The sequence below is a fragment of the Macaca thibetana genome, chromosome 5 (assembly GCF_024542745.1).
Source record: "Macaca thibetana thibetana isolate TM-01 chromosome 5, ASM2454274v1, whole genome shotgun sequence".
Classification (NCBI taxonomy): domain Eukaryota; kingdom Metazoa; phylum Chordata; class Mammalia; order Primates; family Cercopithecidae; genus Macaca; species Macaca thibetana.
In genome coordinates this window covers 122,784,128-122,838,180 of record NC_065582.1, presented here as the reverse complement: position 1 = coordinate 122,838,180, position 54,053 = coordinate 122,784,128, and the positions used below count along the sequence as shown (strand labels likewise).

Below are 54,053 nucleotides of genomic sequence, written 5' to 3'. Positions count from 1 at the left end.
GTAATTTTCCAGTTTGCCAGAAGCTTTGACCATTAGGTAGTTCTTAGAGGTCTGAAAAGTGAATAAAATCTATTTCTACACAAAAATTAAAGTGGCATGTTGATCTTATTTAACTTCTTCGTAGATAAGAATATAGGTAAGAACTGTGGCTTAGAGAAATTGACTGGCCCAAAGCCAGTCAGCTGATTAGTGGCAGAGTAAGTGCATCACTAGCTATTTAGTGGATCACTAATTTGATGTTTTCTTCTACTTTAATTTTTAATATTTTGTATTTTTCATAGCTGCCTATCGTTTAATATACTGCCATAAAACTAACAGGTTGTTGTTGCTTTCCACTGATGCCTGCTACCGGTAATCTACTTTATTGGAACTCTTACCCATGAAGCTCTCCAGAATTCACAAAGTGAATTTTTACAAAGATTATCACATTGGTTAACAACTTATTCATGCACCAATGACAGTACCCAGCACATCTCAGTGCTCTTTAAATGTTTGTTAAATATACATACAAATTTTGAAAGATGAGGCTGGGCATAGTGGCTCTCACCTGTAATCCTAGCACTTTGGGAGGCCGAGGTGGGCGGATCACCTGAGGTCAGGAGTCCAAGACCAGCCTGGCCAACATGGTGAAACCCCATCTCTACTAAAAATACAAAAATTACTTGGGTGTGGTGGTGTATACCTATAATCCCAGCTACTCCGGAGGCTGAGGTAGGAGAATCACTTGAACCTGGGAGGCGGAGGTTGCAGTGAGCCTAGATTATTCCATTGCATTCTAGCCTGCTCTAGCCTGGGTGACAGAGCAAGACTCTGTCTCAAAAACAAAAACAAAAACAAAAACAAAAAAACAGCCAGGTGCAGTGGCTCACATCTGTAATCCCAGCACTTTGGGAGGCTGGGGCTGGTGGATCACCTGAGGTCGGGAGTTCAAGACCAGCCTAACCAACATAGAGAAACCCCATCACTAGCCTGTAATCCCAGCTACTCAGGAGGCTGAGGCAAGAGAATTGCTTGAACCTGGGAGGCGGAGGTTGAGGTGAGCCGAGATTGCGCCACTGCACTCCAGCCTGGGCGACAGAGCAAAATTCCATCTTAAAAAATAAAAACAACAAATTTTGAAAGATGTAAATATTATATCCAACAACTTATTTTTCCATTAACTCACATCAAAGTCATGTTTTATGTTTATAATATAGGATAGCACCATCTACATCCTAGCTACTCCAAAATGAATAATATTTATAAAGTATTGTGATGTCTCTAAAGGAATATATAACATATTTTTTTCCACTTTTCTAAATGGAAGATTTTTCTTCCTTCAAAACATAATTTTTTTCTTACCAAATCCATCTGTCAATCTATTGTCTCTCCCTACCCCCATATAATCTCCGAATATAGCAGGGATTTGATATAAAACACCAGATACTTTTCTTGAAAATTTTTAAAAATTTATTTTGTAGAATCTCACTATATTGCCCAGGCTGGCCTTGAACTCCTGGGCTCAAGCAATCCTCTGCTTCAGCCTCCTGACAGCTGTGACTACAGGTACCTGCCATGCTCGGTTGAACACCAAAAACTTTTTTTTTTTTTTTTGAGACTAAGTCTTTTGGTCACCCAGACTAGAGTGCAGTGGTGCAATCTCAGCTCACTGCAACCTCTGCCTCCTGGGCTCAAGTGATTGTCCTGCCTCAGCCTCCCAGGTAGCTGAGATTACAGGTGCATGCCACCATGCCCAGCTAGTTTTTGTACTTTAAGTAGAGTCAGGGTTTCACCATGTTGGCCGGGCCGGTCTCGCACTCCTGACCTCAGGTGATCCACCTGCCTTAGCCTCCCAAAGTGCTGGGATTACAGGTGTTAGCCACCATGCCCAGCCCAAATACTTTCAACCTCTAACTTCATGTCCTCTCTTTTTGCCCTGTCCTAGATTTTCTGTAACTCATGTGCTTATCCAATGCTACCCTTTCCTCCCTAACTTATTAATTTATCATTTATAAGCCAACACTTAAAAGACACTGTTCTAAGTGCTTTATATACATTAATTCACTTAATCCTCATAACTCTACAAAGTAGGTACTATCATCCCCATTTTAGATGAGAAAACTGAGTAACAGACAGATCAAGTAATTTGTCCAAATCCCAGGTACTAAGTGATGGAGGTGGGTTAGAAACCCAGTATTCTGGCCAGGTGTGGTGGCTCAGGCTTGTAATCCCAGCACTTTGGGAGGCCAGGAGTTCGACCAGGACTGTACTCCCAGCTACTCCGGAGGCTGAGGCAGAACTGCTTGAACCTGGGAGGTTTAGGTTGCAGTAAGCTGAGATCACACCACTGCACTCAAGCCTGGGTGACAGAGTGAGACTGTGTTGCAAAAAAACCAAAACAAAACAAACAACCCCCCCTACAAAAGACCCAACCCAGCAGTCTAACTACAGTCTGCTCTTAACCACTGACTTATGGCTTCTCTGAGGTAGGTATAATAATAGAGACTCATACAGATGAAGAAAATGAAACTCAGAGATCAAGTAACTGAAAATCATCCTGTTAGCTCCAAAACCTGTATTTTTTCTGTTATATAAAAAAATAAAAAATAAAATAAAAAGTATAGAATTGGGTTCTGAAGCCATAAAGGCTGGGTTGAAATCCTGGCTCTGCCACTTAATAGCTGTGTGACCTTGAGAAAGTTACTTCTTTTTGCCAGTTTCCTTATCTTCAAAATACAGATAACAGAATTTACCACATAAGGTTATGAGAAATAAGGAAATAAGCACAAAGTGCTCAGAAAAGTTACCTTAGAAAGCACTGTTATTTTTATTTCCAACCTACCTCTTTTATTTATAAGGAAACAAAATAATTTGTCCTGTGTGCTACTCTGAGGAAGTAGCTGTAAGCCAGAGGTTAAGAGAATGAATGCTCAAGTTAGTTTGGGTTCAGATTTCCAGAAGGTGTCCTTTAGAAGGTCAACCTTCCAAAATTTCAGCATCCTCATCTGTAAGAGCACAGTATCACCTTGCAAAGTTATTTTAAAGATTAAATGAGGTGATGTACAACTAGCACATGGCAAGTGTTCAATAAATATTAATCATGCATCATCTCTGCATCTCTAGCAGCTAGCACAATGTTTACTGAATACACAGTGACACAATGAGGAAATTAGCACTTTTTTTTGTGGGTTTCCTTCACTAGTCCTCTCATTTTCTTCCCTGGCAATATCCTATTTTTACATTCACCACCTTGACATCTTCCCTCTACTTAGAGACCAGTGTAGCAGCAAAGAAAAATGGAACATTGAGCTGGGCGTGATGGCTCATGCCTGTAATCCCAGCACTTTGGGAGGCCAAGGCCGGCTGCTCACTTGAGGTCAGGAGTTCAAGACCAGCCTAGCCAAAACCCTGTCTCAACTAGAGATACAAAAATTAGCTGGACGTGGTGGTGAGCACCTGTAATCCCAGCCACTCAGGAGACTGAGGCAGGAGAATCACTTGAACCCGGGAGGTGGAGGTTACAGTGAGCCGAGAGATCCTGCCACTGCACTCCAGCCTGGGCTAGAGTGAGACTCTGTAAAAATGGAACTTTGTTGCCACTTAGTTACCACTTACCTAGTAGTAATCATATCAAATTTTTAGCAAATGGAGTGCAAGCACAAGCAGCAACCGCTGCAAATCACCAGTAAAGAAGGGGAAATGGGATTTTTATCTTATTTACCACATGAAGAACTATGAGAAAATATTGACAATTGATGTAATTACGGCATATATCTTCCTTTTTCTACTTTTAACCAAAGTTTCATTCCTATGCTTTTAAACCACACAGAACGTATGAAATCCATGTTAACATTAAGTCCATTTATTAACAAGTAGCCCAATAATTACAGTTAGGTAAATAAAATATTTCAGAACTATTTTATAGGCTGCTTTACAAATAACTCTCAAAGGTGCATTCTCTTTATGTGAAAAGTTACACATGTTCTGAGTTTAACACTGTACAATGAACTGTGAAATTTGCCTAAGCTAATACCTGTTTAACAGAATACTGAAAAACTTCAACATCATCTCTTTTCTCAAGCACCTTCATATTGCTCCCACAGTTCTTATAATCTTAATATAAATTGTCCAATAACCCAGACAAATTTCCCTGTGGACAAGAATTTTTAAAATTTAAAGTATTATATATTAATACAATCACTTTAGTTAAAAGTAAAAATGTATTGATCCACAATTGCCAAAAACCTTATGCTAAGCAAAAACTTCATTTAAGCTTAATGCTCTTTTTAACTCCTGCACGAATGCCAGATAATTCACCACTATAACGTTGCTCTTCTTTACGAACTTCACGAACCTGGCCTCTTCTTCGAATTTTGGCTCTTCTGAACTTCTCCCTGTGTTTCACTCTGGGATTGCGGTCAATCTTCTTTCTCCTAGGAGTAAGTCCCCTATTTTTAGCAATTTGATAGGTAATGGCTCTCTTTGCATTTTGATCTTCAACAGCCTGTTCTTCAGTGCTATTTTCTTCTTTCTTTCTCTTTAGCTTTTGCCTGTCTTCTATTTCTTTATAGTACTTCAGTTTAGCTTCTTCATCAAAATCAGAATCATCAGAACGATCTGTAACAGCACAGGCAGCAGCAGAAGTCTTTGAAACAGACTTTGGTTTGGGCTTGGTGGATTTTGCTTCCGGAATCAGTTCTTTCTTTACAGCATCATCCTTAAGTGTCAACAGATAACGAATTTCTGCGGACAGCTTCTGATCCACAACTGACAGCTTGTTGATCAAATTTCGGTAGGTAACAAGCCTTTCTATGACAGGATGTCCATGTGCTGGGACTCTCCTAGCTTTCAGGATCAAATAAAAACTGATGTTCGAACAATAATTCAAGTAGAGGTTGTACTTGGTCCTCAAATATTGGCTTCCTTTTCCAGGTGGAATGATCCCTTGTTCCACCAACTGTAACAATGGCTCCAGCTCATCCTTCACCTCTGTCAACTTGACTTTCAGGTCTTCTATCAGCTCCAAGAGTTCTGGGGATTCCTTTCGCAACATTTTCAGCTTCTCCTTCACTGAAACTTTAGCCAAATCCTTCACGACCCGTGTCTCAGTCTCATCTACCTGAGGCACTGGTTTTGCAAAGGCCTCAACCCAGGCGACACCAAAATCGTCCTCTTGCAGCGCTTGGGCTAGGCGCCGCTGAATGATCTGTGCCTCCTCCTCCTCCTCTCTTTCCTCCTCCTCTGCCTCCTGTTGACCCTGCCGGCCTCGGGACTTGGAACCATAGTCCGTGTCATAGTAAAGTTTTTTCCTCTGACCCCACGACAAACTGGGATCCACAGAGGCCTCAGCATCACTCTGCACGGAGCTCCCACCATCATCATCGGCATTCTCCTCCTCCTCCTCCCCCGCACTCCCCTCATCTTCGTCGTCCTCATCGTCCACATCTAGGGCTAGCACCTCCTCCTCCTCCTCCTCGCCATCCTCCTCGTCTCCACTCTGTTCTTCATTCCAGCCCTTAGCTAAGGCGGCCCGGGATCGTGCCTCATGAAAGTCATCTACCTGATCTTGGTAGTAGCTGGTGTCCCCTGGTGAGGGTGGCAATCCTAAATCATCTCCGTTTTCGTCGGTGAGCGTGGGACCTGCCTTGGCTCGCACAGCTGCCCACTTAGCTGCTCCGCGCCGCCGGGATCTCCCCACCATGGCTCACAATCTCAGGTTTTACAGCGACTCCGGACTTTCGGCCACCTCTGACTTCGGTGCAGGAATCAGACGCTCCGATAACTCGTGGCTTTAAACAGCCGCGCGCTCCCCTGCCACCAGAGTTTGCAGACTCAGGATCCGCTACAGGAATTTCTTTTACCTTCCGGCCCCCAGCATGCTCTCCGCGTGGCGTACGATTCAGGACTTCCGCTCGGTCCCTTAGGCGAGGTCACGTTGATACCAACTTCCTTTTCGCTGTGCCCTTTGACGCCAGTCGATTCCGGTGAATTAAAATCTTTCCGTGTGGAAACGATAGGATAAGGAAGTTCCGTTCCACCGAACCCTTTCTTGGGGCTCATGCGCTTATTCTGGAGTGCCTGGGCGTGGCTGGCGGACGGAATCTTGACGGCACCTCCAGGCGAGATCCAGACGGCCAATAGAGGGCGCTGCGCTTTACGCCCTGGAGAAGTCGTGGGGGCATTCCATGGAGTTTTAACTGCGCGTGTACCTGGCATTTGCGACCGGCAGGCGTGTGCTAGTGTAGTTCTCCTGCTCCCTTGTTTTCTCTTTTCTGCTTATCAGGCTGGAAGTTAATCAGATTGTTTTTCTCTCATACCCACCCCCCCGCCCCACCACCACATTTCTGGGCACCACAGCCTCAGGCAGCGCCGCTAGACTCCAGAATCCCGCGGGAGGTTTCCGGGGGAGAGCGCAGGCCGGACCTCCGGCTCGGGTTTACTCATCCCCCTCGCCCTCTCCCTGCTTACAGAGCTCGGGGACCCGCTCCATGGGGATCGATAAACCTAGATGACCCTGAGGCTGACGGTGGGAAGGCAGAGCCCCACTGCAGGGTCTGACTCTTCTCGAGGAGATCTGCCCTGAATGTTAGAGTAATTCAGGGTGTAAGTTTTTAGGCATTACATATGCAAGGTTCGGGGTTAGTATTATGATACCTTTTAATGTAGGTGGTTGGAAGCTGAACTTTTGATATGTTGCTAAAATTAATGGTGACATGGCTGGGCGCGGTGGATTACGCCCGTAATCCTAAGCACTTTGGGAGGTCGAGGTGGGTGATCATTTGAGGTCAGGAGTGCAAAATCAGCCTAGCCAACAATGGTGCAACCCAGTCTCTACTAAAAATACAAAAAAAATTAGCAGGGCTTGGGGCGGGCACCTGTAATCAATCCCAGCTACTCGGGAGGCTGAGGCAGGAGAATCACTTGAACCCTGGAGGCGGAGGTGGCAGTGAGGCGATATCGCACCACTGCACTCTACCCTGGGCGACAGACGGAGACTCTGTCTCAAAAAAATAAATAAAATAAAATTAATGGTGACAATTTCTTTGTTTTCTTTTCTTTTCTTTTTTTTTTTTGAGACAGAGGCTCGCTCTGTCGCCAGGCTGGAGTGCAGTGGCGATCTCGGCTCACTGCCACCTCCGATCCCCTGGTTCAAGTGATTCTCCTCCCTCAGCCTCCCGTGTAACTGGGATTACAGGCACACGCCACCACCCCCAGCTAATTTTTGTATTTTCAGTAGAGACGGGGTTTCACCATGTTGGCCAGGATGGTCTCGATCTGCTGACCTCGTGATCCGCCCGCCTCGGCCTCCCAAAGTGCCGGGATTACAGGCGTGAGCCACCGCATCCGGCCAAAGGTGACAATTTCTTTGCAGAAAGTATAGTGTCATTAGGTTAATAGAAATAATGCAAAATTTTAGAAAAGTGATACTTTAAACATTTTCCAAGTACCTAAAGGTGTCTGAAACATTTTGAAATTTTTACAAGATTTTAGAAAATAAAATTTAGAAAGATGTGGGCAAAAGTTATGTTCTGATGGTAAGCATGAATTTATTTCTTAATGTAAATTTTAGTACATTTTGTCATTTAGCAGATATTAACTGCTTACTCTTTGTTGCAGAATGCCACAGACAGTAGTGGATCCAAAGATGAATCAGCTAGTTAAGGACTTTATAATCAGGTAGAAAATAAGACGCTCATACAGATTACCGGAATACAAGGCAGTGTATGATGTAAACCCAGTGCTGTAAGAGAACGGAGGGGTAAGAGATAACCTTTAGATTGCTGTTTTGGGAATATTGCTTAAAGAATATGACATCTGTGCTAGGACTGTAGTTATTTCCTTGCTTTAAATGTTAAATTTTCATTATTTAAACATTAAGTTTTATTTAGACACATAAAACAAATACTAATTGTTCATTTTAATTGCAAATTATTTGAGAATTTAGTCAGGCTTCAAGACTAAAATGCATATTTTATTATAGATAAGTTAGAAAAATATTTTGGATATTGTAAATGGGAATGATCATATTAATATTATTTAGTTTATACTAAATATTAAATTTCCTATCAGAACAGAGTTGCAGTATTCAATGCATATTCAGAGAGTATTGTATTCTAACATTCTCAGAGCCTTTGTTTTTAGAGACAGGTGCTTGCTATGTTCCCCAGGCTGGATAGAACTCCTGGGCTTATGTGATCTCCTGCCTCAGCCCCCTGAGTAGCTGAGACTAAAGGTGCAAGCCGCTTCACCCAGTTTTTCAGATCCTTTTGATAAAGAACAATTGATTCTCCTGCCTCAGCCTCCCACGTAGCTGGGATTACAAGCACCTGCCACCACACCTGGGTAATTTATCTGTTTTTAGTAGAGATGGAGTTTCACCATGTTAGCCAGGCTGGTCTCAAGCTCCTGACTTCAGGTGATCTGCCCATCTCAGCCTACCAAAGTGCTGGGATTACAGGTGTGGGCCATTGCGGCCAGCCAATTTGAATCTTTATTATGTTATTGCAATATCTGACTCAGGAGTTAGCAAGCTACACTAATGAGAGCCAGCAGGTTTTTTTTTTTTTTTTAAATATTCTTTTTGCCTTACTCTAAGCCCTTTATGGGATTTTCTTACTATGGAAATTAGGGAGTCTGTGAATGACACATTAGGTGATGACACATTAGGATACTTCTTTCAGGGCATTTGTTCTGGGTGTTGGAGGTATTGTATGATCACATTAGCTTAAACTAATCTTTATTTCTTCCTGGACTGTTGAAGCAATTATAATTAATAATAGCTAACACTGAGAGTGGTTATTATGTGCTAGATACCGTTGTAAGCTCTTGAAACCATTATAACCCTGTGAAAAGTTACTATAATAATCTGTAATTGGAGATGAGAAAATTAGGCACATATAGCTTAAGTGAGGTCATAAAGCTGATAAGTGTTAGAACTAGATTTAAACCAGAACAGTCCGGCTTCAGAATCCATGCTGTGCTATAGCTAAGTACTATACTAAACTGGCTTTCAACTTTTCCTTTAATAGGTCTCCTTTTAGTCTCTGGTACATTTGATCTGGTACATCAGATATATCTTCCTAGAATATCATTTCTGTCACCCCATATCCTGGTTCAGAAACTTTCATTTCCTATCAAGATAGTAAAAACTCATTTATTAACAGCATACATGGCTATCCTGAAGTTTTACCCCAAAACAACCTTTCCAGCCATACCTTTCATTACTACAAAAACCTTCAATGCTAACCTAAGTACTCTACTATGCTTTATTCTCATTTGTAACTTTACTAATCTTCTGGGTGCTCAGAATTACCTGTATCAGAAATTTACAAATCATTGCAGATATCTTTTTGTTTAAGAAATTCTCACGTAAGCCCATCTATAAGAGGACCTGTACGAGGCTATTTGAAAAGTTATTTTTGGTAGCAGCAAGTTAGAGACAACCTGGATATCCATCACTGGCACAGCGGATCAATAAAATGTTGTGGAAGAATAGCATGGAATTTAGGAGCATAGAGTGATCATACATTCTGGCTTGCCCTAGGATGACCTTGTTTAACCTGTTATCCCAGTGTAATTATTCATAGCACCTCCTTTCACTCTCATGATTAAGATGATAATTTTTTTTTTTTTGAGACAGAGTTTCACTCTTGTCACCCAGGCTGGAGTGCAATGGCACAATCTCAGCTCACTGCAACCTCCGCCTCCCAGATTCAAGCAATTCTCCTACCTCAGCCTCCCGAGTAGCTGGGGTTACAGGCGCCTGCCACCAAGCCTAGCTAATTTTGGTATTTTTAGTAGAGACGGGGTTTCACTATGTTGGCCAGGCTGGTCTCGAACTCCTGACCTCAGGTGACCCACCCCTCATCCTCCCAAAGTGCTGGGATTACAGACTTGAGCCATCATGCTTGGCCAAGATGATACATTTCATAGACATTTTAACTATATAGTAATTGGAAGCAGTAGTCCATATGGCAACATGAATGGAACTTTAAAACAATGTGCTAAGGGAAAAAAGTAAAAAATAGAACATAATAAATAATATACCATTCACAAAAATTAAAAATGCAGGCACAATAATATAACAATACACATTTTGCAGGAATATAATCAAACAAAATAATATACATTAAACACAAAAGAATAGCTGCTTATGGAAGATGAAGAATGGGATAAGGGTTGGATATTAAAAGGAATAGAAGAGGACATTTCCACAGACCAATAATAATGTGCCAGGAACTGAGGAGAATAATTAACTGCACCTGAGATTTCATTAAAAAACAAATGAGCAAACAAAAAAGGACTATATCAATTCATAACTTAAAATCCTGCAGAAGCTTCCCAACGTCTATAGCAGGGGTGTCCAATCTTTTAGCTTCCCACTGTCTGTAGCAGGGGCGTCCCATATTTTAGCTTCTCAATGTCTATAGCAGGGGTGTCTAATCTTTTAGCTTCCCAATGTCTATAGCAGGGGTGTCTAATCTTTTAGCTTCCCAATGTCTATAGCAGGGGTGTCTAATATTTGGCTTCCCTGGGCCACACTGGAAGAATAATTGTCTTGGGTCACACATAAAATATAGTAACACTAACAATAGGTCGCCAGGCGCGGAAACTCACACCTATAATCCCAGCACTTTGGGAGGCTGAGGTGGGCAGATCGCCCCAGGTCAGGAGTTTGAGAGCAGCCTGGCCAACATGGTGAAACCCTGTCTCTACTAAAAATACAAAAATTAGCCAAGCGTGGTGGTGCACGCCTGTAATCTCAACTACTCAGGGGGCTGAGGCAGAAGAATCGCTTGAATCCGGGACGCAGAGGTTGCAGTGAGCCAAGATTGCGGCACTGCACCCCAGCCTCGGTAAAAAAGCTAGACTCCATCTCAAAAAAAAAAAAAAAAAATTGCAAAAGAACTTACAATCTTTTAAGAAAGTTTACAGATTTGTGTTGGGGTGCGTTCAGAGTTGTCCTGGGCTTCGTATGGCCTGCAGGCTGTGGGTTGGACAAGCTTGGTCTACAGGATCAAATTCATATGCTTCATCGCCACAGTCCTGCATAGATCTCAAACTTCCTCTCTATCAGTTATGTGTAATTGTGCCTGATTTGTGTTGTTAGGTGGACAGTGACTTTTTCCTTTAGCGTCCATAGCCAAGTTCAGACTCAGCCTCCGAAGGTTATGGTTTCCTAGATAGATACTAGATTATATAGTAATCTTTCTTGGCAAGAGTGGGGTGTGAGAAGGCAGTGGAAATGCAGTCAGTCAGTCCAGGTATGTATGTTTCTATACTCTGTCAGCACTTCAAAGCAGTAACCTTTAACAGCATCGTGTCTTTTGAGCTTCCATAGTCACCAGCACAGGTCTTCACATTTAAAAGTAATTAACAAGATGAAATATTTAATATACAGCTTTCATGAACTTAATAGTTGAGGCTTGGCATGGTGGCTCACACCTGTAATCCCAGCACTTTGGGAGGCCAAGGTGGGCGGATTGTCTGAGGTCAGGAGTTTGAGACCAGCTTGGCTAACATGGTGAAACCCTGTCTCTACTAAAAATGCAAAAATTAGTTGAGTGTGGTGGCGCATGCCTGCAGTCCCAGCTACTTGGGAGGCTGAGGCAGGAAAATTGCTTGAACCTGGGAGGCGGAGGTTGCAGTGAGCTGAGATCGTGCCACTGCACTCCAGCCTGGGTGACAGAGCAAGACTCCATCACCAAAAAAAAAAAAAAGAAAAAAGAAAAAAAAAAAAGACAATAGTTGAATACATATTACTTTTTAAAAAAATTTTTATTATTATACTTCAAGTTCTAGGGTACAGGTGCACAACGTGCAGGCTCATTACATGTGCCGTGCTGGCCTGTTGCACCCATCAACCCGTCATTTACATTAGGTATCTCTCCCAATGTTATTCTTCCCCCCACCCTCCACTGCACGACAGGCCCCAGTGTGTGATGTTCCCCATCCTGTGACCAAGTGTTCTCATTGTTCAGTTCCCACCTATGAGTGAGAACATCCAGTGTTTGGTTTTCTGTCCTTGTGATAGTTTGCTGAGAATGATGGTTTCCAGCTTTATTCATGTACCTGCAAAGGACATGAACTCATCCTTTTTTATGGCTGCATAGTATTCCATGGTGTATATGTGCCACATTTTCTTAATCCAGTCTGTCACTGATGGACATTTGGGTTGGTATCAAGTCTTTGCTATTGTGAATAGTGCTGCAATAAGCAGCGTATTATGTTTTTTCCCAGCATCACTGACTAGGCTGGGATGACTGAAGTTGTCAAAAGAAGTAGCTTTTCTTAAAAATGTGCATAAAGGTAGTAATATTAAAAATAATAATTTGATATAAGACTTACAGTAGGCAAATGTATTCTTGGTGTTAATACCTATCAATATATTTAGATAATTTAATATAACCTCAGAAACATGCTGAACTATTTTTGGACTCAAAAGAGAAAGAAAGATTATATTTAGTTATAAGAAAGAAAATGGATGAAGTTCAGTTGCCATCTGCTTTCATTTCATCTAGTTTCATCTGTCAGAAACCACTTACTCTGAAACAAGTATGTCATAGATTCTTTTTGCAAATAAGGTCTGTATCTATTTTAAGTCACAAAAGTCCTAAAAGTGACTTGGAAGTAAAATACAGTGCTTCTACTGAAATATGTGGTAAATATTTTAGCTTTTAAGCTTTAATTTAAAAGGACTTGGTTTGGTAGCCTTCATTACAAAATGAAGAATTTAGTGAAATTATGACACTGCTTTCCTTTCCAAACTCTAATTCAACTAAAAACTTGGCAATTACTTTCTAAAGATTATTTAATCACTTTTAATTTTTTCTTTGCATGAGAAAACTTGAGGATACAATTATTATTTTTTGATACAATTATTTTGATATTAAATATTGACCCAGTGATAATTATAGCTTTGGTGGTGAAGGTCTTTTGAAACACAGCCCATGTTAAAATTTTTTCCTTAGTCACCCCTCATTCTCTATAGAATCAAGTTCTTATCTCTAAGCCAATATTCAGGGCCTGCCTTTATCTGGCCCCAACTTATTTTTCCAACTGCTTTCCCACTTTCATGAATTATATGTTCTAGCCAAACTAGATACTCATTTTTTTTTTTTTCTCTTTTCAAGATTTTTATTCTCTTGGCCTCTCTTTGGGTTGTCTCATATTTCAATACTTATATGGCCTTCAAGGCCCAGCTAAGATTGTGTCTTCTTTAGGCTGTCTTCTCTGATATACTTCCTTCTATTAACATCTAATAGTCCTTAACTCTTCCTTTCTTAGGGATTTCTAAATATTTTCTCCATTGTGTTAAGACTAGTTATGTACTTGTCTTGGCCGGGCGTGGTGGCTCATGCCTGTAATCCCAGCACTTTGGAGGCCAAGGCGGGTGGATTGTTGGAGGACAGGAGTTACAAAAATTAGCCTGGTGTGGTGATGCATGCCTGTGTCCCAGCTACTTGGGAGGCTGAAACAGGAGAATTGCTTGAACCCAAGAGGCAGAGGTTGCAGTGAGCCAAGATCGTGCCACTGTTCTCCAGCCTGGGCAATAGAGCGAGACTCTTCTAAAAAAAAAAAAAAAAAAAAAAAAACAAAAAAGATTTAAGCAGGGGCCAAGAAATGGGAAGTTAAGTTTTGTATGTATTTGATTTGAGATGTCTCTGAAGCCATTTAAGTGCCTAGATGTCTTCTAGACAGTTTGATGTATGGATCTCTTTAGAGAAAGAAATTTTGATGTCTTTCAAATTCAGTTGAAACATGGGACCATATTTGATATTTAACTAAAAGCAAATAAAATACAATTTTGGATTGTTCTGACTTAAGTAACTAGCACACGTGAACTAGTAGACCAAAGGTGTTATACTATCTACCTGCTACTAGAGTTACAAGACTACCTATTTCCAGGTGTCAAATTAAAAAGGCTTGGATTGACTGGGCACAGTGACTCATGCCTGTAATCCCAGCACTTTGGGAGTCTGAGGGAGGCGCATTGTTTGAGATCAAGAATTCGAGACCAGCCTGGCCCACATGGTGAAACCCCATCTCTACTAAAAATATAAAAATTAGCTGGGTGTGGTGGCCCACACCTGTACTCTCACCTACTCGGGAGGCTGAGGCAGGAGAATCATTTGAACCCAGGAGGTCTTGGAGGTTGCAGTGAGCCAAGACTGCACCACTGCACTCTAGCCTGGGCAGCAGAGTGAGACTCCATCTCAAACAAACAAACAAAAAAAAAACAACAACCAAAAAAAGTGAGCTCCGTTAAATTTCAATAAGGTATTAGAAATTATTAAAAATGACCTAAGAATTTAATAAGCTATTTGCAAATGTGATCTTGATCTATATCTATTTTGGGTAGAGATATATTATTTATGCTATGAGCAAAAGGGAATCATTAGAGGGTTTTAAACAGGGAAGGACTGGAAAATTGACAGAAGGAAGTTAATGCAAGATAGTGATAGTCATCAAAGTGATGAGTTCTTGTGTCTAAATCAGGGTCCTGGGAATACGGATATGAAAAGTAGGCAGATTAAGAGCTAAGCATTATGCTAAAGTAATTGTTTATGTGTTGTAGCTATGTTCTAACATGTTCCATGCTTTACACTTATCAATTTAATTCTCATCAATCTTGTGAAGTACGTACTAAAGTGATGCCCATTTTATAGATGAAACAGAGAAAACAAGATTTGATAACTTGTCAGAGTCCCATTTGCACCCAGGCTATAACTGACTCCAGAGGCCTTGCTCTTTTGTTCAGTAGGAAGACTGAGTAGAAGTGTTTCTTAAGACACATCTTTACAGTTGCATCTGATATTTTAAAAATAACTGACTGGATATTCCTCACCACAGATTTATGCTTTCTCCTTATTAGGGAAAATGAACTTAGTATGACACTTACGTATGATGTGAACACTCTGAATAGAAGAGTTAGAACAAGAAAATTGTATTTTCTTATCTACTTTCCCAACTAAATCTTTAGAGTTCCCTTTTGGTGTTCTTTCATATCCTTTTTTTGGGTGCCATCTGATATTGCTCTTTATGAACACCTCTCTGCATCTGGAAAACATTAATATACAAAATTATACACATAAGAAAAGTGCCATAAAGTAATATGCCAACCGAGTAAAATGGTATACAAGATACAAGATGAATTTATTAGCAAAGAAGAAATAAAGTAAAGGAGTGAACAGAATGGAATGACATTTAGACCTACTTGAATTCGTTTGAAAGATTTCAGGATTTTTGATGAGGATGAGCAGGAAGGAAAGAGAAATAAATTTATGGGAAGGAAAATGATATAATAAAAAAGATTCTGAAACAGGAATTAGCAGATCATATACAGGAGAAGGAAAGCAGACATATTTGACTAGAGCAGTTAGAAGTTTTCTTAAAGCAGAGAAGGACTAGACCACTGGAATGGATGAATCGAAGGGAGCATATTCTTTTTGTTTGAGGGGTATCCTGGAAACCTTACTTATTATTGTGTCCCTAGACAGATTACCATGAAATCTAACCAGACTTTTTTCAAATGAATTTTTGGAAGTAGGCCCTTTTTAAACTAGGACCTGCCCTGCAGGTGATATGGTGAAGGGAAATAGCTCTGTGTGATGGTCAAACCACTGACATGTAATATCTCAAACAGCAATTCTATGAAAAGCCACTGCAGGTGCAAGTTTATTTAAAAGCCGACCACAACACAGGTGCAATTCTCCTCATAAACATTTAACCACAGAGGACTACCCTAAAAGTCTATATGGAAAGCTGTTTGAAAAAAAGAAGTCAATTTTTTTGTTTGTATTTTTTAATTTTTAGTAAGATTTTGGAATGAAGTTTCTTCATATTTTGAGATTTTTTTAAAAATTCAGCTTTTGCCTTTTTTTTTTTTTTTTTTTTTCTTTTTTTTTTTTTTTTTTGAGACGGAATCTCACTCTGTCGCCCAGGCTGGAGTGCAGTGGCATGATCTTGGCTCACTGCAACCTCTGTGTCCCAGGTTCAAGCAATTCTCCTGCCTCGGCTCCTGAGTATCTGAGATTACAGGCATGTGCCATCATTCCCAGCTACTTTTTGTATTTTTAGTAGAGATGGGGTTTCACCATGTTGGCCAGGCTGGTTTTGAACTCCTGACCCCAAATGATCCGCTTCCCTTGGCCTCCCAAAGTGTTGGAATTATAGGTGTGAGCCACTGCACCCAGCTGACCAGCTTTTGCCTCCTGATACATAAATATAAATTTTACATATACTGTGCTTGGATAGAGATCAATATTTGAAGAAACTCTGCATATAAGAACAAAAATGTTTAGGGTTAAAAAATGCCAGTTAGCATTATCAGACATTTAATGAGGTAGGAAGTCACAAAGATTAGGAAGGAGGGTATCAAAGGGTATCAAAGTTGAGTAAAAATGCTCCGTTTGACTTTTAATCATTTAATGCTTATACAATATCAGAAAAAAAAATCATTCAGTGTATACCTCTGCAAAAATAAGCTAAAGATTTTGTTTTATTTTGAGACAGAGTCTTGCTTTGTTGCCCACACTGGAGTGCAGCGGTGTGATCCTGGGTCACTGTAGCCTCCTCCTTCTGGGTTCAAGCGATTCTCCTGCCTCAGCTTCCCAAGTAGCTGGGAGTACAGATGTACTTCACCACATCTGGCTAATTTTTGTATTTTTAGTAGAGCTGGGGTTTTACTACGTTGGTCAGGCTGGTCTCAAACTTCTGACCTCAGGTGATCCATCAGCCTCAGCCTCCCGAGGTTCTGGAATTACAGGCATGAGCCGCCTTGTTCAGCCAGCTAAAGCATTTTTGTTAGACAAAATCATTTTTTATTATTTAACTTAAGTTATGGATTTACTTATTTAAGTTATGGATTTCTAAGTTTTTTATTGTATATATTTATGGGTTACAATGTGATGTTTTGATGTATGCATACCTTGTGAAATGATTAAGTCTAATGTTTCAATTCCCCCACCCCCAAAAAATGCCAATTAGAAGAAATTTCTCCATATAGATGTGAAAAAATAGTATTAATGGCTCTTGGTATTGTGAGAGGTAAAATGGACTGGAAGTTAAGAGGCTTAGGCTCTCTACCTTTAGCTTTAGAATGACTAAGATTGATTCTGAAGTCCAAAATAGATTCTAAGCTTATACAATTGAAATGGGGGAAAAGGCTGGGAATGGTGGCTCACACCTGTAATCCCAGCACTTTGGGAGGCCAAGGCGGGTGGATCACTTGAGGTCAGGAGTTTGAGACGAGCCTGACCAACATGGCGAAACCCCGTCTCTACTGAAAAAGACGAAAATTAGCCAGGCGTAGTGGTTTATACCTGTAGTTCCAGCTACTGAGGAGGCTGAGGCAGGAGAGTCGCTTGAACCCAGGAGGCGGAGGTTGCGGTGAGCCGAGATCATGTCACTGCACTCCATCTTGGGTGACAGAGCGAGACTCTATCTCAAAAGGAAAAAAGAAATGGGGGAAAAAAGTTAATCCTATAAAGTGCATGGTGTTGTTTATCTACTACGATTCTTCCCCTCACTCTGCTGCAGCTACAAGGGCCTTCCTTCCTGCTCCTCATCCTGTGTGGGCCAAGCTCTTTCTTATTTTGCGCTTTTTACTTGCTGTTTCCTTTCTTGGAGTAGTGTTTGCCTGACTCTAGGTCAGGCGGAATGTCCCTTCCAAACACTGCAAATATAGTTGCAATTGCTTCTGTACTCCTTAATATTATTCAACATATTTTAAAACTTTTATTGATAATGATTCTGGATAAGTCATGTCTGCTCTTGTGAATTTGGACGGAGAGTGCCCTACAGGAGTTTTAGGAAGTTCAGAGCAACCCGGCAAGGATCTTGGTAGGAGGACCGATTGTCAGATCAAGGGCTATACCTCAGTTTTGTCATAGTAAAACAACCAGGCTGGGCGCAGTGGCTCTCACCTGTAATCCCAACACTTTGGGAGGCTGAGGCCGGCGGATCACTTGAGGTCAGGAGTTCAAGATCAGTCTGGCCAACATGGTAAAGCCCCGTCTTTACTGAAAATACAAAAATTAGCCAGGCGTGTTGGCACATGTCTGTAGTCCCAGCTACTTGCGGGGCTGAGGCACAAGAATTGCCTGAACCTGGGGGCTGAGGTCGCAGTGAGCCGAGGTTGTGCCACTGCACTCCAGCCTTGGGGACAGAAAGAGACTCCATGTCATAAAAAAACAAAAAAACAAAAAAAAACCCCTCTTTCTCGTTGTCTTTCGTTAGTAACTTTATGCATGACTTGTGAAATTCTGGGATATTTGGGGACTTTTAGTTTTGTGGTATTAAATTAATAGCAGTTATATATTCATGGTAAGTATATATACACACACACGAGATGAATTTTCCACTCTGAATGCTTTGTCTTGCTTCACTTCTCTTGGACATGGTTTTTGCTGTTAGCTTCTCTTGGCAGCAGATCTTTCCTCCAGTGCTAATAGAATCTTCCCTCAGTTTATTTCTCTGGGTTGATTCAAAAGTTACTTTTTATTGTTCAGTGTCTCAAGCGTATAGAAGTTAGAGAGGTGGTATATACGGAGAAGATTTAAAGGCTGTGCTTTTGATGGCCCTTTAACATATTTTAGAAGCTATGTTTTAGGGAAATAAATATCTCCATTTCCTCCCTGTATTCCTTGCAAATGTGGCATTTAATTCTGGGTTTCTGGGACTGTTATATATACCTGGTTGCAAAAGTAGTCATGGAGTTCCTCTGTAATAGACTTTGTAAATATCTCAGATATAAAATGCTTATCTCAAGTATACATTTTATAGTATTCTTTTAAAATTATTTCTTTTTATGTCCTCTGAAATAAATAGATTCTGGAATATATCCATGAGAGTGCTAAGGAAATGAAAGATGATACTTTTTAGGGAAATCCAGGACTGATGATGCTCTTTCAATTCACTTAACACTTATAATAACACTAAAGATTCTGTCAGATATATTTAGGGTATCACACACACACAAAAGATTTCTTTTTTCTAGCACATTTGGGAACACTGATAAGTTATTTCTAAATCTAAAAGATTTTGGGGTTACTTGGAATTTACAGATTGACATTTAATTCCAGGTTTTGTGTAGACTTCATATTTTCCCTCGTAATTTTTAGAGCTGATTAAGCAATATTGTTTATTAGTAAAATTTGTTTTTCATATAAAGTTCAAGGACAAATGGGAAATGGGAATTATTACATTAAATGTAGAAATTAATCCATTAAAAGGAAAATCAAGAGATTTCAGCTGCATCTCAGATTTAAGGCCAAGAAGGCTATTAAAAAATATCATCGTCTCTTTTAAGAGTTTAAGTGGCAAAATGCCAGGCTACTATCAAGACTCCTTTTATATTAGGGAAGGCTTTCAAGGGGAGAAATGAGGTGATATTAAAATAGAGAACAAAGGAGAGATTGGCCTTTTATGATAAGTATTCATGTTACCTTATGGATGAAACCCAGACTTTGAGTCTGTGTGATAGTACAGATGTATGAGTTAACTTGAGATGAACTGCTGTACCCAAAATGTGCTTATTAATGGACCGGTACTGATAGAAATAGGACTTTAGATATATGCTGCAAAAGTCTATCTTAAGCACTATCCCATTAAACATTTTTCTTAATGACTTCAATAAGGATCTGATGGCATGTGTCAAGTTTGCAGATACTGTAAAGCTGAGAGAAATAACTAATGTGCTAGGTTTCTGAATCTGGATTAAAAAAGAATCTAAGACATTGTAATGTTAGTCTGAGTTTAGCAAGATAAAACGTAGGGACCAATGCTAAATCTCATGCCCAAATCCTAACTTGTTTAAATATCAAATATGGAAAAGTCATTACTTTATAGAAACACTTTTTTTTAAATGAGATTGTATACTTTAATTGAAGCCAATAGTGTAACATAGCTGCCAAAAAAGAGATATTATCATCTTAAGTGGCATTTATTGAAAAATGTTAAGTTTGGCTGTTGTTTGTACTGGCCAGATGACACTTGACTATTGAATATGTATCTAGATACTACTCTTTGAATAGGACATTGACAATATGGAGCCTATCCACAAGAGAAACTAATATTGTTAGAAGACAGAAACTCAGAGGCGGTTTTCAACTCCTTGTAAAAACGTTCTCCATTCATCCTTCATTCAATCAATATACTTGAGGCAATCCTGCGCTTGTTCTTAGAAACAGAAGTAAGCAACAAGACAGTGCCGCTCTTAAGGAGCTTTTATTCTAACGAGGAGGAGACAGTTACAACTAAGTAAACTAAAGAATTTCAAACTAATAAAAACTATGAAGAAAATAAAACAGGGCAATATGATAGTGATTGGTGATTGGTCAGGATGATTATCAGCCAGAAAAGTTCTCTCTGAGGCAATGACATTGGAGTTGAGACTTGGTGGTAAGGGGCCAACCATGCAAGGCTATGGAAACTGTTGCAGGCAGAGGGACTAAGACAATACGAAGGGCTTGAGCACAGTAGCTGAAGAGTGTTGAGTGGAAGGGGGAGTTGCAGAAAATCAGGAAGGCTAATGACTCTGAATTTATTCTAAGTGTAATGAGAAGCCACTGGAGGGTTTTAAATCAGATATGATCTGATTTACCTTTTGAAAAGATCATTTTTCATGGTAAGTGGACAACGAATTGTGGCAGGTAAGACTAGAGAAGAGTTTGGAACAGTGAACAGTTTAATGAGTTATAACATGAAACCATATTTTTGTCCAATTATTGCCTCTCAGTTACTGTAATTGAGTTTTTCTTTGCCTTTTTGACAATGTTTTAAGAAGATTCCATAATTTAAAAATATTTTTCATTATTAAAAAATCTAGTTTATTTGCTGTGATTGTAAAACTGCTATAAATAGTAATGCTCATTTTTTAAAAGTCTAGTTCAGTCTAAAAGCTTGTATCTCAAACTCACTCTTAATTTCAAGTGTCCAATGCTAAACAAGATGGAATAACAGTGGAGATTTTCCCTGCCATTTGAACCAACTAGAAAAACATGACAAAATTTAAGAAACACTGGTTTTCTTCTTATTATTATTATTATACTTTAAGTTCTATGGTACATGTGCACAACGTGCAGGTTTGTTACATATGTATACATGTGCCTTGTTGGTGTGCTGCACCCGTTAACTCCTCATTTACATTAGGTATATTTCCTAATGCTATCCCTCCCCCTTCCCGCTACCCCATGACAGGCCCCGGTGTGTGATGTTCCCCAACCTGTGTCCAAGTGTTCTCGTTGTTCAATTCCCACCTATGAGTGAGAACATGCGGAAGAAACACTGGTTTTCAAGACATTAGGCAATGCAGGACAGTGATTTCAGAGAGACTGGAAACAAATAAGGAGACTGTTACCATTGCCCCACGTTGCCTTGGAGAGAGTTCCCAGGCCATGGCTTCACTGGAGGAATTCTGCCAAACATTTAAGGAAAAATAATACTAATTCTACACAAACTCCTCCAGAAAATTGGAGAGAAGGAAATACTTCTAAACTCATCTTTTCAGGATGGCATTATTGTAGTAACAAAACCATGCAAAGACATTACAAGAAAAGAACATTTTAAACCAATTATCCCTCATGAATGTAAAAGCAGAATTCTAAGCAAAATTTTGGTAAATAAAATTCAACAATTTATAAAAAGGATGTTATATCATAACTAAGTGGGGTTTATTCTGGGAATGTAAGGTTAGTTTAACATTTAAAAATAAATATAATTCACCATATTAAACAAAAAAAGGAAAACCATATAGTTATCTCAATAGACAGAGAAAAATATTTGACAAATATTCAATGTTCATTTCTGATAAAAACTCACAGCAAACCAGGAATAGAAGGGAACTTCCTCAACTTGATAAAGGGTATCCAAGAAAAACCTAACATCATACTTAAAAAACTGAATTCTGAAGATGTGAACTTTTTAATAGCTTTACTGAGATATAATTGACATACAGTGGACTGCACACATTTGAACTATACAATTTGATCAATTTTGACATATGTGTACACCTGTGAATTCATTATCACCACTAGGATAAAGAACATATTCATCATCTCCCAAACGTTCCTTATGTCCTTTTATAGTCTTATAGTCCTACCTTCCCCTTCTCTCTGTCCCTACCTTCCCAGATAATCACTAATGTGCTGTCACTATGCATTTGCTTGAATTTTCTAGAAAAATTATAAATATATCCAAATATGGAATCATACACTATGTACTTTTTTTTTTTTTTTTTTTTGAGACGGAGTCTCGCTCTGTCGCCCAGGCTGGAGTGTAGTGGCCAGATCTCAGCTCACTGCAAGCTCCGCCTCCCGGGTTTACGCCATTCTCCTGCCTCAGCCTCCCGAGTAGCTGGGACTACAGGCGCCCACCACCTCGCCCGGCTAAGTTTTTGTATTTTTTAGTAGAGACGGGGTTTCACCGTGTTAGCCAGGATGGTCTCGATCTCCTGACCTCGTGCTCCGCCCGTCTCGGCCTCCCAAAGTGCTGGGATTACAGGCTTGAACCACCGCGCCCGGCTTTTTTTTTTTTTTTTTTTTTGAGACAGAGTCTTGCTCTGTCACCCAGGCTGGAGTGCAGTGGCATGACCTTGGCTCACTGCAAACTCTGCCTCCCGGGTTCAAGCGATTCTCCTGCCTCAGCCTCCTGAGTAGCTGGAATTACAGGCACCCACCACCACACCCGGCTAATTTTTGTATTTTTAGTAGAGACGGGGTTTCACCATGTTGGTCAAGCTGGTCTCGAACTCCTGACATTGTCTGCCCAATTCGGCCTCCCAAAGTGCTGGGATTACAGGTGTGAGCCACTGCTCCTGGCCTGTACTTTCTTAAAAAATTTTTTATCTGGCTTCTTTCCCTGAGAATAATTATTTTGAGATTCATCCATATTGTGTCTATTAGTAGCTTATTCATTTTTGTTATTGGGTAATGGATATGCCACAATTTGTTTATCCAATTTGTTGTTGGACATTTAGACTGCTTCCAGCTTAAGGCTATTACAAATAAAGCTAACATATCTTCCAAGTGTACTTCCTCCTCACCCATCCTAAGTTGGAAACTGCATATTTTCATTTATACTTTATACAGCACGATCATGTATCATTTTTGATGTTCCTACACATCCACAACCCAAGGGACCATGTCAAGTTCTCCCAGGAATGCTTTCCCCAAACTTCATTGCAGTTGGTAGCTGCATTTTCTGCAACTCCACAAGGAGTTAAGACATAATGATGACAATGATGATAATAATAAGTAACTAGTACTTATATAACGCTTACTGTGTGCCAAGATCTAACTTCTTCACATGATGTAATAGATGTAATAAATATTAACCCTGACAACAATCCTATGAAGCATATATTGTTATTTTCCCCCTTTTACAGATAGAGGAAATTAAGAGAGATTAAGTGATGTGTTCAAGGTTTGTCTAGTGTTACCTAGCTAGAGAGTGGTGGAATGGGGGGATAAACCCAATCAGTCAGGCTCAGAGCCCTTTCTCTTAACTATTATGCTATGTTGCTTCTCAACCTCCCCGTCTTTTAAGGTCCCTGATCTCTTGAGGGATTTTCTTGAAACTCTCCCTCACTTGAATCTGGGGAGAGGAAAGTGCCCCACCTTTAGTCTCTACTCTCCTAAGGGTGAAGCGAGGTGGGATATGTGTGTGGGAGTCTCTTATTACAAACACTATGATTTCAACAAGGTAACAGCTGCTGTTATTCCCCCTCTTCCCTCCCTGGTCTTCTAAAGACAAGATGGGAGTGTATGGGAGTGGTGGAGTGGTGGTTGATGGAAGTAGATTGAGTTTTGTTGCCTCTTTTTAGAAAAAAATTTTATGGGCACATAATAGTTACACATTGAAAACTACTGTTACCTTCCTTAGCCTGGCCTTCAATTCCTGGCCTCAAGCGATCCTCCTGCCTCAGCCTCCTGAGTAGCTGCGACTACAGGCATGCACCACTGTGTTTGGCTTTGTTGCCTCTTAACAAACCTTGGAGGAAGTATTTGGCTTGCTTTAGATTTGTGGTACTTAGCCATTTTTGTTTATGATCTGTGTGCCTTAGTCACCAATGCTGAGGGAAAGGAAAAGTTACTTTTTAATTATAGAAATTATTATGGTAGTATAGGAAAGAGGATGGAGGCTTGGACTAGGTTGGTAGTGAAAATGGAGAGAATCAGATGAATTTGGGACATGTTTTGGAGAGAAAGCCGACAGGTCATGCTGGTAAATTGGATGTAGGGGAGAGGACAAGAAAGGAAACGAAGAAGAGGATTTTGGCTTGAGTAACTGATGGAGGTGCCATTTACTGAGATGGGGGAAAACTTGAGACAGAAAGAGATTGGTATGTGAGTGTGAGGGTGGATTGGTCATCAAGAGTACCGTTTTACATGGTTAAGTTTTAGATACCCATTTAGATAGCTACATAGAGATATAAAATACAAAGTTGGACATAGGCATTTAGAACTCAATGGGCAAGGTCAAAGTTAAAGTAATACATTTAAGAGTCCTCAGTGTGCCCTATGTTAAAGGCATGGAATAAGGTAAAATTAATTAGGGAGAGGCTAAGAGAATAGAAAAGATGAGAATTAAGCCTTGATGCCCTCAATATTCAGAGGAAAATTTAGCAAGAGACCCAGAAGGAGTCACCGGTGAGACAGGAGGAAAACAGGGAGTAATATTCTCTGTGTCCCATGAGAATAAAGTCTTGTCACAGTTTGAATATCCCAAAATACAATGAGCTGTGTCCAGAGGGAGTGAAGCATCCAACTATTTTGGATGATTTTCAAATAAATGCTGAATTTAGCTGTATAGAACATTGAAAAAAAATTTGAGAGTCATGAAGGTGAGACTAAATTACCTTTAAGATCTCTTTCATCCGGCTAAGTCTATCACTGAATCTCTTACTACACAAATCTTAAATGTAAGTGTAGAAAAATAAGCCTTTTGTTTTTTTTTTTTTTTTTGCTAAGAATTTAGAACACATGGCTAAGTTCTCAATTACTTAACACACATGTAAAGAGTTCTACTATTCACATTTTACATTTTTTTTTTAGTGGCAAAAATATAACTAAAACTGGTAAAGAAATGGTTTAAAAATTAAACTGGAACTTGCATTTGTATATAGTAGGTTAATTATAAAAAGAATATGCAACAGCTTACCTACAGCACAGAGTTATAAGCAAATACAGACTTCAGCTAACTTTTCAGTATGACTATTTATTTAAAAATTACCTTTATTAACCTTTTGTTCTTCCATAAATAGTTAATGCTGCTAGTTATTCTGCACCCCCTTACCTCTTGCTCCAGGCCAGCCTTTTTTCCCATTAGTTTGCAAACTTCAATGCACATCAGAATCAACTGGGATGCTTTTTGAAAATATATATTCCAAGGCCACATCTCCAGAAATTCTGAATGTTGCCAGGAAATCCATATTTTAACCAGTACTACAAGTGGTTCTAGTCAGATGATCCCTAGAGCACACAAGGCAAAACACTAGTCCAGATCCTGTGTTGCCAGCACAGGTAGTTCTCTTCTGATAACAAATGTGTCACACCTTATTTTTATTAACACAATTTATTTTAGATTTATAGTTTACGTAATCAAAATATAAAAATGCAAGATTGGCTGGGTGCAGTGGCTCATGCCTGTAATCCCAATACTCTGGGAGGCCGAGGCAGGCAAATTACCTGAGGTTGGGAGTCCGAAACCAGCGTGAACAACATGGAGAAACCCCGTCTCTACTAAAGATACAAAATTAGTCGGGCATGGTGGCACATGCCTATAATCCTAGCAACTTGGGAGGCTGAGACAGGAGAATCGCTTGAACCCAGGAGGCAGAGGTTGCAGTGAGCTGAGATCGCACCATTGCACTCCAGCCTAGGCAACAAGAGCGAAACTCTGTCTAAAAAAAAAAAAAGCAAGAATGGAAGAATGAAAATATCAAATACAGAGCTTTTCTTAGGTTAGTAATTATGAGTTAAACAATCTTTGCTGTTATAAAAATAAGAAACTTTTGGAGAAGCTTTAATTTGTTTCCAAGGATTTGTCCAACTTGCTTTGGGAAGGCAGTCTAGCCTTGAGTTTATTTTTCAAGAATTAAAAAGGTATCTAGCTCACTATTAATTACCCTTTTTTTTTTGAGTAATTGAATAAGTCATTTATTTAGAAACTTCAGTTGGGGGTGAGGATCTTTTAGGGTGGTTGATAGTTGTTTTGACATCCTGACCACAAACTAAAATAATGTGCTTTCAGGTCTGTTTCTTTTTTTAATAAACTCTTCGTGTGATGCCAGTATATTTTCCCTAAACTCAAGTAGTTCCTAAGTCCCACTGATAGTAGAAATTAACATAAGGATACACTTTGACAGTATAGTAATATTGCGTGTGATAGTGCCTGGCACTTTGTTCTTACAGACTTTCAATACATACTCTTTGAAGAAGTGCAATCATGTGCTAGCCTTTAATGTCTCTTTCATCCTGTCATTTCGTACTTCAAGCTTTGAAGTCAGCCTGGCTTACTTATGATTCTGAAGTACTCCTAATTACCTCTTAAAATTCTAGGAGTCTCTTCAAAAATTAGAGCTGAGAACCAAAAGTAACACAGATTTGATGCTGTTGTGTAACCAGCATATTCTTGGAACCAACCTTGCCTAAGAGAGAGGAAATTCTAGGATGTTGGAGTGGGAGTGCAGGGGGTGCTCCCCAAAAGCTCAGTTAGAAAAAAATGACACTAATTAAGTGAAAAAATTTTTACACAAAATACTGCAGTGATTCAGTTTTCTGTTGAGGCATCTCAAATACAAATCATCTTATGGGTTTACAATTCTGAAAGGTGTAACTAGACACAAGGTCTGTCTTAATGTTATCAAATTAAAATATGGTAACTTATTTATCTAGTATCTACCAGCTTGTTTTTCGAGATAGAGTCTCCCTCTGTCACCCAGGCTAGAGTGCAGTGATGCCATCTCGGCTTACTGCAGCCTCTGCCTCCCAGATTCAAGTGATTCTCCTGCCCTAGCCTCCTGCATAGGTGGGATTACAGGCGCTCGCCACCGTGTGCAGCTCATTTTTATATTTTTAGTAGAGACAGGGTTTCACCATGTTGGCCAGGCTGGTCTCCAATTCCTGACCTCAAGTGATCCACCTGCCTGGGCCTCCCAGAGTGCAGGGATTACAGGTGTGAGGCACTGTGCGCAGCTGAGTATCTACCAGTTTCTAATTCCAGTTCCATATTTCAGCTTATAAAATAACTGAAAGTAATCAAAATATATATTTTGTAAGGTATATACAATGTATATATTTTGTAAGGAATATACAATGCATATATTTTGTAAGAAATATACAATGCATATATTTTGTAGGTATATACAATGTATATATTTTGTAAGGTATATACAACGTATATATTTTGTAAGGTATATACAAAATATATATTTAAATCTGATAGCTTGGTTAATTAAGGACTAGTATAAAAAATTAGCATAAGGTACACTTGGGACCTTAAAGGACTTTCATTTCTCTCCCTTCATCTCTCCTCCTTCACTTCACTTCATTTATTATTCTAGGCATGGCAAATGTCAGATATCTGATTTGAAGACTAATATGAATATATCTAGGTAATAAAATGGAAAGTCCCTATTTCAACATTCTTAATGGAATCCTTCTTTGAAATTATTATTAGTCTTCTGGTTTAAACATTTATATAGTGTAAATGCAAAACAAAAATGATTGCATCAAATTATGGGTTTTTTTTTTTTTTTTGGATGCTTTGCAAGAAAATACTTAAATGTGAGTCATATGTTTTTCCAGTTCGGCATTTAAACTTCAGACTTCAACCACAGTTGTGATTGTTTTTAGTTTGTTAGCTGCCTGGAGTGTTATTTTAAGAAAGCAGAAGCACCATCATTTGCACACTCCTTATAGATCACACACCTTAACCCTGACTTTTTTTGCTCCAGTTTTTCAGAAGAAGTGAAGTCAAGATGAAGAACCATTTGCTTTTCTGGGGAGTCCTGGCCATTTTTGTTAAGGCTGTTCATGTAAAAGGTATGTGATATTTAGAAAATCAAAGGAAAAATATAGGACAGATCTTTTTTTCAGTTTTAAACATTTATGCCTATGCTTTGGTTGGCCAGCAGGCCAGCTACTTTTTCCTAACATGCTTTCATCTTTCTATGGCAGTTGTCTTTACACAGATAAGAATCTTTTAATTATTTTTTCTCTTCTATTAGTTATTTGCCTACTACAAACTAGAGAATAAGAAATTAGCTAACTACAGATAGTCCTACTTATATGAATGTCCACATTGAATCTTAAAAATCTGTAATCCTTCCCTTGAGTCTCTTAAATTAATATTCTGGAGAAGTGAAATAATAATTACTGTAAGTACAACATGGAATGCATTGGGATTTTATTTCCCCAAAGAGGCTGGTATTGGTTTTAACAGCTTTCCTGGATCTGAGCCCACAGATTTATTATGACCCTTTAGCAATGTTTAATGTTATACAGGTTGCCTATAAATTGATGACTGAACTTTTATTTTGTTTATTGATCTTTCAAACAACTTCAGAAAATGGAATACATTCTGAATTTAGAGGTACAGTATTACATAATTTTCATTTAGAAGGGCACATTAAAATTTGTCTGGATTGTTCCTATCGCTGAGTCTGTGGTTCTTATTTCAAGACAAATAATGACAGAAATGTGATTAGGAATAGGCATTTTATATATATATATAAAATACTTATTTAGCATCAAGAATAACTTTCTAATGATTTAAAATATAAAATATTACTAAAGGATGTACAACATAAGTATATGTACATATCTAAAAATATATGATATATATAATGGGGCTATTTCCCTATAAACCCTACAAAGTTGAAAGTTGAAAATATCATAAGTATGATATTTTCAACTTTCAACTCATAATGACTTTATAGGGAGGTAGCCCCATTGTGGCTGAAGATCATACTGAATGCATATCACTTTCACAGCATCATAAAGTAGGAAAATTGTAAGTAGAACCATGGTAAGCTGGGGACCATCTGTATATAAAATAGCTATCACTTACTGAATATGATATTCTAGGTGTCATGCTAATTCCTTTACATATAATATTCCATTTAATTCTCTCAGTAACCATGTGAAGATAAATACTATTATTACTTCTGACATACAGTTGAGCCAGTTGAGTCTTACAGAGGTGAAATAACTTACCAAAGTCATACAGCAAGCAAGAGAGTAAGTAGAACCCAGCAATCTGACCCTATAGCCCACACTCCTACTATCCTATTCTGCCTTGTGTAAGGCAATCACTTTTTAGTAAACTCATTATGGTCATATCTAGCATATGTTGTTAAATCTATTTTCTTATTTGTTTGAACTGAATTACATTTAACAAATATTCATTGAACAGCTACTATGTGTCAGATGCTCTTGGAATAAAGTAAAGCACAGTCCGTAATATCAGGTTTGTTAGGAAAAATACTGCCTATTGGTGAGATCAAATATTAGACTCTAAGTCTTGGTGAATTGAAAGTATTTGTAAATTTTCTGACAGCTATGTATTTCTGATAGATATTAGGCTGCCTAATATTTTTATATATTAACTTCCCAGGTTTCTGGTAAGGAAATAATTATATGCCATAATAGAATATAGACATTTTCTATTTAAGACTTAATAGTTAAGTCACTCCTCAACAATCTGTATTTTTGGTCAGGCATTATGTGCTTATTTATGTTTCACTGAGAAAAAACATTTAAGAGTCATGGATACACAAGTAGAAAAGAGGACATCATTTAGGTCATTTTACCTTTTCCAGATGATAATGAGTTATTTCATTACCTTGAACTGACTCCATAATGTTTCTTTCCAATATTACACAGACTGTGTCAGAAGATTTATTAGGAACTTATGAATAATGGTATAATAATGCATTATAAAGTGCTTCAAACAATTACAAGTACAATAACAATGGTCTTAAAATGTTTTTGTAGTGGCTCTTATCATTAAGACTGAAATACTGCACTAGGTCCTCTCTGCTCTGGGAATCGTCTCAGGAACAGACTTCCAGTTAAAATTGTAACTATTCTGATCATTTAAACTTTATAACTTGAATTCATGTGCTAAATCTGTGTTTTTTTTTTAGTTGAGGCTTAATGAGAGGAATTGTTAAAGGTCACTTAGCTAAAATTATACGAATAAAGCATGTTTAACATCATCGTTATTATTATTATTATTTTTTGAGATGGAGTCTCGCTCTGTCACCCAGGCTGGAGTGCAGTGGTACAATCTCAGCTCACTGCAACCTCCATCTCTGAGGTTCAAGCGATTCTTCTGCCTCAGCCTCCCTGGTAGCTGGGACTACAGGTGTGCACCACCACGCCTGGCTAATTTTTGTGTTATCAGTAGAGACAGAGTTTCGCCATATTGACAGGCTGGTCTGGAACTCCTGAACTCATTATCCACCCACCTTGGCCTCCCAAAGTGCTGGGATTACAGGCGTGAGCCACTGCACCCGGCCAGCATCATCGTTATTATTAATTAGCACTCTTATTTAATAGCATTATTTATGTAAAGCTATTATTGAATTTTTAGAATCTGGTAATTTGCTGGGCATTCTGGCTCACGCCCATAATCCCAGCACTTTGGGAGGCCAAGGCGGGTGGATCACCTGAGGTCAGGAGTTCGAGACCAGCCTGACCAACATGGTGAAACTCGGTCTCTACTAAAAATACAAAAATTAGATGGGCATGGTGGCACATGCCTGTAATCCCAGCTACTTGGGAGGTTGAGGCAGGAGAATCGCTTGAACCCGGGAGGCAGAGGTTGCAGTGAGCTGAGATTGCGTCATTGCACTGCAGCCTGGGCAACAAGAGTGAAACTCTGTCTCAAAAATAGAAAATTAAAATAAAATCTGGTAGTCCAAATCCAGATGATACAAAATTTCCTTTGTTTATTCCTTGCAATACTTATCAAGGTTGGGTGTGGTGGCTCTGTAATCCCAGCACTTTGGGAGGCTCGAGGCAGGTGGATCACTTGAGGTCAGGAGTTTAAGACCAGCCTGGGCAACATGGTGAAACTCCATCTGTGCTTAAAAAACCACAATGATCTAGCCAGGCATGATGGTGCACACCTGTAGTCCCAATTACTTGGGAGGCTGAGGCAGGAAAATCGCTTGAACCCGGGAGGCAGAGGTTGCAGTGAGCTGAGATTGTGCCACTGCACTCCAGCCTGGGTGACAGAGTGAGACACTATCTTAAACAAACAAACAACTTATCAGAACTTTTTGTCTAATATTCAGATTAGACAATAAATTTTGACATTCAAAGTTAAGGCTTTAATGGTCATATGTGTATTTATTCATTTATTCATTTTTTAATGTATACAGGCATATTCAATTGAGATTGTACCTCATAATATTTCTAAATTGCTTTTGCAAATTTATAGCACTTTATGTCATACGTACTCTATCTTTTAAAATAATTCTTTTTTTTTCCTTTTTTTTGAGATGAAGTCTCACTCTGTTGCCTAAGCTGGAGTGCAGTGGCACGATCTTGGCTCACTGCCACCTCCACCTCCCAGGTTCAAGTGATTCTCCTGCCTCAGCCTCTCAAGTGGCTGGGACTACAGGCATTCACCACTATGCCCGGCTAATTTTTGTATTTTTAGTAGAGATGGGGTTTCACTATGTTGGCCAGGCTGGTCTTGAACTCCTGACCTTGTGATCTGCCCACCTCGGCCTCCCAAAGTCCTGGGATTACAGGCATGAGCCACTGCACCCTGCTTAAAATAATTCTTATAAGAAATTTAGTCTTTATTATTTTTTATTGAATTATGTACTATGATAATCTGTTATGAAAAGGCAGATAATTGTGGTAGAGAGTATTTAAAAGTCATACAAAATAAGGTTATCTTGGAGGAAAACATGCCTGTTCTTAACTATAATACAATTTATACAAAAAAATTTTAAGTACAAATGAGAGTTCAGGAAGGATGTGAAAATCAGAATTATTTCATCCCAGATTCCCATCCCCTGGTTCAAGAAAAAAGTGAAAATTCCTTTTAGAGTACTTTTGGATTTCCTTCACTGTGATGTAAGATTCTGCTTAGAGAACAAATGGATAAAGCTGAGACAAACCAACCATAAAACTATTTTTCTGCAGGCAAGAAAGATAAAATAACTCAATACAAAATATATAAATTGACATTTGTTTTCCTTTCTTTGTAATACGTTTACCTTTCAAGCTCAAGAAGGTGAAAGGATTGTTCTTGTTGACAACAAATGTAAGTGTGCCCGGATTACTTCCAGGATCATCCGTTCTTCCGAAGATCCTAATGAGGACATTGTGGAGAGAAACATCCGAATTATGTATGTGGCATTCCATATTCCTTTTTTTCCTGTTCTAAGCAGAGATGCTTTCTGACACTAAGCATTGTTTGAATGTAATACCTACATCTTTACTCCTCTTTTTGCTGTGTAGCACTTTACATCAGTAAAGAATTGAATCTTGTGAATGAGCTTGAGGCAATTTTATTGAAATTAGAGGTAAGAATGAAAGATTATAGGCAATCTAAAATCAGTGGGCTACATCAAATTATAAACAAAGGCTGTTATCTAGTCATCAGCATGCACTGTTTATATGAAGTTATTTCTATTTATTTATTTTTGTTTGCTTGTTTTTGAGACACGGTCTCACTCTGTCACCCAGGCTAGAGTGCAGTGGCAAGATCACTGCTTACTGCAGAGAACTCCCAGGCTTAAGTGATCCTCCTCAGTAGATGGAACTACAGGCATGCACTACCACACCTGGATAATTTTTTATTTTTCTCTAGAGACAGGGTCTCACTATGTTGCCCAGGCTGTTCTCGAACTTCTGAGCTCAAGCGATCCTCCTGCCTTGGCCTCCCAGAGTGCTAGGATTACAGGCCTGAGCCACCATGGCTGGCCAAGTTATTTCAATTTGAATCAGAACTTTCAGTTGCCCTTGATCAGTTCAAACTGAAACTGCAGATAACACTAAAGTCTTATTTTGTACCATATATAGATAACTGAGTCTTTTACACTGTAATCAGATGTCTGCATCGAGATAAGGCAGACTGATCACATTAACTAATTTGATTCGATCTCACTTTTAGATTGGATTTCAGATATTCATTTCATTTCACACACAGTCCAGAGTTATATGCTATATAGCTCTTTTTCAATAGCAAGAATGCTGATACTATTTGAGAAATTAGATTTCTATTGGATCCAATCAGTTATAAGTTTTCCTTGTAAACCACTCCTACCTTAATAGTTTTTCCCCAATCAAATCTCCTATAGAAAGAGAACAAGGCATTCCATTCCTTTCAATCAATGGGAAAAGTATAATGTGTTTAAGAATTTTGTTTTAAGTTCTGTCTGGGACACTTAATAGCTGTGTGTTCTTGTATGCAAGTTACTTATCTACTTTGAACTTCAACTTTTTCATCTTTAAATGAGGAAAAAAATCACACTTAACTCATAGGATTATTGTAAAAATAAATAGAGAATATTCCTTTTAGAGCTTATGTATTTCTGGGACATATTAAAAATATTTACTATTATTTATTCACCTAATCTATGTGCCAATTATTGTCACTATCCTGCTTAAAAGCCTTGTGATGGTTTCCCCAACATTAATCTTAGGATCTATTACAAATGCCTCAGCCTGACCTACAAAGCTTAGCATAACTCTCAAGATCATCCATTGCCACTTTTCTTTTACTTTATGTTTAAAAATTCAGCACTACTGGGGCTGGGCGTGATGGCTCACGCCTGTAATCGCAGCACTTTGGGAGGCCAAGGCGGGCAGATCACCTGAGGTCAGGAGTTTGAGACCAGTCTGGCCAACATGGTGAAACCCCGTCTCTACTGAAAATACAAAAATTAGCCGGACATAGTGGCAGGTGCCTGTAGTCCCAGCTACTCGGAAGGCTGAGGCAGGAGAATTGCTTGAACCCGGGAGGCGGAGTTTGCGGTGAGCCGAGATCGCATCATTGCTGCACTCCAGCCTGGGGGACAAGAGCAAGACTTCCTCAAAAAATAAAAAATAAAAATAAATAAATAAATAAATTCAGGACCGCTGTAATGTCTCTATTTCCCCACATTCACAGTGCTTTTATACTTGTTAGTTCCTCTGTTTGAAGAACTCTGTCCCACCCCTCTTAGCCTAGTTAACTCCTTCTCAATGTGCATATCTTAGTTCAGCCATCACTTCCTCTAGCAAGTTTTCTTTTTGAGATCCTGCCCACATAGCTTCGTGTTAGGGATAGAACAGCTGGAGTAGTGGGTAATTGGAAAGAATGGCATACATGACATTGGCACTTAAGCCATGTTGAAGAGTGTCTATCTTATGTTTAAACCTCCAGGAGATTTTTAAAATGGCTCTCCATGATCTTCTAATTCATCTTTTTATTTTATGAAATGACTCTTTTTATATTATATTGTTTACTGAAATCAGATAATTTAGATACTTCATGACACTTTGCCTGATGTGTTGATCTTCTCTGTTCTGATTTCTGAAAGTATATTACCATTGCTGTGCCATTATGGTATTATTATTATTATTATTATTATTGTTATTTTGAGATGGAGTCTCCCCCTGTCACCCAGGCTGGAATGCAGTGCTGCAATCTTGGCTCACTGCAATCTCTGCCTCCTGGGTTCAAGCAATTCGCTTGCCTCAGCCTCCCCGAGTAGCTGGGACTAAAGGCACGTGCCACCATGCCCAGCTAATTTTTTTTTGTACTTTTAGTAGAGACAAAGTTTCACCATATTGGCCAGGCTAGTCTCAAACTCTTGACCTCAGGTGATCTGCCCACCTTGGCCTCCCAAAGCACAGACATGAGCCACCATGCCTGGCTATTTTTTTTTTTGAGATAGAGTCTCACTGTGTTGCCCAGGCTGGAGTGTAGTAGCATGATCTTGGCTCACTGCAACATCTGCCTCCCGGGTTGAAACAATTCTGCCTCAGCCTCCTGAGTAGCTGGGACTACATGTGCGTGCCACATCTCCCGGCTAATTTTTGTATTTTTAGTAGAGACAGGATTTCACCATGTTGGCCAGGCTGGGCTTGAACTCCTGACTTCAAGCAATCTACCCGCCTCAGCCTCCCAAAGTGCTGGGATTACAGGCATGAGCCATCATGCCGAGCCTGCCATTATGGTATTATTCCCAACTCCATTACTTACTAAAATGATGTGACTTTGGGCAAGTTACTTAACTAAGTCTTTTTCTTAAACTTTAAAAAAAGGGATAATTATGTATGTATGTGTGAATATATACACATATACTTTATAGGATTGTGAGGATTAAATACAATAATTCATAAAAGAACAGCATTTGGCTTATAGTAGCCTCTCAAAAATGTTTATTACCTTGTCTTTCTCATTATTTAAAGCTTTTTCTGGTATTACTAGAGTCTTTACAGTCTTGTTAAGAATAGATTCATTCATTCATTCAACAAATGTTTATTTAGTAACTGCCAAATATTAAGGGTTGGCGGTGGGGATAAAACAGTTTATTTAAAATACAGTCCATTTCTTAAGAGAATTTATAGTCTAACAGGAAACCTTAAACAATTAAAAAGGCAATTACAATTCTGTATTGTAAGTGCTATGATAGGAACGGGCATGGGTTGTTATAGGAGCACTGAGGAGGGGTACCCAGTCCAATCCTCAGGGAGAGGAGAAGGGTGGCAGTGGGAGGCAGGAAAGGGTGTTTGGAATAAGTGGTGGGATGGATGATGGCTGTCAGCTCAATAGGAGTTTGCTGGCTAAATGTGTGTGGGGAGTGAGAGAATTAATAGGTGGGGCAGGTCATTCCAGGAAAAGGAAACAGGATTGCTGTAAGGATTATATGAGATCATCACGTAATATGCGTAGCATAGTACCAGGCACACTGTAACCAGTATTATGTGTTAGAACTGTTATTGTTAAGATGGGAGATGAGAAAAGCATGGCACGTTTGTGGAATTGCAAGTGATTGTTTACAGCTGGCATGCATTGTGGAGCGTGACATTGTGAGAGATGAAGCTGGAGAGTTAGGGGCATATTAGGATGTGCCTTCTATGCTATTTTGAGGATACCCTGTTATCTGTGGAGAGACGCTAGAGGTTTTAAGCAGAGAAGGAAATTAAGCTTGCATTTTAGAAAGGACGTTTGGCTATAATGTGACCAGTGCTTTGAAGGGGTCAAGACAAAAGGAAGACATTGTTATAATCTAGGAGAGGATAGTGGTGTCCTGAATTAAGGCAGTAATAATGAGAAGAGAGGCAAGTGGATGGATTTCACACATGAAAATAATTAGAATCAACCGGACTGTGAGATTGAGTAGATATGTGACGGGGGAGGATTCAGGTATGATAACCAGGTTTCTGGCTTGGATGGTATTGCTAAATACTGAGTTAGGAAACACAAGTTTTTCGTTGTTCCTTTTGGTAGGGAGGGGCATATGAGAAGGAATGATGACTTAGATGAAAAAAATTTTAAAGTTAATGAAATCACCTGAACTCGTTGACAATCATTATCTAATTTTTCATAGGACATCACAATGAAAAAGTTCCAGCTTTGCTACTTAATTTTTGTGTGAACTTGGGTGGACCACTAACCTCTCCTATTTATGACTTCCTCTCCTCTAAAATCTGGATAATAATATCTGTCTGTCCATTTCACAAATATTGAACATATTCCATATGCCACATACCTAGCTAGGCACTGGGAATACATAAATGTTTTTACTTCAAGGAACTTACATAGCCCAGGGAAGCAACCACTCTGTAGACAATCAACTATGATATGGTATTCAATATAATAAATATATATGAGCATTAATGAGACTGCAGAGGAAGAAGTTTGTTGAAGGGTGAGGATAACATCAATATAATTATTACAAAGGTAAAACCTGAGTTGAGTTTTAAAGGAAAAGCAAAAATTTGCCAAGTCAGCAAAGATAGTTGACAGCGGAGTTGCTGTGAGGTTTATTTTGAATGAGACATATTTAAAACATAGCAAGTTACTATAAAAATCTGAGTAATGGTATTACTCTAGAGTGCTTATAGAGTGCTAAATACAATGATAAGTACTGTTCTGATGAAATAGTGGCAGTATACCTATTACCAAAAACAACAATATCTGTATTTAATTGTTTTAACTTTGTTTTCTTTATTTTCTTTTAGTGTTCCTCTGAACAACAGGGAGAATATCTCTGATCCCACCTCACCATTGAGAACCAAATTTGTGTACCATTTGTCTGACCTGTAAGATATATTTTTTTCCATAGTAACATAGATGTGGAAGTTAATAGCTTTTAATTTTTTCCGTGTAAGAATGTTTTTCAAAATATGTTGGAATATAAACATTTACAAATATAATCTGAACTTTTGAATACATTAATTCCTATGTTAATTATTAGGTATCATAAATTCATAAAACTTTGTCACAGATAAAATTTATCTATACATTTTTTCTAAAGAAAAAATTATTGGCATTCATAGAAAGGCCAATTTCTCTTAATAGTTCAGTAAGTAGATTTGATCTTATGAACAGGCAGGTGTTTCTTTGGAAATGACAGACTCCAACATCAATTTTTTTAAAAAAATTCTCCCTTTCTTGTTGCTATAAATAACTTGTTTAAACAGGTATACAGTTGGGAATAAGCCTAACACAGTAGAAATTGCTGTATGGTATAGATAAAATAATCGTATTATCACATCATTAATCATATTGCTTATTTTCAACTAATATACATTAAAGATTGGAAAATCCCATAAGCTCTTCTGTATTGTAGAGCTTCTTATGTCTGAAAGGAGTCGTCCTTTGCTGTCACGTCAGAGCTGCAAGAACTAATTGATTTTGGATTGAAATGTGTAGTCGCATTTTGAGACAGCATTTGAGGGGATTGTCTAATGCATGTGTTTGCTTTTCAGCTGTAAAAAATGTGATCCTACAGAAGTGGAGCTGGATAATCAGATAGTTACTGCTACCCAGAGCAATATCTGTGATGAAGACAGTGCTACAGAGACCTGCTACACTTATGACAGAAACAAGTGCTACACAGCTGTGGTCCCACTCACATATGGTGGTGAGACCAAAATGGTGCAAACAGCCTTAACCCCAGATTCCTGCTATCCTGACTAATTTAAGTCATTGCTGACTGCATAGCTCTTTTTCTTGAGAGGCTCTCCATTTTGATTCAGAAAGTTAGCATATTGATTACCAATGAATTTGAAACCAGGGTTTTTTTTTTTTTTTTTTTTGGATGATGTAAAACCAACTCCTTGCCACCAAAATAATTAAAATAGTCACATTGTTATCTTTATTAGGTAATCACTTCTTAATTATATATTCACACTCTAAGTATCAAAATCTGCCAATTATCATGCTCACCTGAAAGAGGTATGCTTCCTTAGGAATACAGTTTCTAGCATTAAACAAATAAACAAGGGGAGAAAATAAAACTCAAGGAGTAAAAATCAGGAGGTGTAATAAAATGTTCCTCACATTTCCCCCCCCTTCTTTTTTTTTTGCCTTTGTCTTGGAGAGTCAGAGCTTCTGCATTTTCTTTACTATTCTCTTTAAAACAAGTTTTACTGTGTAGAGAATACATATGTATAAACATAGGTCAAATATATGTCTTCATTAGGAAAATAATCGGAAAACATGTTCTAGAACTATTTACAAAAATAATTTAAGATGAAATCTCTAATATTTATAAAACTAGCTAAATAAATGCATAATTAAAAATATATTTGGACATAATAGACTTGGAAGCAGATGATACAGACTTCTTTTTTTCATAATCAGGTTAGTGTAAGAAATTCCCGTTTGAAACCATCCATTTTGTAACTGAACCTTGTGAAATATATGTATTTCTTGGTACGTATTCTCTAGCACAGTCTGAGCAATTAAATAGATTCATAAGCATATACCTGTGTGAAATAATTTGTTGGACAAATTTTGCTCATGTTAACTTTATGTAAGTTAACTTGCTATTGATGAATGGTTTGTAAGTATGATGTAACGATGCATTAATTACAGAACTCATACATGTACATATTTGAGGTGGCTTTGCCATTTTATACCCATAATTAAATAAAAGGGCAAAAATCCCTCCTGATAAATACCATGTTTATCATGGTACATAAAACTTCTTTATGGCAGAAAGCCAAGGCCAATTGACATATATATTTAAGGGTACTATGGAAAGTAAATGCTAACTCGGATTTTAAACAGTGGGAGAATGATTAGTAAGAGTTGGTTTCTTGAAAAGGAATTGTTCTGTTTCCTTCTTTTAAAAAAATGGTAATAGTCATTTTTAGTGACTTCCACCGATTATTCAGTGTTTCTTTAGGGATATGCATAGGACACTCTGGTGAAACCCCAGTTTTGGTGTATTAAAGATACATCCATTCTTGACTGATCTTTAATCTTGAGTGTGGTTTTAGCCAAGTCTTTGAATTTCATTTAGTCAGTAAACATTAATTAAATATTAACCAAATGCACAGGATTGGTCTGTGGTGGTGAAGTTATGGTAAGCGCCCTCGAGAAAGTCACTATCACTGCTCACTCCCCAGAACCGCGCTTAGGTGTCATCTTCTCTGTGACACCCACCCTGACTACTTTTTAAATATTTCAAACCCGATTTCTTTATCTTAGTCTACTTCCCCCCGTGTACTTATCTCCCTCTAGCAGACTATGTAATTTAGTTATGTGTCATGTTTATGGTCTGTCTCCCCTCAATAGAGTGTAATCTCCACAAAGGCATACGCTTTTGCCCATTGATGTGTCCTCATCATCTAGAACAGTGTCTGGCACATGGAGGTACTCAATAGATATTTGTTGAATGAATGAACATGAGTATAGCTTAGGTGAAGAGATAAGACATACACATAAAGAATTATTATTTGGCCGGGCGCGGTGGCTTAAGCCTGTAATCCCAGCTTTGGGAGGCCGAGACGGGCGGATCACGAGGTCAGGAGATCGAGACCATCCTGGCTAACATGGTGAAACCCCGTCTCTACTAAAAAATACAAAAAAAACTAGCCGGGCGAGGTGGCGGGCGCCTGTAGTCCCAGCTACTCGGGAGGCTGAGGCAGGAGAATGGCGTAAACCCGGGAGGCGGAGCTTGCAGTGAGCTGAGATCCGGCCACTGCACTCCAGCCTGGGAGACAGAGCGAAACTCTGCCTCAAAAAAAAAAAAAAAAAAAAAAAAAAAAAAAAAAAGAATTATTATTTGACAGAGCCTGCTGAAGGCAAAGAAATAGCTTCCAAAGAGCTATGATAATTCATGGGAGATTGCTTCTGAAGAGACCCCTTACTTTCTCCTCATCTTTGCCTTAGTTTCTCGGTGTACTCAGTAGAAAAAGTATTGTAGATCCACATTGCAGATCCTTATAGGAGAGACCCCTATTCCAGCATTATTACCTCATTAAATGCTAGCTGGAAGAAGACTGCAATTTGTAGTCCCACAAGTCTTCCTTCTTTCAGAAGTTCAGTTAAACTCTGATACTACCATATTAGTAACAATTTAGTACTTACTATGTGCTAGGTACCAATGTAAGTGCTTTATAAATATTAACTGATTCAATATAAATCCAGAGTAGCTGGTGACTCTTAAATGAGAGTTATTGAGGATACATTAAAACCTTTTTTTAAAGTTGTATTCAAACATTTGCTGGTATTAGTGGAACATTTAGAGGGACACACTAAGGAATCAGTGTAAGATGTGGTGGCCATGAAAGGAGCCTCTCAGTTCTCTGCAAGGAATGTAATTGACTTATAGTTCTGAGATCCACTGTGTGTGTGCAAGGGACACTAAGACAGGTCAGTTCCTGGGAGACACAGGACTCTTCTGATGGGGCACTGACTTGGGGGCTCATTATCTTAGCTGAAAATTTCTTAGCACTGCACCTCCAGACATTATCTGTCCAGTCATCCTTCCTATCCTCTTTGCTCCACATGGGTAAGACCTGCATCAGGATCCGATGACTCAGCCTTCTTCAGCTCCCTTCCCATTTTCCCTCACAGATGTTTTCCTAATAAATCTCTTGCACCCACTAATCTCATCTTGCAATTCCGCAGGGTCCAAATTAACACAATACTAATTATGACCTATCTGATTTAGTGATGATAATAATGACAGCATTCTTCAAGTACCAAATGATTTATCTATGTCATCTCATTTTATCCTTACAATAACTTTTTGGGTATTTCATATTATAAATGAGAAAACCAACTAAGTGGATAATTAGCCATTTGAGTGGTTCATTTATCTAGTAAATGGCAATGAAAAGTCTGAATCACTCTGCAATAGTCTTAACAAATATCAGTTGAGGTTCTTAGAGAATCATGTTCACTGTAACATTTTCTTAAACCTCATGAGATATTTTGAGGTTAATGTGACCAATTCATTGACCTGCCATAAGTCTATTATAATTTTTGTACTTTTTGCCCCCACTTTTTAATTTGAATTAAATGGATGACATTTAAAAAAGACAGGCATAAATAGGTACAATTGGTAAGAAATGTTTTTCTTCTGCATAGTTCTTGACAAGTTAGCCATTTGCTCAGGTAAGCACACTCAGCACCAGCCAGATTAAAATTATATTAATTAGCAATAAGAGTAAAGTCCTTTAATGGGATTTCCAGGTCTTGGCTTTGGGGTAGCAGTATAGTCTAGTGAATAAATCCATGGTCTATATTGAAATACATACTCTAAGTAACATTGGGCAAGTTAATTCAAAGATTGCTTTCTCATTTGAAAAATGGGAGCAAAAATAACTACATAGATTTTTGTAAAAATAAGGATGCATGCTGTGTATATCACTTATTACCACTGTGGTACCAATTAGCAACAATCCATAAATTACAGTTATTATGTGTTAATTTTCTTTGACTCTGCTCCCTGCCTAAGCAACAAATAAGAAAAGAATGTAAATATATGTGAATATATATTGGATCAGTGATTTTCTGTTTTTTTTTTTTTTTTTTTCAGACGGAGTTTTGCTCTTGTTGCCCAGGCTGAAGTGCAATGGCACGATCTTGGCTCGCCGCAACCTCTGCCTCCTGGGTTCAAGTGATTCTCCTGCCTCAGCCTCCCAAGTAGCTGGGATTACAGGCATGTGCCACAACGCCTGGCTAATTTTTTGTATTTTTAGTAGAAGACGGGGTTTCTCCATGTTGGTCAGGCTGGTCTCAAACTCCCGACCTCAAGTGATCTGCCCCCACCTCGGCCTCCCAAAGTGCTGGGATTACAGGTGTGAGCCACTGTGCCCGGCAGGATCAGTGATTTTCAAACTTTAGTGTATATGAGAATTACCTGGAGGACTCATGAAAGTAGATTGCTGAGCCCCACCTCAGAAATACTGATTAAGTAGCTCAGAGATGCAGCTGGAGACATTGCAGGTCGCATAAATTCCCCAGGTGCTACTGAGGCTGGGAATTGCAGGAGAGCCACTACTTTATAATCATAAATCTCCACTTCCATCTAGTGGTTGAGTTACAAAATACAATGAATATACAGTTTTAACACGCATTGTTTCATTGAATTCTCCTAACACTCCGTGAAGTAAGTACTGTCTTCACTTTACAAATGGTAAAACTGAGCTGTGAGGGTGATGAAGTAACCTGCCTAATGTTTTTCAGGTATCTGGAGAACTGATGATTAGCTTCAAGGCTGTCAGACTCCAAAGCCAAAGCTCTCAGTCAGTATGTTATCCTGTCTAAACATCCTTCAAACCGTCTTTCCTCGGTAATTCCACTTCTGAGGAAATAACCAGAAATACGGACAAAGAGAGATCAAGATATCTATTATAATATGATTTATAATAGTGAAAATTCATAGGAAACTTTAAGTCCATCATCAAGGGATTGGTAATATAGGGATACTTCAAAATATTTTACAGACAACTGAAGTGAAATATCATGTTTTTTAAAATTTATGGAAATTGATATACAATGGGAAGAGGAAAATGTAGGATTTTGCATAAAGGAGTGACTTTAAGAAAATTCCCGGCCGGGCGCGGTGGTTCATGCCTGTAATCCCAGCACTTTGGGAGGCCGAGGCGGGCGGATCACAAGGTCAGGAGATCGAGAACATCCTGGCTAACACAGTGAAACCCTATCTCTACTAAAAATACAAAAAATTAGCCAGATGTGGTGGCGGATGCCTGTAGTCCCAGCTACTTTGGAGGCTGAGGCAGAAGAATGGCCAGAACCTGGGAGGCGGAGCTTGCAGTGAGCCAAGATCTTGCCACTGCACTCCAGCCTGGGTGACAGAGCGAGATTCCCTCTCAAAAAAGAAAAAAAAAAAAAAAGAAAATTCCCTACACATACATGGGAAAAGACTTGAGGGAAATAGGCCAAAATGTTATTTTTTTGTTTCCTTTTACATTTTAGTATAGAATGTTCCAAATATTCTACAAAGACTGTATATTTTATAATTAGAAAAGTGTTAATCATTATTAAACTTTTAATATTAATACATTAATACTAATTTTGGTGAAATTCTATATTTTTATTCATTTGCATAAGATAAAGAGAGTGGTATTTACTTAGAATCTACTCTGTACTCAGCACAGTGCTATGAGGGCCACATAAGAAGAATAAGAACTAGGTCTCACTTTTTCAATTTTCCTATTTCTTCTATAGGCAAAACTAACACAGGAAAAAATTAGCACACAGTATAAGACACATTTGTGATTAAATATGAAAGATCGGCTGGGTGTGGTGGCTTACACCTGTAATCCCAGCACATGCAGAGGCTGAGGTGTGTGGATCACTTGAGGCCAGGAATTCGAGAACAACCTGGCCCACATGACAAAACCCCTGCTCTACTAAAAATACAAAAATTAGCTGGGTGTAGTGTCCCTTGTCTGTAATCCCAGCTACTCAGGAGGTTGAGGCATGAGAATCACTTGAACCCGGGAGGCGAAAGTTGCAGTGAGCTAAGATCGCATCACTGCACTCCAGCCTGGGCAACAGAGCACAACTGTCTCAAATAAATAAATAAATAAATAAATAAATAAATAAATATTAAAGATCATGTACTGTGAGCCTTCAGGGAAGCTGGGTTGTAAGGAACTCATATCTGGTATCCAGGCTTGCAAATGCATACCTGTGCTGATGACATCAAGAGTTTTCTGGGCTGAGCACAGTGGCTCATGCCTATAATCCCAGAACTTTGGGAGGCCAAGGTGGACGGATCACTTGAGGTCAGGGGTTTGAGACCAGCCTGACCAACATGGTGAAACCCTGTCTCTATTAAAAATACAAAACTTAGCCACGCCTGGTGGCACACATTTGTAATCTCAGCTACTCAGGAGGCTGAGGCACGAGAATTGTTTCAACTCGGGAGGCAGAGTTTGCAGTGAGCCGAGATCATGCCACTGCACTCCAGCCTGGGCAACAGAGCAAGACTCCATCTCACAAAAAAAAAAAAAAAAAAAAAAAAAAGAAAAAGAAAAAAAAAGAAAACAGTTATTTTCTGGAGAGACATTTTCCCTTCTTTTTACGGTGTGTTTTCAAATTCAAAATATGTTTTCTTTTGGTCACACTATACTTTTTTAGAAAAAAGATTTACCTATGCTCAAGACAGCTTGGAAGGGTCATACTATACTTTTTACATTTTACATTGCAGCGATCTCAATGGCAGTTTAAGCAGCAGCGTCTCATAAATTCAGATATGTCAACATATCTGCCAAAACAATTATGTGAACCCATACATTTTGGTGAAATATGAAGTGAGTATCTTGTAATGAAAGTACTCATATTGAGATTTCAAAAAAATCATTTGGAAAAATAAACTAGTGAAACAATAACATTTTTATTTTGAAAGGATAATTCTTAAAAGACAGTTTTATACAGAATAAGTTAATGAATTTTTCAATGTGTGGTTAAAATATAAAACTGGCCAGGGGGAGGGGAATGTAAGCACTAGGGGATGGCCTGGATAATCTACCTCTAAGGTCCCTTCTTACACTGAAATTCTATGATGGAAATGTTGCTGAATATATAAAGCTACAGAGTGGTGGCTCATTCAGCATCCCAGATGGTCGCCTTTCAGGAAAAGCAGACTATGGTGTTTTCATGGGAGTTTTGAAAGTCATTAAAAAATCAATCGATATATATTTATTGGGTACCTTCTATGTTCAAGACACTGTGCTAGGTGCTTTAGAAGCTTCAAGGGCAAGATTCCTTTTCTCAGGAAGTTTTCAACATTGTATTTCCCCAAATGTTTGAGATCTTCTTATGAAGTCTGCCCCTGAACATTTATCCCAAGAAATCTCTTAAAGTTATAAGGTATGCTTTTAGGCAATTCTGAGAATGTTTCCTGCTCTAGGCAAGGGATATCCAGATAATAGGCCAACATGTTATTAATAAGAATAATAATCACTGATGTATTATAAGCAAGGTATATAGAAATATCCAGTTTTCAAAATAATTTACACAATTTATTCAAGATACCAAGAAAGAGTGTCTGTAAATAATTCTGCATGGACTTGAAGAATGTTTAGTAGTAGCACATACTGGTAGAATCACTTATGTTGAACTAGTAAAACAAAACAAAACAAAACAAAACAAAACACAACTAAACATTGAGTTTTTATTTAAGAGAGTGTTTCCCAAAATGTCTTCTACAGATCCTGCGGATTATAACTTGGTGGTGTATGGCAAGTCCTAGTCCTTTTTCCTGGATGTGCAGTCTCAGAGCGGCAGTTTCTTCAGTTCCTCATTCTCCACCTTCCTAAGCCTTTTCCCTAGGCTGCTAGTCCTGGGTATCCTATCTTCCCTTCTCCTTAAATACGTCTCTCTAACTGAACTGTGTCTACTTGGTAGAGACCCTAAGATAACTAAAAAAAAGTAGCTATCAGTGTCTACCATTTCCAAAATAAATTCTATAATGATGGTTAAGCTGGGTCAATAAAAAATTAGGGTACGATTTAGAGAGTGGATACAAAAAGGAAGAGAGTGACATGCGGTCAAGATGAAAATGGTGTAGCAGGGAAAAAGATAAACTGAAGGGAAGAAAGGAGTCAGAGAGGAGAGGGATTAGTTGACAAATGGTACATTGGGAGACAAAACAGATAGGTGGGAAGAGAGGAAGACATAATGGAGGAGGTAGACATAAAGAAAAGACTAGTAATGGTTAAAATAGCGAGCTTAATATGTAAGAAGTGATACATAGAGAGAAAAAGATGAGGAATAGAAAGCTAAATACAGAAAGTTTGAGGGAGAGAGAAAAGAAGGAAGAAAGCTAAGAAAAGGAAATGATAAAGGTAAAGAGAGTGGCAGTGGAAGAAAAAAATGCTTGAAGAGAATATTGAGTAGGAAAAAACCTGACAAGATCAACACAAGAAAAAAATGTACAGTGCATTAGGACTATACTGATTTGTGGATCTCCATGTGTAGAATGGAAAGTTAATCTGCCTTTCAGTCTTGAAAAACCAATTTTGCAAGAATGGAACTTTGAGAGCAAAAAGAGAAGTCATCAGGCAAAAGGAAACTAACTCAGACAAGTAACTTCCAAGTTTCAAGGCAGGGATGGTCATGACCTTCTTGCTTTTTTAAGGTCTGCACTAATTTGTGAAAGTGCTAAATCTGGTGATCCCCAGAGGCCCAATCTCAGCTCCACCTGGGTTGCTACTCCTAGCTCCACCTGGATTGCTACTCCTATTGCTGAGAGGGGAGAAAACTTAAGGATCACCAAGACAGTCAGATACTTAATTAAGTCTTGGGGAAAAAATTTTGGGAACCATTGGTATAGAATGTCAGTGATTTCTCTTCCCCCCAAGAATGCTTGGTTGAGATAACCCTTAGGCCTGAAGTAGTAAGCAGTCTTGTACCTGGTCCTCTGCATTGGTCCCTCTTTGAAGGAATTCAAATGGACTGCGTTCACCTGCATCAAGTGGGTCTGCATTTGTACTCTTAAATTGTTCCCCAGTAGCTAACTCAACCAATGTGTTAGGATTTTCAGTAGGCATAATTGAATCCCCATCAAATGGGCTTTGCCTTCCATTGCTAGATGGAGTTCCAGTGCTGGAAGAGTGATGCTTTGCTAATTTGGAGCCAAAGCATGGCAAATGCAGGATGTTAGATGGTCTTTGTTGCTGTCTCTCACTCTCATTTTCTTGGACTTGACTTTGGATGCCTTCTGGATTGGAGCCTTCATCAGGTGTACCAATAACAAGCTGCTCAGGAGTAAGGTCAACAGTTCTTTCATTGAGCTGGTTGTCTTCAAAAATTTGTTCCAGAATGTTGTTCCCATCTCCTCCAAGATCATTTTTGAGACAAGGTGTATTCTTTGCTTGAAGGGAACCGACTTCAGGAAATGGCATAATTCCCTTTTGGCCCAGTTGATTATTTATAGAACATGGTGTGTTCCTCCTCAGAGTGGACACATCATCTCTAAAAGGGTTTTCATTTTCCATCTTCTCTGAGCTGTTTCTTTGGCCTGGTAGGGTGCTTGTTGGGGAGATGATATGTCTTGTGTGCTTGCTATGACTACCTTCTGTATACAGAGGACTGGTGTCTTGGTTCTCCCCAGGTGCAAGACCATAGGATGGAGTGTAGTCTTGTAGAGCTAGTGGATTGTCCTTGGGTCCTGTGGAGCTACCAGTACAGCAAGAGCCTCTCTGGCTTAGGTGAAATAAATGTGCCTCTTTTTGACCTGATGGGTAACTTTGTGGGATGAAGTCAGGGAAAGATGAATGTTCTCTCTCTGGAGAATTCATCCTAGTCATTTGCATGCCATAGTTCAAATCCTCACCTTCATGCCACATTGGATTTTTCTGAAGCCCAACTGGAGTGTTACTGGAATAGGGCTGGTTACCTTTCTGGTCTGGTGGCCTAGCTGGGGCTTTTTGTAAATGTGTTGCCTGATCCCAGATATTTCTGTTAAAATATGGCCTTCTTTCTTTCTGACCGTGGGCTTGTATCCTGTGGTCCCAGGAATTCCATGAAGGAAATAGATTGCTTTCTTCTGGTCTAACGGCATTATTAACATAGTAACCCCTGCTCTCTGTAGGTGGTGACATAGTAGGAGCTGTATTATATGATGGAAAATTCTCATCCGGGTTCCATGGGTAGAATTCACTATAATAAAAATCCTCCCTTGGTTTTGATGGATTGTCTAAAGAATAGGGAGGATATTCCTTTGGCTGATTTGAGGTATATTGTTCACCTTCATAGTGCCTAACTGTTGGGCCCCCTTTGAAGCTCAACTCTTCACCCCATCTATTTTGTCCAGGAAAGACTTCATCTCCAGTTGGATCAATTGGGTCTTCTTCATTATAAGGGACTGTCTCCTTGTGGTCTGGGGTATTTATGGGGTAGAGTGAACTTTCTTTTTGCCCCATAGTATTGGGAGAATCATCTCTCTCATCCCATGTATTGCTTCTACGGTATGGTGAGTTTTCCCTGGGATCATAGGGGTTATATTCAGGGTAGAAAACCCTTCCTCTAGAACCATGGGAAGGATGGGGTAAATGTTCTTCTTGCCTCCCAGGATGTTCCTTAAAAGGTGGAGAGATTTCTTGGTGGTCCCAAGTATTTCTTCCAGCAGGAAAATGTTCTTTTGCAGAAGGGATTTCCTCAGGGTGTACAGCAGGCTGATATGCACTGTGCTTTAATTCTGGCTGATTAGTTTCTGATTCATATGGGATCCTTCTTGGCACTAAAACCATCCCTTTGGGCAAAATCTGGCTTTGGGTTTGTCCATCAGAATTTGGTACTTTTCTGGAATCTTCCCTTGGGTAATAGGAGTTTTCATGTTGATCAACAGAATTAAAATTTGGGACTGGTGTATAACCCTCAGAGTGAGGCAGTTTATAATTTGATTTATTAACTTCATACTGTTGAGAGTTTCTCCCGGGGCTGGTTGGATTCTTTGTAGGAACTATTATTTGTTCTTTTGGACCCAGGTGCTTCTCCCTTGGATTTTGGATTTTTTCATTGTGAACAACAGGGCCATGTTTGGGACCAACTGGGGCAACATTAGTTCCCATAGGGTGTTTATTTGGCCCCTGAGGCTTTCTTCTGAGATTTGCTGGATTTCCTGCATAATTGGGATAATTGCCTCTTGAAATAGAAGGGTAAACTTTGTGATAAACTGGATTTCCTGGACGAACTACTTGTTTACCTTCCCAAGCGAAGGAGTTCCACTGAGGACCCCTTTGAACTTGTCGATTTCTGTAAAAAGGCCCATTCTGTCTGTGCCCCATGGCAGTACCAGTGGGATACCACCGTCTTCCTGAAGGAAAATTTCTTATATTAGGATTTAGATGATTTTCACGAATATTTGGCTGACTTGGTCTCCATGGGATTTGACTTCCTGGCCCTCCCTGGCCTGAAGTGTTGACTGCAGGGAGTGGGACAATCCCATTTTGAGCTGGAGGGTTGTTCCCAGTGTTCGGTCCTGGGATACTGTTTCCTGTGGGGCTGGTGTCATTTCCACCCTGACTCCCTTTAGGATTTGATTGGGTAGAATTCGTCTCAGTAACTGTTGAATTAGCTGTGGGTTCTGTGCCTGGACTTTCTGCTTTAGGAGGATCTTCTTCTTTGGGTTTTTCAAAATCTTGTTCAAACATTTCTTCTGAATAATAAGGAGGGCGACCCCCAAAGCCATGATATCCAAAATATCCAAAGTAAGGATTCTGTAGGAAAGAAAATGGAAATCAGTATTACCCTTTGTTTTCCACCCTGGTGTTGCTTGGAATTTTTTAGTATAACAGGGAAATCTTATCAGTCACATGTTTCTTTTAACATCATTAGCTTTACTTTCTTTCTTGAAATTTGATTCCTCCTTGGTTTCCATGACCATACTTTTTCTGGTTCTCTCTTCTGGTATTTTTTTCTGACCACTGGTCAGCTTTCTCTTTTTAGGTCTTATATATCTGAGGGTTTTTGTTTTGTTTTTAATGATTTCATCTTCCATTTTCCTAATTTTTCTGTTTTCTTTTTACATATCTCTTTTAAGATTTCTATTGCTCCTGTAATGCCAGCACTTTGGAAGGCCGAGGCAGGCGGATCACGAGGTCAAGAGATTGAGACCATCCTGGTCAACATGGTGAAACCCCATCTCTACTAAAAATACAAAAATTAGCAGGTTGTGGTGGTGCGCGTGCCTGAGGTCCCAGTTACTCAGGAGGGTGAGGCAGGATAATCGCCTGAACCCAGGAGGTGGAGGTTGCAATGAGCCCAGATAGTGCCACTGCATTCCAGCCTGGTGACAGAGCAAGACTCTGTCTCAAAAACAAACAAACAAAAAAAAAAATAAAAGAAGAAGAATCCTATTGCATCAGCCCATGCTTTCAATAGGCATACATGCTAACAACTCCCAAAGGCATAATTCTAACCCACAACACTCCCACCCAAGGTTGAGGCAGCAAAACATCTCCACTAAAGATTTCATGAGTACCTCCAACTGAATGCACCCAGAACTGGGCTCATCTCCTGCCAAATCTCCTCCTCCAATGTTCTATATTTGAGCAACATTCACCACTATCTGTACAGTTTCTCAAGTTTCTGCTCTCTCTTAGTACTCCAGACTATTAATAACCAGGTCCTATAAAATCTAAGCTTTCATCCTTGTTCCCACTTCCTTAATCCACAGTACCCCTGAACTGTTAGAATAGTTTTCTTACTGGCTACTCTGGATGCAGTCTTACTTTCCTTTAATCTTGCTTCTGCATTGCCATCAGAGTAGTAGAGGCTGAGAGTGGGTATATGGAAATTTGGCCCCTTTCCTCTTTAAATTTGTATTTAAAGTTCTCCTTTACAAAATAAACTCTAAATCCCTTAGAATAACATACAAAGCAGTACAACATGCTGCTAAAGAGTGGGGCTCTAGGCAGATGTGCATTAAAATCCCCATTCCACCAGTATTAGTAGTATGATTGTGGGTTAACCTTGGTTTATTCATTTGTAATATGGGGATGATAATAAAATAACGTCTACCTCATAGGTTGTCATGAGGGTCAAATGGGACAAAATGAGTACAGCTCAGTGCCGGGTACTTAGTGCCTGATAAGTGTTATATATTATATAATAATATAATTTTTTAATAATAATCTGGGCTATAACTATTACTTTCAGCCTCATTTCCTCCCCCTTGCACTTTATGCAGTTGCAAATCGCAACTACTCTGAATTCTCTGGGTTCTCTATTCTTTTTATGTTTCAGTGCCTTTGCACACAGCTCATTCATATTGAAACTTCTTCCACCGACACATTTATTCCCCTGGCAAACTTGACTCGTCCTTCAGAGCTCAGTTTGATTTCTACCTTCTGTGTCTTGACTTCCATGGGCAGAATTAGGTCCTATTCCTAGGAGTCCACAGCAGTACAGGTTTCTGTCATCACAATCATCCCACTGAATTTCAGTTGCCTATTTTCCTGGGATTCTTCCATTTAATTCTCTCATGTGAAGATTTGGAATGAAAACATTATGTTTCTCATCCTTGTTTTCCAGTACCGAGGAGTGGAGAATGCTCTTAATAAATTTTCATTTAATGAATGATTTAATCATCACGAATTCTGTCAGTCAGTATGTTTGTTAGACATTTGTGTGGCATTTAAATCGTTTGATTTTTCTTTTAAAACAAATGAAATATAAAGAAAAAGTATTTTAATCCCCATTTGTTGATGGAGATGAGACAGACAGGTGAGGAAGTAACAAGATCATGCAGGAAATCAGGTAGTTCCCTCAAGCGGTAGAATACAGACATCTTAGTTTTTGAGACAGGGTTTCTCTTTGTCGCCCAGGCTGGATCGCAGTGGCAAGATCAGGGTTCACTGCAGCCTTGACTTCCCAGGCTAAAGTGATCCTCCCACTTCAGCCTCCTGAGTAGCTGGGACCACAGGTGCATGCCACCATATTTGCCTAACATTTATTTTAGTCTCCCTATGTTGCCCAGGCTGGTCTTGAAATCCTGGGCTTAAGTGATCCTCCTGTCTCAACCTCCCAAAGTGTTGGGATTATGGTGTGAGCCATTGTGCCTATCTAAATTCAGATTTCTTTACTTTTTTGTTTTTTGAGACTGAGTCTTGCTCTGTCGCCCAGGCTGGAGTGCAACGCTGAGATCTTAGCTCATTGCAACCTCCCCGTCCTGGGTTCAAGCGATTCTTCTGCCTCAGGCTCCACAGTAGCTGGGATTACAGGCCAGCACCACCACACCCGGCTAATTTTTGTATTCTTAGTAGATTTCACCATGTTGGCCAGGCTGGTCTCAAACTCCTTACCTCAAGTGATCCACCCGCCTCAGCCTCCCAAAGTGCTGGGATTATAGGTGTGAGCCACCTGTGCCTGGCCTGAATACAGGCTTCTTAAAGCCTATGGTAACTGCCTGGATCTTTTGGCTTCCTTTCTTATCTTATGCATATGAAAATTTGAAGTGCCAGTTTCTAGGTTGCATACAGTTACCTGAATCATTTTTATTTGGGGTTATTTCATGATACATTTGAGAGCGCCTTATACCATTACTGACACAGTCATCTTCAATGTTATTTTATGAACAAGCGCCTTATACCATTACTGACACAGTCATCTTCAATGTTATTTTAAGAATAATCTCTGCCAGGTGCGGTGGCTCATGCCTGTAATCCCAGCACTTTGGGAGGCTGAGGTGGCTGGATCACCTCAGATACCAGTCTGGTCAACATGGTGAAATCCCATCTTTACAAAAATACAAAAATTAGCCAGGTGTGATGGCACATACCTGTAATCTCAGCTACTCGGGAGGCTGAGGTATGAGAATTGAATTGCTTGAACCCAGAAGGTGGAGGTTGCAGTAAACTGAGATTGTGCCACTGCACTCCAGCCTGGGTGACAGAGCGAGACTCTGTCTTACAAAAAAAAAATAAAAAATAAAAAATAAAAAAAAAGAAAAGAAAAGAAAGAAAGACAAGAAAGTGGCAGTCATTGCAGGGACTGAGCAGAGGAGCGACAAGATTAGACTATTGTTTTCACAGGGTCACTCTGGCTGCTATGCTAACAATAGATTGTGAGAGATGAAAAGACTTGCTTACAAAATGTATATATACATAATCTTAAAGCTGAAAGGGACCTCTTAGAGCAAGTAATGCCAACCTCTCTTTTGTTTGAGACAGTCTCGCTCTGTCACCCAGGCTGGAGTGCAGTGGTGCTATGACTCACTGCAACCTCCACCCCCCAGGCTCAAGTGATGTCCCTCCTGTCTCAAAAAAAAAAAAAAAAAAAAGAAAAGAACAGTCTGTCCCCCACCCCCCAGTAAAGCTATTAAGTTACCACAGTTCACTGAAGACATATCACATATACAGGGAAAAAACAGTAAGTTCCAGGGGGGTGGGGTGCTATGTCACAATCACTAAAATGATATAGTGCTGGAATATTAAGAGTATATCACTCTGTGATATACATTTGGTTCTTCTCCTAGTGTGGTATAGTAAAAAGGCCCATTGAACAGAGTGACAGAAGACTTGGGTGCGGGGTTCAGTTTATCCATAACTTAAAAGTGAAATTGAGTAGTAACTGATCTTTTCTTGGCTTCAATTTATTTGTATTAATATAATCAGGAAGTTAGATATCACTTAATTTCCTCTTGAGGATAACATTCTAAGAAACTCTTACTTTTTTTCTCTTTTTATCACTGTCTGGAGTCCAGCATCAATCTTTGGACCGCTAGCTTGATTTGTTTCACTTTTTTATTTTCTAAAAAATCACGGAAGCTTGAGCTACAGGTTCATGTGTTGGATTTTAACTTTTTTATTAGATGTGGATAAAAAAGCAGTGGTGAATAGACTGTAATTTCCAGTGGAGAATATAGTTTTACTTGTACTTACCCCGCCTTCTTCATTGCTGGCTGGTGGGCGTCCATAACCTGGTGGCGGTAACCTCTGAGAAGTGAAAAACACAGTGAACACAGGAGAAAACCACTTTCGATGCTGCCATTTGTAAGACTCAGGGTGTCTAAAAATAGCTCAAGTCAGTGATCGAGCTCAGTTAGTACTCTGAGCTTTTAGCTTTTGAATTATTAGCTCTCACAGTCCAGCTGCTAAGAATTATGATCTAACAGT

General features: G+C 39.2%; 3 protein-coding genes across 5 annotated transcripts; 1 reads left to right on the top strand and 2 right to left on the bottom strand.

Moving 5' to 3' along the window:
* Positions 1-3,819: 3,819 nt before the first annotated feature.
* UTP3 (UTP3 small subunit processome component) lies at positions 3,820-5,880 on the bottom strand. The gene has a single exon (XM_050791412.1). The coding sequence runs from the start codon at positions 5,678-5,680 to the stop codon at positions 4,244-4,246; it is 1,437 nt and encodes a 478-aa protein (XP_050647369.1). The 5' UTR covers positions 5,681-5,880; the 3' UTR covers positions 3,820-4,243.
* Positions 5,881-7,719: 1,839 nt separating this feature from the next.
* JCHAIN (joining chain of multimeric IgA and IgM) lies at positions 7,720-38,930 on the top strand. 3 transcript variants are annotated; one of them, XM_050791442.1, is made up of 5 exons: positions 7,720-7,738; positions 27,938-28,025; positions 32,230-32,353; positions 37,182-37,262; positions 37,932-38,930. In XM_050791442.1, exons 2-5 carry the CDS (start codon positions 27,962-27,964, stop codon positions 38,140-38,142), a joined length of 480 nt encoding a protein of 159 aa, XP_050647399.1. In that variant the 5' UTR covers positions 7,720-7,738; positions 27,938-27,961; the 3' UTR covers positions 38,143-38,930. The 3 variants fall into 3 exon arrangements, with proteins under 3 accessions (XP_050647399.1, XP_050647398.1, XP_050647400.1); XM_050791441.1 differs by lacking the exon at positions 7,720-7,738 and adding an exon at positions 27,474-27,595; XM_050791443.1 differs by lacking the exon at positions 7,720-7,738 and adding an exon at positions 27,749-27,767.
* A 5,878-nt stretch (positions 38,931-44,808) lies between these two features.
* On the bottom strand, positions 44,809-53,835 carry ENAM (enamelin). The gene is made up of 2 exons (XM_050791449.1): positions 53,820-53,835; positions 44,809-49,655 (listed from the first exon to the last, which is right to left on the bottom strand). The coding sequence occupies exon 2, from the start codon at positions 49,587-49,589 to the stop codon at positions 46,818-46,820; it is 2,772 nt and encodes a 923-aa protein (XP_050647406.1). The 5' UTR covers positions 49,590-49,655; positions 53,820-53,835; the 3' UTR covers positions 44,809-46,817.
* Positions 53,836-54,053: the final 218 nt, after the last annotated feature.

What these genes read in the sequence shown, in the direction of transcription:
- UTP3 (XM_050791412.1), bottom strand. Translation starts at nt 5,680, where the DNA reads ATGGTGGGGAGATCCCGGCGGCGCGGAGCAGCTAAGTGGGCAGCTGTG.
- JCHAIN (XM_050791442.1), top strand. Translation starts at nt 27,962, where the DNA reads ATGAAGAACCATTTGCTTTTCTGGGGAGTCCTGGCCATTTTTGTTAAG. An exon ending in TAAGGCTGTTCATGTAAAAG is followed by an intron (nt 28,026 to 32,229) that starts GTATGTGATATT and finishes TTACCTTTCAAG; the next exon opens with CTCAAGAAGGTGAAAGGATT. An exon ending in GTGTACCATTTGTCTGACCT is followed by an intron (nt 37,263 to 37,931) that starts GTAAGATATATT and finishes TTTGCTTTTCAG; the next exon opens with CTGTAAAAAATGTGATCCTA.
- ENAM (XM_050791449.1), bottom strand. Translation starts at nt 49,589, where the DNA reads ATGTTTGAACAAGATTTTGAAAAACCCAAAGAAGAAGATCCTCCTAAA.